Raw genomic sequence first — 56,440 nt, 5'->3', positions numbered from 1 at the left:
AGCCTTCTTATGAGGCCCATAGTAAGCGACCACGTTTCGGATCCATATGTCAACACTGGCAACACTTGTATACCTTAACTTTAAAGGGTTCGGCAGACCAAACGCGGGGCAGTAGCAGCGCTGTTTGAATGCGGGCCCGCGCAAGTTTTAATACAAGAAACTCTTTGAAGTGTGTCACACCAAATGGCAATGCCAGATTTTGTATGGAAGGTGGCGTCTTTTTTTTTCCCCGCGGCCATCGACCAAACTTTGTTTTTTGATTACAAAATAGTGTAATAAACCAAACTTACTATGGCATGTATACCTCTAAACTCAGTCTGAACTGAGTTACGAGCATTAGAAGTTTAATGATTTTCATACTAGATTTGCTTTTTGCGCGCAAGTTTTGTAAGAAATTGCAACAAAATATTGCGCTATTTTTTTATTGCGCTGATTCTGCTGCATACTGATGTCTGGAGCCTTTAATGGATGGTATTGTTTGTTTACACATACAATGTCATTATTTTGTTGCAATTTCTTACAAAACTTGCGCGCAAACAGCAAATCTAGTATGAAAATCATCAAACTTCTGATGCTCGTAACTCAGTTCAGACTGAGTTTAGAGGTATACATATCATAGTAAGTTTGGTTTATTACACTATTTTGTAATCAAAAAACAAGGTTTGGTCGATGGCCGCGCGAAAAAAAAAAGACGCCAATTTCCGGCATTGTCTTTTGAACGCGGGCCCGCGCTCCAACCGCGCCGCACTGCAACTGCCGAACGACAAACCAACCAGGCGGCGCGGGAGCGGGACAGAAGCGGCGCGAGCGCGGGCCCGCGCTGTTGTATTACTATGGCGGCCATATAAGCATGACTCACCAGAGGCAGGGCGGTAGCAGTGCAGCGCAGCGCAGCGTTGAAAGCGGTTTTCGAATATTGTATTTTTTTTACAACCGCCCGCGTTGCAACTGCTTTGAAACTGCCGCTGCCTTCAGTGTGCCTACTGCCGCGCTGCAACTGACCCGCACTGCTTCTGACCCGCGTTTGGTCTATGGAAGCCTTTAAACTATTTTTTAATGGATGTCATGCAGTCATAGCGTCACACTGGCATCTTGTGTAGTTGGAATACTCGTAGTTGTCACAATAATATCGTGATCCGAGAATCGTGGGTTCGCACTTCGAAGCCCGCTGTCGCTGGATATTTAGCTTACCTTAGAGGGGTACAAAAATAATAGTAATTTGTTTTACCTCAATTGTATTTCACATTTTAACTCAATCTTGGTAGGAAAACGAGCACTTCGTCCAAGCGTGGCTCCGTTCCACATACGAGCCGCTACCGCCGAGCGACAACACTGCGTGCGAAGCGGCCGAGCTGTACCGGCAGTACCTGGCGTGCTGCGGCAAGCTGGGCAGGAAGGGGGTCATCGCGCCCGCACACTTCCCCCGGCTAGTGAGGTCAGTGACCCGCCCGGGGCACACAGCAGCGAGCGACCACAGCGCGTGCGAGGCGGCCGAGCTGTACCGGCAGTACCTGGCGTGCTGCGGCAAGCTGGGCAGGAAGGGGGTCATCGCGCCCGCACACTTCCCCCGGCTAGTGAGGTCAGTGACCCGCCCGGGGCACACAGCAGCGAGCGACCACAGCGCGTGCGAGGCGGCCGAGCTGTACCGGCAGTACCTGGCGTGCTGCGGCAAGCTGGGCAGGAAGGGGGTCATCGCGCCCGCACACTTCCCCCGGCTAGTGAGGTCAGTGACCCGCCCGGGGCACACAGCAGCGGACGTACAAGAAACCGGGGAAGGCAACTGGCCTTAGAACCTGTCCTTGGAATTTATACGCTCTTAAAACCAGCCTGATATTTTGTCCTCAAAAGTCAAAGCGCGGGAGAATCTGCCTTACTCCCCTACCCCTTGGACCAGGTTGCCTAGTAAGAAACTGGATACGCCAATGGCAAGTGGGACGCCGAACGATGACAGGGAACTCTATTCATTATTTCAGTCAATGGCTAGACGTAAGCCTCCTCAATGAACGTCACAAAGTAACCAGTGTTTAGCACGATCTCCCGCTATTTTATCCAGCCTCTATATCTTCTTGAGGTTGTCAGGCAACCGAGCAGGTGGACGTTTTACATTACTGCTGCCTGAAAAGTGGAAACCTTTATCGCACTACTGACAGATATGTACATGCCATTGTCATTATACTTACTTCCTCCGTTTATGGACTATGAATAATTTGCCTTTGAAAACCTAATCGCCTATTTTTACCCGACTGCGCTAGAAGGAGGGTTATTTTTTAACCGATTCTGAATCTTATGTTCTTTGTTTCAAAGATACCGTTTCCATACAGGACTGTGTTTGGAGGAACAGTGGGCCCGAATAACGTGACCACCTCGACGGGAGAGACTCAGCAATGTTACATCGGGATTCGGTCAAGAAATCCACCGCCTAGGACCAATCCACCGGCTGGTGAGTTACTTCATAATTATAATGTACTATTAACAAAAGAAGGAAGGCAAGAGAGCACGCGGTCGATCGCCAACCCGCTGGATAGACGCCATCACAAAGGCCCTTGAGTCCACCATGGTCCAGTGTACTCGCGACGCTTCTAACCGTCAGAAATGGAAGCATATCGCCAGGAGATGACATCACACCACCATGTACCTCGTCAGCGCAACCACGACCACTCTGACAAGAGTGCCTGATTAAGATGAAGAAGAACAAAAGAGACATTGCAAAAAGTTACAGCCCTTAGTAATCCGTATCAATATTTTACATCTCTTTCACACACGGCACACATTGTTTATAGTCATCATCATCATCATCATTTAAGCCATAGGACGTCCGCTACTAAACATAGGCCTCCCAGAATGATTTCCATGTTGACGCCTGCGGTCTGCGTCTAGTCTAGCGCCTTCCTCCTACTTTCATGATGTCGTCGGTCCATCTTGCGGGAGGACGTCGCACGATGCGTTTTCCGGTATGCGGCCTCCACTCCTGAACCTTGCTGCCTCATCCCCATGCTCCATTGTTAATAGTATTTGAAATTAAAACTTTTGTATCATTTTCATAGGTCCAGCGTCGCCAATACTCAAAGCGCAGTTAACGAACAAACCCACGGGCACAGCTGAAGTGAAGCAAATAGTTGCCACACCACAGGTAATTCGATTGATGTTTGTAAGCAATGTTTTATTGTTTATTTAAATGACTATGCCATCTAATTAGATTAAATAATATCGGGTCATTTTTATGGATTTACAAACGCTAAGTTTTTTAATGAGTTCCGCTGCTAATCTCAACCTTATTTATTAAAAAAACACTAAATAAACAATTGAACTCACTACTAGTCGCTACACTTGCCTAAAGGTTAAGAAACCTTACAGTTGTACTATACTAACGCCCGTATTCACAAACATTACTATGAGGTCTCACAGTGCGCGTGGATGCACAGGGTCACACACGACCCAATCACAGAGCTCTATTCAACGCTATGCGTTCAATTTTCTGCTTCACTTAAAGATCGTTTGTGAATACGAGTGTGAGTCTAAAACTGTTAGGCTGGTTTTAGAGTCTCGCTGATCCTCGGCGCTGACAGATCAATATGTATGTAATTGAAGGGAACGTTCCTGAGTGACGCTGATCGCTCGGCGCCGACGCTTCATACAATTCAGCTGTCAGCGCTGACGGTCAACGTGCGTCAGCGTGACTCTAAAACCAGCCTTGGTCTTTCTCTTTCAGTTTTCTACTTTTAAAAGATAACCTCCTCTCATTGAATACTTAAAATTCGCCATATCTTCTAGCCACAAGCCCAACAACCAGCTCCGACGCACCCACATCTCTCCCAAGCGCTGGAATCGAACCCGTCCAACACGACCCTCATCAAACACCTGCTCGCCCACAAAGTAAGCCCCGCCCCGCCGCCGCAAGTAAGTGCCTACTAACAGTACTAACGGTTTGGGTTTGTGAATGACGTGTGGAGGATAGGTGTTGTACAGTCAGCGACAACTAGTTCGTAACACCCAAATGACCCAAAGTAGACAATAAGTTCCCAACATGTCTTTGTTACAATGAAGGCTATCGTTTTAGCGCTCACCAGTTAGCGCCACTGTAGAGTAAGGTCCTGTCACTTGCTAGTAGCGAAGACAGTGGTACCAACTGGTGAGCGCGAAAGTGGTAGGAGGACTATCGCATTTGCACTCATCAAGATGGCGCCACTGTAGAGTAAGGTCCTGTCACTTGCTAGTAGCGAAGACAGTGGTACCAACTGGTGAGCGCGAAAGTGGTAGGAGGACTATCGCATTTGCACTCATCAAGATGGCGCCACTGTAGAGTAAGGTCCTGTCACTTGCTAGTAGCGAAGACAGTGGTACCAACTGGTGAGCGCGAAAGTGGTAGGAGGACTATCGCATTTGCACTCATCAAGATGGCGCCACTGTAGAGTAAGGTCCTGTCACTTGCTAGTAGCGAAGGCAGTGGTACCAACTGGTGAGCGCGAAAGTGGTAGGAGGACTATCGCATTTGCACTCATCAAGATGGCGCCACTGTAGAGTAAGGTCCTGTCACTTGCTAGTAGCGAAGACAGTGGTACCAACTGGTGAGCGCGAAAGTGGTAGGAGGACTATCGCATTTGCACTCATCAAGATGGCGCCACTGTAGAGTAAGGTCCTGTCAATCGCCAGGGGTGCCAACTGTTAAGTATAAAAACGATAGCCCTCATTGGAATAAGAGCGGGGGTGTTTCGCGGAAAATAGCGCTAGTTAGCGCTTGTAAGTAAAATGGCGTCCTTTTAGCGGTAAGTGCTGCCACTGTCAAAAAAATGTATGGGAAAACGTCACTTTTGAAGTTTAGCAAACGTGTCCTAGCAGAAAACATGCCAAAGTTTCGGCGGTTGCCATGGCGATCGCCATTTTCGTAAGAATTTCTAACAAGCGCTATTTTCGGCCAAACGCAGCCATTGTGTAATCATCTGTTTTCGGCCATTTTGGGTGACATGAATTATTTGATGCTGTCTGTACAGTTCGCGAGACCTAAGCTGAGCTTTGCATTTGTGTGGGGGCATACTTATGGATAGTGTAGGTGTGATAGTTTAAATTTTCCGCCATGCATCTGTCACACTTCACCTCTTGTACTAAAGCCCGGTCTGTGAGCACATAGAATTTTGTCCAATTACCCCAAGCTACCCATCCTTATCGCTCACGCGTAATTATATTGCTGTCGCGGCTGTGCGACGGGCGCCCGCAGTGAGTGTGCGAGCGCAACAGCAACATAATTACGCGCGACCAGACCAGACTATAGTTGTATCGTGACGTATTTAATTCTATTATTAGTATTTTGTTTTTGTAGGTATTCAATTTTTCCATACAAACATTACTACTTTTGTCACTCACACAAATACAAAACTCAGCTTACGCCTCGAACTGTAGCTCGTCTGGAATAGGGCATATTTGTATTACAATTTTCAGGACTAGCTCATAACTGTGTCAGTGCCTTAGGTATAACGGGAGTGTGTTTTTGAGACGTCAAACGTCAGCGAAACTTCAGATAGAGACCCAATATACTGAACTGTCCTATCCGTGACATTGACAGCGGGGCGCCACCGTCAATACCGGATCGCTGGTTCCGATTTTTGTCCAGTTGAAAACTTTATAGTTGAAAGATGGTGGCGCCCCTCTGTCAATGAGTTTGGTAGGACAGTTCAGTTTGGGTCATCTCATCATCATCATCATGTCAGCCATAGGACGTCCACTGCTGAACATAGGCCTCCCCTAATGCTTTCCACGTTGATCGATTGGTAGCGGCCTGCGTCCAGCGCTTCCTTGCTACCTTTACGATGTCGTCGGTCCACCTTGTAGGTGGACGTCCCACGCTGCGCCTTCCGGTACGCGGCCTCCATTCCGGAACCTTGCTGCCCCATCGGCCGTCAGTTCTGCGCACTATGTGCCCTGCCCATTGCCACTTCAGCTTGCTAATCCGTCGGGCTATGTCAGCGACTTTAGATCGTTTGGGTCATCTATATCCTTTATATTTACATGTTCTGTCACGTCATATGTCAATGTCAACCTTCTCGTGCCGCTCCCATATCTCAGTCACTTACTGAGTTTAGTGCTGTACCTATAGTTCAATTTTTTATTACGTCACGAATATATTTTTTATTGTGATAGTCACAGATGTGCTCTTGAAAAAGCACAATAACTACGAGTCTTACACTTATTGGCAAATGTGCAACTGTATGTAACTGAACAGATAGACTTACAATACTTGAACATTTCAAAAAGCGCATACATCTTGTGCCCTATTCCGTACGAGATTTTAGGTTCACTAGGTTAAAGGAAATTACGTATGACTATTTCTTTTAGACCCGATTCGACCAAACTTTTATCCGAGACTAACTCCTGGTATAACTGGCACATTGACAGTTTCAGTATGGGAAATATGTCAAAACTGACGATTTATTCTGAGATTAATATTTACTCTTGTTCGGTCGAATCCACCCTTAGTCATGAAGTATAGTTATAAGTGCTCTCTCACTTGAGAGTATTGGCGTGTAATCCTACAATGAGAGATTCGCTTTTGTTTTCGAGTGTTTGTGACGTAACATTACAACTTGGTCGAGTTAACTGTGCACCTGTCTGCCGTGACGTCACATCGACGCTTTGGTACGGACGGGGCGAACGCGGGAGGTGTATGAGTGAGTGTGATGGAGACTCGCATTCCAGCTAGTTGCGCAGTTAACTTGACCGGTTTGTACACACGGCCACACTGTTAACTATCCATTTCCGTTTTTGCTCTCGCTCTCATCAAATGGTGATTCTTTGCGATAGAACGAGACGACATGACAGGCAATGGATAGTTAACACTGTTGCCGCTGGTACACGCGAATGCTACGGGTGAGAGAGAACCTTTAGATTCCTACAGGTTTTGGTAAAGGAGTTTCGGAAGATGGTGTTTTGTGTCCAATATCTTTAATTATTTAGGCAGTGGAATACAATTAATTATAATAGGGATATTTCCTGGGTCAAAAAGCAAGAGTTTTAATTAGTACGTCAGTTAACTTATCAAAAAATACTCTACACGTATTTTTCACTTTTTCAAACTAATGAAAATTTAAAGAGATAAAGCGCCCCAAAGTTCATAAGAAGAGGCCCGTGACGTCAATGCGTGCATAAAAGTGCCGCACGTTGTGACGTCGTGCGGAATGTATTTAGTCTATACGATGTATTCGTGTCTTTTAATGTTAGAAATACTTAGTAGTTAGGAATTATGTGTTTGTCATTCCTTTTAATACAAAGTTAGTTTATTTATTACAGTGCACAACTTTTTAAGTTACATTGGTTTTTGTTTTATTTTAATTTGAGTTATCTTAAAGTTTTATTAATTTTAGATGATTTTTCGAGCGAGTATTACAGATCACGGTAATAGTACAAGTTTTACAAAACAATAAAACTTGTATTATTGAGCAGAGACGATGCACAGCATCTGGTGAGAGATGCGTCTACTTCCGGTGTAGTTTTTTACCCTTTTATACCTTAAATGACGTCATTTCCGCAATTATTTAATAGGAATTGATTTGACTTACTTCCGTTTGCCGCCATTTTAGTCACCTGGGGGCGAGCTTGCTCGGAGTTCTTCATAGAGAGCTCACCAGGAGGCCTTCTTGGGATGCTGTGCATCGTCTCTGCTCAATAATACAAGTTTTATTGTTTTGTAAAACTTGTACTATTATTCGGCATGTGACGATGCACAGCATCTGGTGAGAGACTTGTTTATTAGCTCCTGGTGACTACTTACCAATGGCGCTATGTGATGAAAGTTTTCGAGTTTCTGTAACAGAACTAGATTAGAACATGATTAATTTCAGGGTATTAACATGTTTTGTTCTAAATGCCCAGTGAGAGCAGCACTAATATCACAAAGTAGGAGGGCTTGTACTTTTGTATGTTTGAAATGAATAAACTGGAAAGCTACTGAACTGAATTCAGAAATTCTTTCCTCATTAAAATGCAGATTGAGTGTGTATTGATATAATTTGCCCGCATGGCAGTAAGATTCTTGCGAGTCATCAACATAAGTTTATAATACAGGCGTACGATGTGATTGAAGAGTATCCAACATGCTTTAGATCTGTTGATTGAAAGTTATTAATTAAATAATATGTTATTTGGTGTATCGGTCGTAGATCAGTTAATAAAAGTGTCTGCCTTGTAATATTGCTATTATTGTTCTGCCTACGCCACTATCTCATCAAATAATTTCATCTATGGCTAAATATCAACCCAAATTAAAGATGCCACAACGAAGTCAACAATGCCAGGAGAGGTTTTAAATCCAACAACCTTTATACTGTTTTTATTCATGTAGATTCCTAGTATTACTTGGTGTTGAAAAATAAATAAATAATGTGTTATTATATTCCGCTGTTCGCCTCTGCTCGCCTGATTCCAGTAACTTACGCTACCGTAGCAAGGGCATACCTATGTTGTTTTTTGGAATTTGCTGTCATTTTTCCCAGTTGTTTGTATGATGCCGTAACGGTGCCGAACTTACTCGTAGGTCAAGGTTTATTAACTTAATCTTGAAATTATTCAGGTGAGACTATGTTTTGTCATGTCAGCAGCTGATGTAGATGGTAGGAGAAAAATATACATAAGCTAGTCTGCGAGAAGCCTCGTAAAGGTCACATTTTAGATACCTACTGTTGGGTTTAAGGCCTTTATCAGGAAGTGAAATTGGTTAAGCCTTTATGCTTAAATTAAAGTTATCTTTAATATAGTTTTAGATTAGTAATACCAGCCCCCCTAGACAAGTAGCACTTTTTGATCGAATCGAAAATTAAATACGTTATAACTTCATATAGAAAAAAGAAGGCTAATCGACCATCCTTCGACTGGTTTGCGATTTTAAAGTGAATTTTGTTGAGACCCACAGGGCATAAAGGTAGTAGAAGAGTAGATAAACGATTTAGTCTAGCAGATAAATCTTGCTGTAGAGCTTCAAGAGGTAAGTATATAGCTACGACTGTTTTCCTTAGGCCATTAGTTTAACCACCAAGGCCAGGTTATTTTATAAGTTTATAAAGTGGAATTTTGCCAGGTATGTTTTAGGAACGATACCTTATTACCCTCAACTCAACATACTAAATTACATGTTACCTGATCCTGAATATGGTGGAGATTCCGTATTTTGAGGGTCGGCCTCGAGCCCTGCTAAGAAAAGCCAGAAAGGTCACTTCGAGGTGCTAAGCAGGTACCTTTTGCTGTGGTGAGAAACGGGACAGCAAAGATTTAGCCTAGTTTACCACCATAGCCACCCTGGTTGAAGTCGTTGCAAAGGCTGCTGGTGAATCTCTGTGGGGTCTCTGGATATCCAGTTTCCCGAACTTTTGGAATATTTACCTTTGGATCTGAACCCAGGAGATGCCACTAAGTAGGTTGTTTTCCCCGTAAATCGACCTAGATCGTCAGATAAAATTGATTGAATCGACCTGGGAGATAATATTTTGCGCTGTCAGAGCTATTTTTACCTGACTGAACCGGAAGGAGGTGATGTTTTTCAAGTTGAAAAGTTAGAGAGACAGTTCCAATAGAGGCTCTGAATGTGCCCCTTCCTCCCTTAGTTTCAAGTATAGGCTATGCTTTGATTGTCCGATAGCAAAATTAGTGAACGCACATGAAATGAATGAAAGAATGAGGAATCCCCCATCGCTGATTATGATTTCTGATATTTTGTAGACATCCAGATTTTTGTTAAGAGATACTGGGCTGGAGTCTTGTGTATTGGATCGGTTGTGTGGGGTCGAGTTGTGATGAGCCCTCACTGGAGATCAAGCTTACCATTATAGGCACTTGTTGAGTCGTATAGATTTCGTATTTACCGACAAAACCCTTAGAGATGACGACTTGTTGAACCTGAGTTCACGTAATTGACAAGGTTTAAAGTGTTCCAGAAGATAAAATGTTACACACTAACCTTCCGTTCTAGTAGTTGCTGTCTCGTCTGGTTTATCAAAGGTGACGAGGTTTAGTAAGTAGTTTGTGATTGTACCTATCAATGTTTTTCGGTATGCAGTAGAGAACGAGAGATTGATAATTTTAGGGTACCTTGACAAGACATGCGGAGAGGCCGGCGGTGTCTCTGTGATCGGTATCTGCATCCAGATTTAGAATTTAGCATTCAACTGATTAGGACGTTTAATAGAATAGGTTGTTTGGTCTGTCCTTCTTGCGAAGGAATATTGTGAGGAGCAGGCTCATGCTGAGCGGTGCCTTATCTGGTAATTTCAGCACCTGTTTTAACAGGATTTCGGTTTATTTGGTCAGCGTTAGACAGTCAAGAGTGTTAAAACGCTGAATAAAGCACGGCGTTGAAGGGACAAGCACCGGCTTGGAGGTGAATGGCAGACGCATCCCTGGAACCATTGTCAGGTAACAGGTTGACCTCCGCAGTCTGATGACGCCTGCCACTGCCTAAGATACGCTCAAAGGCAGCCTCCGTAGAATTTGCTGAGTGGAAAGTCACTTGACTTTGCTATTCTTTTGGTCAGCGCTAGACAGTCAAGAGTGTTAAGACGCTGAATAAAGCACGGCGTTGCAGGTGCAGGGGCAAGCACCGGCTTGGAGGTGAATGGCAGACGCATCCCTGGAACCATTGTCAGGTAACAGGTTGACCTCCGCAGTCTGATGACGCCTACCACTGCCCAAGATACGCTCAAAGGCAGCCTCTGTAGAATTTGCTGAGTGGAAAGTCACTTGACTTTGCTATTCTTATTTGGTGAGCGCTAGACAGTCAAGAGTGTTAAGACGCTGAATAAAGCACGGCGTTGCAGGTGCAGGGGCAAGCACCGGCTTGGAGGTGAATGGCAGACGCATCCCTGGAACCATTGTCAGGTAACAGGTTGACCTCCGCAGAATGATGACGCCTGCCAATGCCCAAGATAGGTACGCTCAAAGGCAGTTTCCATAGAATTTGCTGAGTGGATGGTCATTTGACTTATTGGTCGTCAAGGGGACCTGAAGGGACTGATTTGGAATCCTTGGCTTTTTGTTCTAAATCGAAGGTAGTTATTTTGAGGCTTATGTATTTGCTTTAAAGATAATAAGATGTGTAGGTAAAGGTTACTTACTTATTAGTATTTGACGATTTGTAAGAACTAATTTAATCAGTCTAAGCAAATAAAGATATTATTATGTTTTGATTTTGCTTGAAGTGACCGGCTAGAGAACCAAGGTCGGATTATTTTTTAGATATCACCAGTACGAGCACAGGGTGATTTTGCCGAACAAAAATCCAGCACTGGGAGGGTGCTCCTCGCACAATGCTTATTAGGCATTTTAGCCAGGATACGTTCGTGACATGTTCAAATTCAAAAACGTTTATTGCATGTCACATTACAATTTATATGTTGTTGCAAACTAGAAGTATACATGTTCGATGCACTTAGCACATTTTGTCATACTTATTAAGCTTCTTGATTTGCAAAAAAACATTAGAATTTAATAATTCAAGCTGTAAGCTGGCTCACTGTAGGTGCTTTATTTTATGAGCACAATGAGCCTTTTTAAAGAGGTATTTATTAAGAAACTCGTACCAGAAAGAGTTATCGTTCGATTGTGGCGATGCTAACAACGTATTTTGATTGGTAATGTTTGCGATTGGGGCTGTCGGGGCCGCCGTTAGAATTGTTTAAGATGGTTGTGGGTACGTTATTCAATCTATTTATACAATATAGAGATTCGCGAGAATGCTCATTTGATCGAAAAGAGTGTTAAAACTATCAGAATCCCACGTACCTCGTTTCATCCGTTTTGAATCTCGCCGGGGTCCGAGTTTCTCCGGTATCCGACGCTCTGGGTCCACCTGCTCGTCGTCCGGAAGACACTCGTCCCCTTTGGCGCCAACCACCATCACGTACATGTCGTTCGCGGTTACATACGCGCGGTCAATTACACTTTTTAATTTTAACATTAAGTATAAGAACGTTGAGAAATAAATTATTTCAGTAAAAATCTGAGCAGAGTTTCTGCTTACGATGTTGCTAGTTTGGAAGTTAAAGACGCTATGAAGAACTCCGAGCAAGCTCGCCCCCAGGTGACTAAAATGGCGGCAAACGGAAGTAAGTCAAATCAATTCCTATTAAATAATTGCGGAAATGACGTCATTTAAGGTATAAAAGGGTAAAAAACTACACCGGAAGTAGACGCATCTCTCACCAGATGCTGTGCATCGTCACATGCCGAATAATATAGAGGTTTTGTTGTTGTAAAACATGCATGTTGTATTGTTTTCGTAATGGAGTGATTTTCGTAGTGGCAGTTTTACGCAGTAAACAAAAGCATGTCAAAGTTAAACCGAACTAACATGAGTAGGTAATAACAGGTTAAAAATGGCATGCTTAGTTGCATAAAGCTTTTTGAAAGCATGCGAAATAAAACAGTAATAAATGTTACTTTAGACTCTAAATTCTAAAGTTTACAGTAATACTTTAGTCTGACACCAGTGTAGTGTTGTTAAAATAATTTTAGAATGTACTAAAAAGTTCACAATAGTCAATACGTAGATTTTATTGCTATATTTCTTGTATAGGTTGCGCAGAGACAACAAAGTCAGCAGAGAGTGACCCCTGCAGCTAACACAGTTGTAGTTCAGAATAATCAGGTGTGTATACAAACAAATTGCTTATTTTTTATAGGTTCTTTAATCTACAAAACGATTTATTGACAAATGTGATAATATGGTAGTTGACACCACTAGTAACTGCTGTCAAAATGATACGCTCCTATAGATTTGACAAAGACAAGTTAAGACGTCACGTGGTTCGCAAATTAAATTTATTACTTATTGATTTCTATGTCACTAAAAATCGGGATTTACAGCAAATTGCAAAGTACTTAACTAGATTTTAAGCCTAATAATATAGTAACTCACTAAAATTATTAAAGTACATTTTCAAAGTTGTGTTATTGGTTAATGGTGTCAGCTACAAAATTAAATTTTTGACGATGTGTGATATCTAACGATACATATTCTGATTGTCAGGTATTGGATGTAGACCCAGAAGCCCTTATCAAGTGCACGACCATCACACCAGGTGGCGTCGCGAGTAGCACACCACCTGCTGAAAAGGTAAATCGAGAAAAAACCTTATCGTAAAGGCATAAAGCAAAAAATCTATTGGGAAAACGCTTGCGGTTGACTGTACATGATTCATTGAAAACCATATTCGTTTTCTTACAGGTTTATATTAACGCTGCAGATGATTCTTTGGGTATGTATTAAGCTTGAAAGCAATAAGGCTTAACATGAGTTATGCCTTATGTATGGGGATATTTATTAATAACTCAAATTATGAAATTCGAGTTATTAATAAATATCCTCATTCTGGTTTTGTTTCAGTCATAAAAGAGGAACCAGTACAAATTCAAATCGACGAGCAAACGCAGTTGACAATCGTGAGTAATTTCTATCATAATTTTATTATAATTTTGAATTGTTTTTATTTGTTTAACATTATACGTTTGAACAGAAAACGGCTCAGAACAAAATGCTCGCCGACTTGCTAGAGAAGAAATCTAACCCTCCAGTGCAAGTTGTCCAAATGGGGCCCCAACTGAACGCTCCAACTATACAAATAACCGAAACCGGCCAGATAGTGCAAGTGAAGACGGAAAACGAACCAGTATTACAACTAAACGACCCTATGGTCCCTCAGACTAATCAATTCTTCCAAATAAAGAACGATCAAGGTCAATTGATCCAACTCAAGAACGACCAAGGTCAATTGATCCAGCTCAAGAACGATCAAGGTCAACTGATCCAGATAAAGAACGAACAGGGTCAGATTATACAATTGAAGAGTGACCAACTACCGGGAGCCATGTTGCAGTTCAAGAATGACCAAGGTCATATAGTCCAGGTCAAAAATGATGCACAGATAAATCTGCAGAGCGGTCAGATTATACAGCAAGCTGTGATGCAAGCACTGAAGACTGAAAAGGACATGATTGTGGACACCGTCGTCACCGACCACTCGTATACGGAACCGCCGACCAAAAAGATCAAGCTTGAAGACAAGAAAGATGTAAGTACCCTCATTTTACTCTAGATGCACCCAACTTGACTGTGCACTATTTGTAAAATGCAGTGTTGCCTTGCGTAGATTAGTCTGCTTTTGTGGTAAAAATGACTTTTTTTAAAGGGTAACACCGAAAGCGTTTCGAAGACAGCGGCAAATCTTTATGCTGCTCTCGCTGCATCTGCTCTTGAAGATGAAGACTTGGTAAGTTTTCCTGTCATGATACCTTGGGCTTATAGTAGATTCGGTCGATATCTAGGTGTTACCCTTTCTAGCAGCTCTAGGGTTGCAACTATAGTCCACTCGGTGTTGCCCGATGGAAATATTGAAATAATAATTGTGAATTTTATCATTTTTTCATGTCTGTACCTTTAGCGGCCAACAGGAATCGTGATAACTGGAACGTTACGAAAGGTCATATTTGGTTTTATTCTCATATGTGTTGTTTGTTTTCTTAGTTTTCTTTGAATTAGTTTTTTAGTTTATCTAGATTGTTCTTTGGACAGAGACATTATTTAGCTATTCGAAGTTTATGACAATAAATGGTGTCTTAGTTGCTTAAATCGGACAAGTTCAATCATATTACAGTGATAAATGCTGTGTTGTAGATCGATCACGAAATCTAAAGTATACAGGTCCCATGTTTAGTTAGTTTGACCGGGATTGTAACACCTATAAAACTGCTGCTTAATTATTCAACATTTTTAAAAGACTAAAATAAGCCTTTAGGTATCACTTTTTTCATAATCATGCAATGCGAAGGTTTTTATATACTAACTGTATCAAAATTAGGTAAACAGCTAAAGGAAGGCGCTAATAAAAACGCGTTTTGTGATACAAAAAGTAAAGAACTGAAGGAAGCCAGTTAACTGAGTATAAATGTGAAATCTTCGTGATTTATCCAACAGATACCTCCAAAAACTGAACCAGATATCCCACAATCTGTTTTAGTAGCAGGCACTGGAGAGAATGCCTCTCTCATTATCCAGGAACCCATTTTACAGGTAGGTAGTTTATTAAAAAGAGACAACAAATAACAAACTTACTAACAACTTCGATATTAAGCAACTAACATCCCTAACAAAAATAAAACGCTTCTTCCTATTTTCACTTTAATATAGTTTTGTTAATCGTTATTAATTTATCAAATTTTAAATGTAGGTGCAGCAACCATCGCTGCAAGTGCAGCAACCGACGATGCAAGTGCAACAACCGACATTGCAAGTGCAACAACCGACACTGCAAGTGCAACAACCAACATTGCAGGTAACTTTGTTTGGTTCTCTGTCAGCTTCTTTTAAACATCAAAAACGGGACTATTCCCACCGCTGCAACTCCTGTGTAGCCAGGATCTACAGCTTGACCGCCAACAAAAACCCAACCAGTGAAGGTCAAGTTTGTCCCGGGGGAAGTTAACTGTCATTGGACCCGCAACGAAATTAATCAGAAGGACATAGGAAGAGGAGTTCGAAGTTGTTGCACATCAGGGTCAGAGACAGATTTTGTTGCAAATGCGCTCTTATTGCAAGTGCATAAAATGCCAGTATTTAGTTGGATGTGCCGTCGTCTGTGCATCTAATGTATAAGTATTTCTTTCGTCAGATTACTTTGAGTCACACACACAGTATAATCATTTGTACAGTTAGCGTCAAATAGTTTTTCGTTCTCGTTCGTTCGTCACTTATTCCCATTGGAACAAAGACTGCGAACTGTGTGTTGCGAACTTTTTGGCTACTTAGGGTGTCACGAACTATTTGACGCTGACTGTAATAGACACTACTTTTATAGTAATTTAGCACTTCAATTTGTTTTCATTGTTTGTTTAGGTGCAGCAACCGACACTGCAGGTTCAACAACCAATGTTGCAGGTACAACCGATGGACGTCCAAAACATCATCGCATCGCAATCTGGACAAATCATCCTGCAAGGTAATTGATTCTTTTGGTTACATAAAAATCGTTAACCGATTGAGTCCCAGACGGCATTAATTAATGTCATAACAATTGATTATCTATTGTGTCTAGATTTGCGGAGCTTGAAGGATTAATATTGTTTCTATTCCTGTAAACTTTCAAATTAAAATTGACGGCCAATCATTTTTTTTACAGAAAAATCCATGCCATCACAACAACCGCAGTTTGTCCAGCAACCGATGCAGATTATCGCTACACCAGGTGGCTCGCAAGGTAAAAATAATACATTTAAAAAATATAACTTAAAATATTTACCCTGTGTTTCTCGGGGAAATAGTTTAATTTTGGGTCAAAATAACTTCTTCGGTCATAAAAAAATCCAACAAATATTTTGAATAATATAAGTCTAAATGTTCTCGAGTGAGTGGCGACCACGGGCTGGAAGACGTAGCGTGGGCAGGCCTCCTACTAGGTGGACCGACGATCTGGTAAAGGTCGCGGGAAGAATCTGGATGCGGGCAGCGTAGGACCGTTCATTATGGAAAGCCTTGGGAGCCTTTGTCCAGCAGTGGACGTAATTTGACTGAAACGAACGAAGTCTAAACGACGTGTGAACCGAAACATGTCTTTTCTATCATTATCTAATTTGCAGGAGGTTTGAGCTACATAACTCAAAACTTGCAAGGCAACATACAGATGCAGAAAACTATCATCATAGTACAAGGCCCTGCTGGTGGAGGTCCCTTAACTTTAACGGTATGTATCAATCAAATATCGTCTTATTTTTCAATTTTTCAATATAATAAGATTCAAATTCGGTTGTCAAAGAGATATACACAAAGCATATTATCGACCTAAAATGACTTAAAGGTATTCGAGTTACGTTGACTATGGAAATAAGATATTCTTTAGCAATATTTGTTCCGAAATAAATGTATAAACTTTACAAAGGTGAACAACCCCGGGGGCCTGGACGAAGCGACGTTAAACAGCCTTATTACCCAGGCGACAGAGGCTATAACGCAACAGCAAATAATACAGGTTCAACAATAGTGCTACTCACGCTTGACACTAATTTTGTTTGGGTTATTTTCTCACCTCATTGTTTTTTCTAGCTAATTAAAACTTTATTATCAGATTTTGTGAGGTTCAATCACAATTTAGCCTATAAATAACATCATTTCACTCATCTTTTTGTTACTAATAAATTTAATATCGACTCTAAGCAGTAACTAATAAGGTTAAAATTTGGTTACAGCTTAAATAGTTTACCTACTAACACCGACATGGTCGCACATTCCTTTTATTTCTTTGCGCAGCCTTTGGTTGTTACGGGTTCACTTATGCTTTACTAATTTTTGGTAAAACTACCTACAATTTTATTAAATAATTTAATATATTATTATCTAGTTATTGGCATTTTAGTGGTATACCTTATTTCTTATTAGTTGACATGAATTAACGTTTGTGACTTGCGATTTTTCTGACATTAACTGTCAACCGAACACGTGATATAGTTTGCGCAACATGAGTTGAGGCGATCAAAACAAGCAAAGATTTGTATCTGCTGCTGACATTTTGCGTATTCTGGATGATTTCTGTGTTCTGAATTCAAATATACATCAGTGTGCGTAAGCGTTCGTCTCAATTTTCGTTGCGCGGTCTATACGCTAGTGCAAAAAAGAACCATTAAAGTGTCAAGGAATTTAGCAACGCTAGAGTTCAACCCACAACCGAATTCCGATCTTACGTGCAAGGTGTTAAAGCTGTATGTTGCGTACAGAACTCGGGCGTGATACAGACCGCTCAGAGGGTGATTGTGAGCCAGCCGACCCTTGTGAGCACGTCCCAACCGATCACTGTGGTCAAAACGGCCATAGCTCAGGTTCAATGCACATGATACTAGTTGTGCTTGGTAGATGTTGGCCAGTTGGTTGTTCTGGTACCAGCGACAAGTGTGAAAGGCGCCAACGGGGATATTTTCATACAAATTCTTGTTTTTTTTAAGGCTACAAGTGTTAATTACCTTACCGAGTAAACTAAAGACACGCTTGTGTTAGGAGTGGTGTCACCAATTGTGGTGCCGTCGATGGCGCTCCTCCAATCTCGAGTTGGCAATCCGATCTCAACGCCTTTAATAGAATCTGTGGGCTGAGTGTGAGTTTCCGCTAGGGGCGCTGTACAATCCGTCACACATTTTTTTACGCGCTCACTAGTGAGGTCTTTTGATGTAAACTCACACTAAGCCCTCAGGTGTTACTTTGTGAGTGTAGTGAATTGAAATAATACTTTTATTATACGTACGAGGTATCAAGACTCTTATGCAACGATGCTCAAAATGTACATTTATATTCCCACGGTACCTTCCAGATACAGATATTTAATTGTATAATTACTCGAAAATTCATTTTATTAAGAGATTTTGTTGCCATTAATTAAAAAGGTAAAGAAAATACAAACTAATTCCATTGGAATTTGTTTGAAGATATTGTCGCTGTCGCCGACGCTTGTCGCAGGTGTAGAATGACCTTTATGGAGCTCGTACACTGAATGGCAAACTATACGGTGCAGGAAAGATGCATTTTGCGTTCCGATGTTTTCACCTCAGTGTACAAGTACCTTTATGTTTGAAGCATGGTTGTATGAGGTTACTTCAAATTGGTTGACAATCTTTTGGGGTTAAAGACTTTTTTGGGTTGCTTATTTACGAAAATACAAGCGAAATTTTTGCACTCGTATGGCTGGCTATTTTATACTGGCGTTTTATATCAAATTTGAAGCAACCATGTGTAGTATATTATTGAAAACAAGCATATTTTATTTAAAAGAAAAATGTATTTAGATTGCTAATTTATTTTCTTATGTATACTTTCATTTGTAGTATCTTCTTGTGATTATGGTTATGGGCTAGAATTTTTATGGATTTTTGCGTTTCTTAGAAAGTTTGTTACATTGCTATAGAATTTTTTTTATATTATTGTTACACCGATTTTAATGAATTAATGTTTGAATCGTAGATTTTGCTATATTGAGTTTATAATAGAAAACAAAACACGTCTTAATCCATATTATTGATATTAATTATTCTCTAATATTCCTACAGAACACCCCCCAAATAACGCCAAGTCAGCAACCAATAATAACCACGCAACCGCAACCACACAAGGCGCAAATCGTCAACCAGCCTCAAGGTCAGCAGATAGTGGTTACACAGAAACAACCACCAGCGCTGATCAGTACCACATCTAGCAACCAAATAGGGAACCAGCAGATCATACAAGGCGGTCAGCAAATTATACAGGGCAACCAACAACTGATTCAAGGTGGTCAGCAAATTATAACTGGCAACCAACAGATTATACAGGGGAATCAGCAGTTGTTACAGGTAATCAAATCAATTTATTAAATATTGATATACACTTATAGAAATAGAAACTGAGAACGTTTATTTGATACTAAAGCCACAAGCTGTGCGAGCGCGATAGCAATATAATTACGCGCGAGCGATAAGGATGGGTAGCTTGGGGTCATTGGACGAAATAAAAATAAGAATAAGAAAAACTTTATTTGACACAAAAGAAAACAGAAAAACAGAACAAAGGGACTTAAAACTATACACGCATAATATTTTGTGCCAAAAAGGCGCCCGCTCAGCATTAATCGAGCCACGCGTGCATGCACGCGTGCCCCGACGCTGGTTTTCAGCTGGTGCCTCTACAAATTCTACGTTCTCGGCGACCGGACTATAAAAACATCTCAATATTCACCATTAAAACAATAAATTGGGTACAGGTTCTAAAATGGTATCCACTCAGTATAAGGATTATTATCTAGGCCCAAACTTTTCTGCTTTGTTAGAAATAACTAGGGTACTTACTCTAAAAAGGGAACATACCCCTTTCTCTTTCGGGCAATCGAATCCAAGACCATTGGAATGAGAACGCCTCTGTGGTAAACTAGTGTGAGAGTGCACTGTGAACAGAAAAGTTTTCGAGTGGTGACTACTCGGTGGACCGACGATCTAGTGAAACTCGCGGATACCTGGATGCGGGCAGGGCAGAAACCGTCGTTATAGAAATCCTTGATGGCGGCCTTTGTCCAGCAGTAGACGTCCTTTAGTTAAAACGGAAATTAATATTTATGTCAGTGTCAGCGGCCGACCGCGACTTCGTACGCGTGGATCCCGTTTTACCCCCTTAGGGACAGAGTTTCGTAAAATCCGTTCTTAGTAAGCACCTACTTTCTAAAAGGAACCCCCATGCAAAATTTGAGACTCCTAACACTTGTAGTTTCTGAGATTTCGTGATGAGTGAGTGAGTCAGTCAGTCAGCAGTAACCTTTCGCTTTTATAAATATGTATAGATTGTAATTTAATCACACTTGTTTAATCAAATTATTTCAGGGTAACCAGCAAATCATAGCTGTCTCCAACAACCAGCAGATCATAGTAAATGCTCCGATGAAGCCAGGGGTCCATAGAGTGGTCCAACAACCTCAGAGGAGCCAAGTGGTGACCAACGTGCAGCCGACCATAGTGCAGACTTCGGTTGTGCAGAGCGATACCAAAACCAGTGTTATACAGACTAGTGCGGTAAGTACGAGTATATTCGAAGATATTTGATTTGTCAGGAAATATCGATTGCATAAGGTAAGACTTGACCTACAACTTTTTGCGACCTTTAGACTGTTCTAACTAGTGCTCAAATCGTTACTGTGGCACGATTACTAGATACTGGTAAACTTGTTGAAATTTGAGTGATTTTAAGATGCGAGTCTAGTTCCACCTTAATTGAAATTGAATGTATAAAAAATAATTTCCAAAAAATCGAAAGACAACTTTAAAAAAATCAAAGACAAAAAAGTGTTATATGAATTGTGATCGTCATTACTCCTATCCTCGATGAAGTTTGCGGCTTTTAAAAAGCTCTTGCGCGTCCCAGTGTTACTAAAACCCTGGTAGACAGTTCAAAGTATAAAAAAAAATCTATTAATGTTTATTTACAGCAGAAACCGCAGCAAGTGATGAGACAAGTCATCACCAGGCAGCCAGTCATGGTGGGAAACACCAAGATCGGCGAAAAAGAGATGGTTGTCACGCAGCCTGTTACCGAGGTGAGATAGTGCCAACATAAAAAAAAGCATACCAACCGAATTGAGAACCTCCTCCTTTTGTTGAAGTCGGTTAAAAAGGATTAAAAGCTACATATATTATTTTCATTTAGGTAATATACCTTCAGAATGATCCTTGATATACTGATTCTCTGACAACCATGAATATAGTCTGTTTCCAGCACAGATACAACTTGTCTGCAGCCCGATGCAAGTGTAACTTTGTTTCCATTTATTTTGACAGCTATCATGTCGCATTCACATCCGCTGTATAAAAGAAGTGGTTTTGTTACAATCGTGTTGAAGGATCTATGCGAAACTGTAGAACTGCTTTCTTATAAAAAAAATGCATCGATCATTATGTGAAAATTATGGTATCCTTCCGTTTGGCCAAATTACTTTTCGCCAAATTTCACTTCGCAAACAACTTATCGCCAAAGTTTCATTTCCCAAATGAACTTTTAGCAACTGTACTTTTCGCAACTAATTCATTTGGTCAAATTATCATTTGGCCAAATTTTACTTGGCAAATGTTTATATAGCAAATGTTTTATGTTGCCAAATATTATATCCCAAATAATTTGTTTGGTCAAATTGACACTTCATACTTACCCACCGTTACCCACAAATCAAAGTATAAGACACATGATCATGGTTTTCACAAGAATTTTATGTAAAACATTGCAGGAAATAGTATGGTTGCAAAAAGTAGGTTAGGTTAGGTTAGAACAGTGACCCTTAATGCGCGAAGGCGAGCGAAGCGTGCCGCGGCAGCGGCCGCCGAGCGCTATAATCACCCCTATTGTTAATGAATCGTTTGGAAATTTCCATAAAAAGAATGAAATAAGGAAATTAATATAGAAAAAAAATTATATTAACTACCCACTAAACAAAATAATAACCACAAGCTAATTTGTATCCATTCTATGCACCAATCAAATTATTTTGTAAACAGTTTATCGTGAATAATTTTTGCCTAATGAAACATTTGGCAAACCATACTTTGCCAAACAATAATTTGCTAAACAATAATATGCCAAAAACAACATTTGCGAATTAAAAGTTTGCATTAAGTTGCTTTGCCAAATAAGAATTTGCCAAATGAAAATTTGCGAAACGTTGTTTGCGATGTGATAATTTGGGAAACGTTTTTTGGCCAAACATTAGTAATCCGAAAATTATAGGATTTTAATTTCTTGTAAGTCCAAAATTATGGGGTTATCCAAATCACTGGCTACTTTTGCTAATTAAAAATGTTTATTATACATGGTTCTTGTTCACACTACAGGTACCAAAGCCTCCTACGCCGAAGCCTACAGCGACGCCGCCGCCGCAAACGCAAAGTTTGCCGGCGCCTTTACAGCCTAATCAGCAGGACGACACGCCCTGGATATGCCATTGGCGAGGCTGTGGAAAGTAAGTGAAGACAAATATATTTGACAATAATTCATAGTTGTGTCTCGGTTTCCAGTCAATCTGCGAATAAGGTACCGGACACTATTCACAAATACATGAAACGATGATTTAAAACTCTCCCTTCTAGTGAATCGAGGCACAATAGAAATCAATTGTTACGCTTTCTTATGGGACCACTTGGGGATTGATGGGTTATTTATTAACATCTGGGTGTCTACTGCAGCAGCAGGACTCTTGATAATTTATTTAATAAGAAACTCAACAGCAATTTTACAATTTACACGGTTAAAAAATGAAAACATTGAGTTATAGATACTTAGCCAATTACTGAGTTTCATAGCTGCTGCAAATTAAATTTACCAGAGGCAAAGTGAATTTGGACTCCCCACGCATAGCCAGATGGATTGGGGAGGCCTGACCCTAACGTGTTAACGTTAACCTTTATTTATACGACATCCAACGCGAAGCTCAAGAGCGAACGCGATGGAGGACTGTTGTGGACGCCCTCTGCCCCATCTAGGGGGCAAAGAACCTAAAGTCAAGACATCCACGGGAAGAGTGGAGTGGTCCTATTCGGAGATGGCGGAATCACTAATGTAATGATGATAAGAACCTGAATGATTTTCTGTTTTTGTTCTTAGGTCATTCGCAAACGCAGCAGAAGTGTTCTCGCACGCGGCTCGTGTCCACTGCCCGACCAACGCAGCGGGCGAAGCGCCCTGTCTTTGGTTAGACTGCGACCGGGTGCCGCGCCGGACTTTTGCACTGCTCAACCATCTTACTGACAAACACTGCAGTGAGCATGTAAGTGTATATGTAGTATACGTCAAGACTGACTCGCCAGTGACTGGCATTAGTTTATTTAGGCTTCAACAACACCAACGCGTGCAGATCGCCATCGCCGACGCGATCACGGCGCGATCAAAGGCGAATGTCAGGTTGCGCGATCTATGACAGTTCACGCGACCTGTCATTGGCCTTTGATCGCGCTGGCGATGGCAATCTGCAAGCGTCGGTGTGGTTGGAGCATTAGAGCTAAAGCACACGATGCGTCGCGGCGCCGTGACGCTAGAGCGGTGTCGCTGCGTCGTCTTCATAGAAATGTCTCACGATACGGCGAAATCTTTGCATTGCATTGTGTGCTTTGGCTCTTTATGGCGTGTGTTGACGATCGGGTTTCTACCCGGTCCAGAAACCGTTCCGGTTATTGATTACCACCGATGAAAAAGTATTGGCAATAAACTGTGAATATTTTTGAATTGGGGATAAATAAAGACTGAAATATACGCGGGTAAAGCTACTCTCCTATCTATTCCTTGTACGCTCATAGACCGTTGACTCTGCAGTGTTAGGTCCAGACACTCGCCAGTGGTGCCAACAGTTTGGTAAAACAAATAAATAAGAGAGAAAAGCCCAACGGATTAGCAAGTTGAAGTGGCAATGGGCAAGGTATATAGTACGCAGAACTGACGGCCGATGGGGCAGCAAGGTTCTGGAGTGAAGCCCACGTATCGTGGACCGAAGACCTCGTAAAGGTAGCGGGAAGGCGCTGGATGCAGGTCGCCACCAATCGGCAATTGTGGAAATCATTGGGTGAGGCCTATCTTCAGCAGTAGACGTCCTATAGCTGAAATGATGATGAAAATAAATCAATATCTTTGGTCCATCACTTTTATACTGGCATTTAACTAACCTAAGGTGGAATCGTGTAAAGCAATCGTAATCATTTGACAGTTCATAACGTACGATAAAGTCAGTTAAACAAAGCGTTTGACAGAATAATCGTACGTTATGAACTGTCAAATGATTACAATTGCTTTACTCAATTCCACCTCTGTTTTTATCATCTACAGGCATTAAAAGCGATATTCAACGCGCGAAGGCACACAGCTGCGGATTCGGACAGCAACAAGCCAGTTTCTCTCGGCGGCTACCCGCCGAATGCGGCGCTAGCGGCACTCAACAAACACGCTACAGATATGTTCAACCCGAGAGAGCTCATGGTAAGTTACACCATACAGTATAACAACCTTCACATTGTATTGTAGGATCATCGATAATTTACACCATTTTGGAATATGCTTTCGCCATAAGCCGGGTCCAGCCGGGTGTAACGCGTAATGGAATGTATCGTGTAATGTAATGGAAATAGTATGAACAGCAAATGATATGTAATGCTCGTAGTGCCGTCCACACGTAGAATTCGTGTTACATTACACGTAATCTTACATTACACATTCCACCCGGCTATAGGCATTCACGATAAGTTTTAATCTTGGAAATGATGTAAGAATTAGTAACGATAGAATACAGCTAAGCGTTTCTTTGAAATGGGAATTTAAAATATTAGATTTTTTTAAGACCTCGACAATCTTCCTTATTGTAAGTTGGGCTTGTTAGAAAACGACTCACATGGGTATATCAAACGATGACCTCACTTGTAAGTGCCGATCTATCATAAAACTCATATAGCCTATTCTAGTTTAACTTTATTATACTTATCTAACATAGCTTTCACTTCAGACGGGGGAAGGAATGGTCAAAGTTTTAGATTTTGCTAGTTACAAAAGCCTTGACCAGTCATAATGCAGTTCCATAAATCTTAGATAGCTTGAATCATATCCTTGGCCATCAAACTTACAACTTTGTGTGGTAATACAGATCATATTGGCCATCAAACTGATGACTTTGTATGATCATTTTACATGTCAATAATCAGCTTTTTCATCACATTTTTGCGCACAATTAAGCGACATGCCCCAATAAAGGTAACTTAATGTTCGATTCTACTAAAATCTGTCAATGTAGATAGTTTGTCTCACTCCTTAGAAAATAATAATAATAAGATATTCTCTTAGGCCCGATTCGACCAAACTTTTATCCGAGAATAACTCCCGGTATAACTGGCACATTGACAGTTTCAGTATGGGAAATATGTCAAAACTGACGATTTGTTCTGAGATTAATATTAACTCTTGTTTGGTCGAATCCACCCTTAATAGAAGATGAAGTGAGAACTATACTCGAAAATGATATTTTTACTTTGACAGTCTTTTAGTGACAGTTTGACAGATTCAGATGTCCATTTGTGTGAGTGTTAAATCTAAAGTGATAAACTGAGGAGTGAGACAAAGATAGATTTAATGAGACAAGTCTATCTATCATTAAAAAGCATGATTGTTGTACTTCTCAGAAACTATCGATAAAAATCTCACACTGGGCATCCATACTTATCCAACTTAATTTTTATAAAAGTAAACAAAGAACCATATATCTTGAAGCATTGGGGTCTAAATTGTATACTTTCTGGGTCAGAAAAAGAAATCTTTTAATACTCAATTGGCAATACCATAAAAAATTAAATAAAAAAACTACACACACTTGCATATGCGAATTGTAGCCTAGTGTGAGTTGTAGTATTTCTTGACTATTTAACTGAGTAGCTGTTAACCATGTCGCTTTTGTGAACATTTACGCGATGGATACACTAGAGAAAAAAATGTATACATAGTCATACTGGTAACGTTGAGTGTACCTACCAAAAAGTCGCGGGTAGCAGTGCACCGTGTATTTGTATAGTATAAAAATTACATAGTGAGTAAAATAAGAATCAATTTATTTTTTCTTAGAGTTTATACAACACATTTTTCTTACATATGTAGTTTTTTAGTCAATTTTTAAACTATAACCTCTAGTGCATCCATCGCTTTAAACCGATCATATACATCAGTTTTTTTATTCGACTGAGATGACGTTCGATTTTATAAATTAAATGAAAGACCGTTGTATATGACAGCACTAATTATTGTTCAAAATAGGCTAGATGACAAAATTTCAATTATTTGTCCGTCAGACAGATAATTAGAAAATATTAAACTCATATTTTTTATTTTCTTTCATAATTAAATAAAAGTGCTACATCGAGTTGAAATGGCGCGATACGTCACGCTTGAGTACATTTTTAACTCAAAAGTGACGTCACGCGACATTTCAACTCAATACAATACTGTAATTATTCGATTATGAAAAAAATTCAAAAATATCTGTCTGACGGACTAAATAGAATTTCGATTTCATTACTCAGTCATCATCCTATTACGGTTCCCACTTAAACTGTTGTATCTTGGCGACATTCGATTGCCAAACTATTTTGAGCTCTATATCGTCAACATACGATAGTATACGTGGGAGCTACATAAAATTAATATGGCACATATCACGTGTGACGTCACTAATGTGTGTGTTAACGCGCGCAGAACAGGGCCGATGTCAGTCGCACGCAGGATCAGATGGTGAGACACTAACGCATTGCAACGTGCTTTTGTTTTGGGAAAAGTGGATCCAGGGGTTTAGTAAATTTGAACTTAATGAATAATGGAGTAAAGGCGTGTTTTCTTTGATAAGTAGCTGAGCAAAGCGACACGAGCGGCGTTTTCGAAAATACAGCCTTATTCACGTAACAAAACTTCAACGACAACAAATCGCTGAATGCGATCCTATCGAGTAATCGTTCTATAGAAATGACCCTTGTGAATACGGATTTAGAACTGTTTTTCAATGGAACGACGTAACAAAACTTCAATGACAACAAATCGCTGAGTTGCGATCCTATCGAGTAATCGTTCTATCAAAATGACCCTTGAGAATACGGATCTAGAACTGTTTTTCAATGGGACGACTTCTGAACGTCAGCGAGATCTTGACTGTCAAAATACGTGAATTAGGCTACAGTTCAACCCAGTTACGCATCGATGAAGACACGCTTCTATACTAGTGTTTTTAAAGAGCAAAATATTGTTGATTACCAACCTTTTTTAACTTTTGAAAAGATGGTCAAAATGTTAAACTTTGTTCTAATACAAATGTGCTGATCTAAATACATAAATGAATGATTGAATGAAGGTTCGTTCAACGAAATAAAATTAAATCAACGATAGACGAATGAGAGGTAGTGGTGGTATATTAATGGGGGTGTTTTTTGATACTTACTGGATCTACTTTTGAATTTTTGTTGTGGTTGTAGTGTTGTTTTGTGTTTACGCTTCATTATGCAATTTCGTATTCGTATAGCCAATTTGAATGAAAATTATGTTGATAAATAGTTGATTTGTAAAAGTTATCATCTCCAGCTCTAGGAGTAAATAAATAGAAGTTGTTTAAATTATTGAAGTATTTATTCTTGAAATAGTTTAAAAAACCAGCATGTGTTATTATTTTTTATTCAGCTTGAATATGTGTAATTGTGTTATTCATATATTTTGAAAATAATCAATAACTTGCGAGACATATGTAGTTATATCATTCTGCAAAGCATGTTTAATTTTTTTATTAATTTCCACCTTAAGATGAGTCATTAAGGTTCAACCAAAATATAATATTTTAGTAAACATTATATGAAAACAAAACTTTTTCATAGAATCATTTCATAGTAACATGCGGTCATCGGTGATAGTTGATGTTGTGTTGTACTGTGTGTTTTGTTAATGTTTTAATAATGCCCGGTTTCTATTTCAATAACCATAGTTTCTAGCAGCACTTGGCCTTTTCTTACCACTATAATGGCCTCTCATACAAAAGTGGTACCTACTTTTTAGAAGTTACTACACAGCAAGTTAAGATTAGTTGACATTAGTAAACCGGGCATTAGTTGTGTAATTTGTGTTGTGTTGTGTTTGTAACCTTGTTGTGTTTTTTAACAGTTTTATCTATAGCAGGCAGCATAGCAAGCTAAAGTATAGTCATTTTACAAAGAAAATGTCTAGTTTTATGTGCTGCCTTTTACATTTTCGAAGTAGATTACAATGTATTTTTTGTCAAATGTAGCAGTAATAGATGTCATATTATGGGGAATTTTATACACTCGACAGCAAATAAATCGCACCACCCGCGACAAGCACTTTCAAACGTATGCATCCCCACTTCACACCAATATTGGTACCATTCAAAAGCCTAGTTCTAAACTTCATTTCATTATAGGAAAGGTTTTTACCCCAAAAATGTTTCTTTAGAAGGATCCAGAGTCACTTCTTCAAAAAATAGATAGTTACGCTTGAGCCAACTTTTATGGCTATAAAACTGTTAAGTTGGGATTAATCGCTATCCATCTGTTAAAGAGGACACGTGTGATCATTATTTAGTTTTATAACCATAAAATTTGGTCTAATTGATCCCGGGTGCGTGACAGTTTATATAAGTTTATATGATATAAATTCATTTCAATAACGTTCATATTGTATAATAAACGTATGTTATAATAACACTTGATATAATTTTTTAACATATAATGTTTACTTCATATAATAAATCATTTCTAATAATATCATTTCAGATACCAATCACAACGCATAAAGACATTTGATATAAACCTTACTTAATCTAAGACTCATTTGATGTAATTTTGTTTAATATAAATATTATTTCACATAACCATTACTTGTAATAAATATTATTTGTTATACTCTTTAATTGATATAATTTCTGATAGATATAACTTTAAGTATGTTCTTTTTTAGCTTGACTTATAAATGACTTTAGTGACAAAAACGAATCGCCGTAAAACCGACTCCACGTAGTCTTGTCTGCCCTACCCCTAGAGTGTAATTTAGAAGCGCGTAGGCACGGAGGGGCGAGGCGGCCCGCGGGCTGAGGAGCAGGTGGCTGGAAGCGAGGCGCCGCGGCTGAGGCTGGCCGGCGAAGCCGGCCAGCAAGCCGAAGACGCGGTGTCGAGCGAAAGCCATCTGCGACGATTAGCACGCGAGGGACCGCCAGAGCCCCGCAGTGCCGGAGCCGTGACAGAAGTCTCAAGTTTTTAGTCAAATTTGCATGCTGCATGCCTGCTTGCTTGCTTGCTTGCCTGCTTGCTTGCTTGCTTGCTTGCTTGCTTGCTTGCTTGCTTGCCTGCTTGCTTGCTTGCCTGCTTGCTTGCCTGCTTGCTAGCTTGCTTGCCTGCTTGCTTGCCTGCATGCTAGCTTGCTTGCTAGCTTGCTTGCTTGCTCGCTTGCTTGCTTGCTGCATGCAATGCTTATTATAACAAATGAACTTTATATAAAATTATTATTGTTATATGATTTAAGTTTTATAGGAAAAGAAGAATTTTATCTCATTTGATTGTTCGACATTTTATTCTTATATGATTTGAATGTTATTTGTTTTAAATAGTATACATTGTAAGTTTTATAGAAAATATTCATTATATCAAACCATTTTATATCAGTTAATAGTTATTTGTCTTAAAATTATTCGTTTTAAAATTATATTATTCGTTTATTATAGTAAATAATTATTATATTAAACGATTTTATATAATTTGATGTTATATCCTCTAAGTATTATATGATATGTAGTTATATCATACATTACACACCCATTGATCCCAGAGGTGAGCCCAAAGTGAGGTCTTTTTTCAAGTCACATTTATGGTATATGTTAATCATTTATTAAGAAATTAAATGTGTTTTTCTTTAAGTATATTTATTGGGCTTTCAAATAACACCAATATTGTTGGGGCACCATTATTGTGTCAAAAGAAAATCTTTAAAGTTCGCGTCGCGGGTGGTGCGATTTATTTGCTGTCGAGTGTAGTTTGCAAACATAAGGTAGTATTCTAGAAAACATTCAAAACTCGCTTCTAAGTAAATAGCCCAACGGACTGTTCAGTATTGGACTGTCAGCTAATTGATTCCTTTCGCTGAGTTTTTGTAATGATGCCCCTTCTTCTAATGTAACCTATACCCCTCTAGGGTAACAGAAATTTTAGTAATTAAAAAAAAACATCCTTATAATTGGCCTAAATACTGAAAATCAAATAACTTGTATCGATCAATTAGAATTTAGAACTGAGTTTTGATTGTATTTATAGAATACGACCTTTACTCAAATTACAATAATTGGTGACTAATCTAATGATGTTTCTTTAGGATGAGAATGAGGGTCCAGTGACGAAGAGCATACGGTTGACTGCGGCTCTCATATTGAGGAATATCGTCATTTACTCCAACACAGGAAGGCGGTGAGTTACAATAACAGTCGAAATAGTGAAGATATTTTAGTTAATATGGGGCCAGTGGTTGATAGTAGATCACGAACTTGTTCTTCTAGTAGAGAAGATTGAGCATGCATTTACTCAACCCAATGATCTGAAAAGAAAAGAAACACAGAGCATGTTTAATTTTCGGTCTTGAACCGTTGAGAAAATAATTATTTCAGTATGATTTGTCAATTTTTGAAGCGGTGACGACTTGCCAGTTTTTATTTTCACAATTGAAGAATATTGAGACAACCTCTGTCTCATTATTCGACTGTTTTAACATTTTAATCTGTACACGTTTTCATAGACCACGAAATCAATATTTTTGGATTACTATCGTACATCTAAGAACAATATTTTTCTTTCAGCCAACTCCGTTCATACGAGGCCCATCTAGCGTCCATAGCTCTCAGCAACGTGGAAGCATCGCGGACGATCGCCCAAGTATTATACGACATGCACAATATTTGAGAAGGGCGCGGGCCCCAGGCCCGGGATATAGACAATTAGTGACGTCACACCTTAGAATTAGTGACGTCATAACTTAATACGTTGGCAGTGAGAGCCATCTAAAGTTTGTGAACAGTGAAAGGTTTAAGTAAGATCAAAATAACGCCCGTATTCACAAACGATGCTTGCGTGAAGCAGCAAATCGAACGCACAGCGTTGAATAGAGGTCTGTGATTGGTTCGTGTGTCACCCTGTGCGTTCTCGCGCACTGTGAGATCTCATAGTAATGTTTGTGAATACGGGCGTGTTTTTTTAAGCTTCGGCCAAACCAACGCGTGCTGCTCGCGTCGGCGATGGCGATCACTGCGCATGCATAGATCGCCGCGACCAATGACAGGACGCGTTGATGTGAACACTACAAATTCATACACGACATCTGTGGCCTAATTCACGTATTGTGACAGCCAAGATCTTGCTGACGTTCAGAAGTCGTCCCATTGAAAAACAGTTCTAAATCCGTATTCATAAGGGTCATTTCGATAGAACGATTACTCGATAGGATCGCATTCAGCGATTTGTTGTCGTTGAAGTTTTGTTACGTGAATGAGGCTAGGCTACTGATCGCCATCGCGCACGCAGACTGCACGCGTTGGTTTGGCCGAACCTTTAAACGTTATAAATAGTATTGATAAGCTTAATTTGTTAGAAACTAGCAGTGCCTGTTACTTCGCACGTGTGATTTTTTTCCCAGTCTATCGTCCAGTTAAATAAGACCTCACATTAAATGGAGCTACCGGTGGATAAGGGGTGAAGAAATTTCGGTTCTTCCCAAAATAAAATGATTTCAACTTACGATAATATACTTACCATCACGTGTGGTTTTGATTCTACAAGTGAAATAACTCAATCTATGCCTTTCTTTAATGATAAGTGTAATTTTCTATCAAATCTATATTTTTTTCAATCATTATTTCTGATGTTCTAAAAACGGCCGATGAGTGTAAATGAAGTGAATAGTGAGATAAGCTATATGACATTTATAATTATGTGGGCTTAAGGTGTCCATTATGTGTCCCACGCTACATAATTTAGCTAATAGCTAAAACTGGTTTGGATTAGATTAAAAAGTCAGCTAAACTAAACCTGACTAAGCTCGTATTAAAGATTTCTAAGTTTATTTTTTACTAGTTTACTAAACACGGCACAGAATTTCATTTATTATGATTGTTGAGTGTTGTACAGTTAGCATCAAATAGTTCGTGACCCCCAGAGTATAGTTCGTTTCATCCACGAAGACGCGCCCCACCAATTTTTGGTCGAGGGAAGCGCGGGGTGCGGGGAGTTTGATCCGAGCAATCCGAGCGTCATTATTGTAGTGTGCGTGTGCACTCATGGATAATTTAGCGTGTACCGATAACACTCAAACATTAGCGGAAGAATGGTGGGGGCGCGTCTTCGCGATAGCCCTCAATGGAATAAGGTTGTCATCTTTTTGGCCACTTTGGGCGTCACGGAGTATTTGACGCTGACTGTAGGTACGAATATTTTGCTATAGTTGTTGCAATTCACGAAGGCGAGTGAGCTTTACATGTGTGGTGGCTCGCTACTGTTCATTTTTCAAAAGTTTTGATAGACAGATTTATCGTTATGTGCATGTACACGTACACACACAAGTAAAGCTCACTCGCCTTCGTGAGTTATAAGAACATAACTATCATTTAAATAGTAAGTATTGTACCCAGTGAGAAGCGGACTTAAAATGATTGCATATAATCAAAATGGTTACATTTAAAAGTAAAATCTTGATTATTAGTTGAATTTTGTAAGTATTTCGGTTAGTGTTACTTGATGATATTTTTTTTGCTAAAATAACTTTTTTACTATAAACACAACGGGGAAGAATATTGACAAATTCGTTTATATTGTATACAATCTCATAAATACTGTAGTTATAAGAATAAAGAGCATTTGTAACTAAATATAGTTTAATCTTAGGCAAAAATATTTTGGAAGTGCTAGAAGAAAAATAGTTTGGTTGAATGTCGTATCTCATAATTAGTCCATTCTAAAAGTAACGAAATGTATAGATTTTTTGTATTTATGATGTTATTAATATAAGATATCATTAACGGCATGACGATTTGTCTGTATTTATGTAATTTGATAAAATGTTTTAGCACTTTTTTTACAATTACCTAAGTAATTTAATATTACTCTGTTTATACTTTACCTAGTGAATTTGGTACATTATGACGTCATTCAAACTTAAATTATACTGTCTAAAATGTACTAAATAATTATACGTATAACATCTTCATCTAAATTGTAACATTTAGTGTGTTGACTTCAAATATCAGCAACATTATGATTACTTAACTAATTTTGAATAAAATCTACGAAAAGGCTTAGCCTTACTGATTACCTTATCACTTTTTATAGGGGAATTATAAAACGATCGACTAAAAAATAACTTAGCGACTGATGATGGCATACTGTTTTAATAAATTGAGCGGTATGAATTTGAGTAATCGAAAAATTAACTTAACTAACGACGAATATTGATTAATAATCAAATGCAGAACGAGCTTACAAAAAGTGGGTTATGTTTAATCCATTTTAGATATTAAAATTCTGTCCGTGCGATTACATTACTAAGTGAGCGACTAGAAATACAAAGAGGGCAACTTCAATATTAAGATAGATTCGATTTTTTCCAATTGAAGTTATTTCCAACGAACAACTAAAAAGTTCACTTCCAGCAAAGTTTTGTAAGCTGCATTATTAATGATTATTGGTTACTGATATTCTATGTGAGGTCTTATGTTCTTTATTTGATATGTTGTTTTCTAATGAAGTAACTTCATAAGAGAATTCCTCTGTCGCGATTTCTGTCTGTTGCTAACTATATGGTAGCCCAATAGTCATTAGAATCCTCTACGTTACCTGAGGCACCTAATATTGAGCTTGGACAATGGATTTTGGATCTAGCAATTCGGCTGAAATTAACAACACTACCACTAGAAGCAAAAATGATTCCCATTGGACAAAAAAGAAAACAAGGTCGGCCTGCTAAGTCCAAGCCAGCACTTATTTGCCAATGACGATGAGTATAATAGTAGGGCTCCTCATGCCTATCAATGTTCCATACAATTAATGATATTACTTTTTGTAGTTGACTGAAGTGACTTATTTTGTTTTATTTCGATTTATGTAAATGCATAAATTATTATTACTTGTTTCATTTCATTACCTACCCTTAAATTTTAATAATTACTTGGCTAATATAATAGTGTTTCTTCAAATATCATTTTTAATGTGAGCTCATAATACTTTGTTCATTGTAGTATTTTTCAGTGGTTTTTGTATTTGAAACACTTCATTTAAGATAGATAAAATGCCGCTCAGTATAAAAAAAACATTTGCCAAATATTGAAAATAATGCAGGACGTAACGTTGGCGCTCAAACAAATATTAGGTCGCTCAAATATTAAGAAGCATCTCATTGTGTATTTAAAGTACCTCAAATTAATGTTTGTTAGTTGCTGTTCTGTTGATTTCTCATCTTTCGCAGTCAGTCGCTCACTTAGTAATACTATAACCTAAATTAATTATTTTTGACACTTAAAACTTTAATTTACAGTCACTCGTTTTAATACTACCCCTTTTTATATACTCTCTATTATAAAAATATACAATTTTTCTTTTTTCTAATATGTCTTTGACCTATCATAGGCATAGCAAGTAATTTTCAGTGTAATGTGATTTACCCTCTAGATATGTATTTATAACTCTGAATATAAAAATAGTATATTTTTTGTATCAACGTGAGGTCCGCTAACTGTAAGTACTATACGCGAGAAGTTGAATCTAAGTTGTATGTAAGCGAACACAAAGTAGCGTAAGCATTAAACCTGAAATAAAACAAAAGTAGTTGTGTATTTCTTGTTTCACTTAATAACCCCTTCTAAAATAACTTCTTTCGTAGAGATTGATACTCAATAAAAAAGTTAGTTTCTATGTAGCCTCAAAGTACACCAGTTCAGGGTTGATGATACCCAGGTTGAGTCGTAATAAGTCATTAATTTGGTTGTGGATACGATAAAGGTAGATTTACAATAGTCAATTGATCGATAAAACACTTATGGCAGTTTAAAGACCACCGTACCATGATATACCAACCACGTTCAGTCTTAAATTCTAATATTAATTAGATTCAAGGATAATAATTAATTTGGATTCTTTGTGAACAGTATAAAATCATCAAATACTGGTCAAAGTCTAACATGTAAACATAAACATAGTAAATAGACGACTAACGTAAATCAGTTCAGTTTAAAAAAAAAAGATTATTAGTAATTTGTTATTACACAAATTACTAATACTCCCGTTAGCCCCTCGTACTAAGCTAAATATGCTTGTATCACCACATCACGTCGAGCGGCGGCGGGGAATTCTGCGCAATGCATTTCTAATCAAATACTCTTCAAAATGACACCCAAAAACTCAAAAACTGATTTAAACTCATAACAAGTCTATGCACCCCAACTCCGCCCGAGGCCCGTCCATTATCCATTTCGTCTCTACCCGCGATATGAAAATCAGTCTGAGGATCAAAGTTCGGAAGAAAATTGGGTATTCGAGTGAATAATAAATTAAGCAAGAATTTTATCTCGAATTTTGGAGTGAAAAGCTACTTCGGAGTTCAGGTTTGCATTATGTATGTGTGCTTTCATTAATTAGGATAAGATTCAAATAAAGTTGGATGTGTAGGCGTATACGTTTAGGGCCTATTTGTCTACTCGCTGATAAAGTTCCCGATAGCTAGCTTTAGGAACTTGTTTGTCAGTTTATATTACTTTTGGTTTCACATAATATTATCTAGGACTAGGATCATCCTGATATGTGATACTTACATTATTTTGAATAAATTGTAATACTTACTCCACTTTGAACATTGAATCATTTTAGAAAAAAAAAAAATTTTAATTTCTGTGAGTTTTTTTATTTTATTTTTTAATATTTTCAATTTGTTGCTAAGATCACTAGCCTAGTTCAAGGAATAGTTCGAGTGTATCACTCTGTATGTAGGTATCGCATTAAAAACATTTGTTTACGAAAAGATAACTGACACCTTGCTCTTCTAAAAGGTAAAATAAATTCTCAGACTGGACTGTTTTATAAACAGTTGCTGAATAAAATGCAACTTAAAGCCAGGCAAAAGTTGATAAAGCTTATTAGCAGCATTTTAGCGAAAAGTTGGGCCATTTAAATCCCAGCTTATTTTCGGACTGTAAATAGTGATTTGCGAGCCGAGTACGGGGTAGGGCTGCCCATTTAGGCTCGGCGCAAATGGGCCACCGACACACTTTTTGTATAGTGGCGAGTCGCGGACATTACTGTAGCGAGTGGCCGCCACCGGATACACGTGTGCGGCACGTCTATACAAAATAGTATATTAAAAAGTGTGTTAAGTCGCCGTCGCTAGCCACCGGTGGCTGTGGTAGGTGGTCCATTTGCGCCGACACTTATGAAGGAGGACCTTAATTTTCTATCTGCCTTACCAGCCCATGCTGCGATGTTTTTCAAGTGTTGCGGATGATTTTGGGTCAGTCTGTGCGTTCATAAAGGCAATTTTTTTCTGTTTTTGTTTTGGTGTTATTGATAAAATTTCGTTGTAGTTATGAGTAGTTTCGTGGCCCTTACACAGTTCATTGTCTATCTAGTACCTCCTATAAACCTACTCTTCCCTTCATGTAAAAGATTACACCGCTGTGCAAATGACCCCCCAGGGCTAAGGCACTAACTAAAGATCGTTTCATCTACGAAGACGCGCCCCACCATTCTTCCGCTAATGCTTGAGTGTTATTGGTACACGCTAAATTATCCATGCACACTACAATAATGGCGCTCGGATTGCTCGTATCAAACTCCCTGCACCCCGCGCTTCCTTTGACCAAAAATTGGTGGGGCGCGACTTCGTGGATGAAACGATCTTTAACTACGCTGGTTTCGGACAGGTTTGACTATTAAGCTCTCTTCTAAGGCGATTGCTAACGAAGACGCCTACATTGTTTACAGTACCTCTAGCATGAACAACTTTCGTCTTTGAATCGTTTGCTTATTCGATAAAATTCGATACTCAATCTTCGAATTAAACGATAACGTGACAATTTTGATTCTCAAAATAAGTTTCGTGCAACCACATCTCATACTAAGTTCACTTTACGACACGTTCACAAGGGCGCTGTTGTAGTTTTCTTACTAAATCTTTTGATGGCGATTCGAGTACGCAAACGATTTGAACTCTAAAGTTTTTCGTGCTAGTGGGGCTTAAACCAATAAGTAAGTAAATCTTTAAAAAACATAATAATATGATTTTTTTATATGATAAGCATGATTTTATTAGTTTGGTAGCCCTGAAGGCCGAAGCGCAGCTGCACAGTGGGATTGCAGGCGATGCAAACAGGAGAATTGAAGCGGCTTTCATTGGATAAATTCGATTTAACAAAAATGAGTTATTGTTGCCTTTAGCATCTGAGAATTGGCAGACATAGGCTACACGTAATGGTCAGGAAAAACAAAGGCTAAGTTAACCTTTTTTTTAAGAACACTGCGACTCTATGTAGGTATACTAGATAAAAGTAAAAAAGTATTTAGAAGTTTAAATAATACTTTTTATTTATTCCCATTGTAATACGAGTAAAAAAGAACTCGGTTATACGGAAACGCTATCACTTAACCCGTCCCAAAATTCGAAGAAACTCCTAGTCTCGTAGCACATTGTACAGGTCTGTCTAATGACAGCCTAGGTAAAATGGTAGAGGTCTCAAATGTACGACCAAACTCCTTGGCCGCTCGCCTGGCTGGCGAGAAACTTCTTTTTATTTTTCGTGATCTTTTTCGATTGTCACTTTTTTCTCTTCTCTTGACTTTTCTACTTCGAACTAAACATGTAACTTGATTTTATTTTACAATATAATTTTATTTTACACCACAAAGCCTTTCAATTGAATAATCTCTCGTAGAGTCGTTGACGTATTTCGTTCATGGTCCTACGAGTCGGATTGGCTTTGAAGAAACGGTAGGAAAATTACGGTAGTCCATACTTCGGAATACCGCCCGTACGAAATTATCGGATAGCAAAAGTGCTATCTTGGAGTCCATGCAGTGGTGTCAGCGGTGACCACACGGCAGCGGAAGGGTCCGGTCTCTGGTGAAGGCTGGATAAGGCGTACGGGAGGAGCAGAGAGTCTTTGGCAGCGGTTGGCGGCAACCGAGGAGCGCTAGGGAGCGCTACATTAAACGAGCACGGCGAACGTGAGTGTGAGAAATCGGAGCTGGTGTGCATAGTATCATCATCATAGTGTGTGTTGTGAAGTGAAATCGTGAGTACTTTAAACCTTACTTATTGATACGAAACAAAACGAAGATTTAAAACGTAACTTTGGGACATTAAATCTACTTAGTAACTTTGCAATTTACTCGTTATTTTTAAACTGATTGTATATTTTGTGTTTCTGTGTTTGTGTAGTTTTGTATATATTTGATTGTGTATTTTGTAAATAGATTTGTTGACTATGGAGCCGCTAGTTAAGGTCCAGGAGGCCACTAAGGCCGCAATTGTAAGGGCATTTACGAATTTTAAAAGGTCTCCAAAAGATAGACTGACTCAAGCTTATCTTGAGACCAGGCTAGAGGTATTAGAGCAACATTGGGGAGTCTTTTTCAAAACACAACAGGAAATAGTAAGCACGATTGATGATGATGAATGGCAGGAATCTGATTATTATAGGGAAAGTGTGTTTGATGATGTTGAGGAGCTTTATATGGAGTACAAGTCTCACATCAAGGATAAGTTAAATAAGTTTCATTCACTGCCTATTTTAGAGTCACACACCGAGCCAGCTCAACACTCAACTCAATTTAAATTGCCTGAAATTAAAATTCCAATATTTTCAGGTAGATACATAGAATGGCAAACTTTTAGAGAACTTTTCATAGGACTAGTCCACAACAATCAGTCATTAGACGCAGCACAAAAGTTGTACTATTTAAAAGCTTACCTTGTGGGAGATGCTGCTCAACTTTTGAATAACATTTCAGTTACAGCTGAAAATTACCTAAGTAGCTGGGAAAAACTGGAGCTTATGTACAATAATAAAAGGTATTTAGTTAACAACATTTTACAACGTTTGTTTAATCAAAAAAGCTCAAATACAGAATCAGCTCAGGAAATTAAACACTTGTTAAGTACTACTTCTGACTGCTTAGAGTCTATTAAGAACTTAGGTGTGGATGTCTCATCTTGGGATATTTTTATCATTCACCTAATCAGTGGGAAACTTGACAAGGAGACTAGGAAGGCATGGGAGTTAAACATTTCATCGGATGGGACCGATGAACTGCCGACCTACGAACAGTTTGTTCACTTTTTAACTGGACGATTCAGAGGCCTAGAAAACTTGAATGAAAGGACTAGTTCTGAGAGGGTTACAGGTAGAAGCTCACAATCTTTTCATTCGCGAAATGTACATATAATTTGTACATATTGTAAAGATAGGCATAAGATAGTGAATTGTAAAAAGTTTTCCCACGAAACTAATGAAACTCGTCGGTGTTTTGCTCGGGAAAAAGGGTTGTGCTTTATTTGTTTGTACAACAATCACTCTGCCAAGGCTTGTAAAACCAACTTCAAATGTCATATTTGTAAGAAACGTCATCATACGTTGTTACATCCCAGCGGGTTATCGAAATCTACGGGAGATAAATGCGCGAAGGGCGTAGATTCTGCTATGCGGGCGGAAGGTAGGACTAAAGCTAGTTCAGACACAGAAGTAGGGAAGCCTAATGAAAAGGTTGTATCATTTTCATCGACAGGGAAATGTAACGAAACGGTCTTATTACCAACTGCCTTGGTTGAAGTCCAGTCGACAAATGGTACATACCGCGGTGTGCGAGCCTTGCTAGATCAGGGTTCGCAAGGATCTTTTATAACGAAAGAGATGGTTCAGCGCTTAGGGCTGAAAGAGAACCCTAACGAACACGCCGTGACAGGTGTAGGCGGGGATAGTAGCTTATCCACGAAATCTACTGTGACTTTAAATATTCAGTCTAGGTTGGACCCAAATTTCAGTATGCAGGTAAACGCGTTCGTCCTGAAATCTATCACATCTGTCCTTCCATCAGTAGAGACGCGTCCAGTAGATTCGATCTACTTGTTACCACAGGACCTTGCCGATCCTGAGTATTACAAGCCTCACAAAATTGACGTCTTGTTAGGCGCTGAGGTATACAGCCAGGTCACACGAGCAGGTATAAAACGTAGTGCAGATAGGCGTGTATTAGCTCAGGATACGACGTTAGGTTGGATATTTTCAGGCGTCGTAGATACAAACTGTCCATCCAAAACCAAGTCATTTACCAACATTGTGGTAATGCATTCACATGCAAGGAATAAATCACTTACCTCAATGTGTAAGCGGCAATACTGCTTTTGTAAACCTTGTAAATAATTTTAAAATGTATTCGGTTAACCTATTGTGTTAAAATTGTTTCTATGTATAAAGTGTGTATGTAAATATTTGTAGTATACTTACTACAATGCCTCGCTGTAGGCAAGGATGTTTCTTTACTTTATAATATATGTCATTTTATGTATTGTGTAATGTGTTACCTCTAAGGAAGAGATTTTTTTTTGTTTCTTGTTTTTAAGATAGTTATAAAGGACATTTTGCAATAAATGTCCTTTGGCGGGCGGAATGTACAGGTCTGTCTAATGACAGCCTAGGTAAAATGGTAGAGGTCTCAAATGTACGACCAAACTCCTTGGCCGCTCGCCTGGCTGGCGAGAAACTTCTTTTTATTTTTCGTGATCTTTTTCGATTGTCACTTTTTTCTCTTCTCTTGACTTTTCTACTTCGAACTAAACATGTAACTTGATTTTATTTTACAATATAATTTTATTTTACACCACAAAGCCTTTCAATTGAATAATCTCTCGTAGAGTCGTTGACGTATTTCGTTCACACATTTCGTAGTATCGTAGTATGAACTGCTACGGCGTATCACGGCATCTTTTATTCGACTTTACGTATCTTATTTTATTTGTGTCTACGTGTTTTTGTAGTCACCTTCTTAAGGCAAATCCAGTTTGATGAGAATCACCATCATAAGGTCAATAGTCTCCACTGCAGGGCGACCCTCTCTAATTTACAAAAGGCAAATGGAGCTTTTAAATGTGTACGGCATAAATGAATAATGATTGTTCCCGCTAACCTCTCCAGTTAAATACTAAACTTGTATTAGTAGTGGATTCACCACAGTAGTCCATCGGACGACGGAGATCTATCGATAGATCCCGTTGGGTTAGTCTTACATATCCCGACATTGTTTTAACACCCACTCAGTGTACATTAAGCTTCTCTCATCTGTATTCCAGATTTGCTTCTCGACCGAGGCAATCGCCTGAGAGCGAATACATCACAGATTACCGGCGCTGGACACCCAGCGGAGTGGAAAGCGTAGTTCGCTCTTCACTCTGTAAGAAGCACTTTTAGATCGTTTCATCCACGAAGCCGCGCCCCACCATTCTTCCACTAATGTTTAAGTGTTATCGGTACACGCTAAATTATCCATGAGTGCAAACGCACACTACAATAATGACGCTCGGATTGCTCGGATCAAACTCCCTGCACCCCGCGCTTCCCTCGACCAAAAATTGGTGGGGCGCGTCTTCGTGGTTGAAACGATCTTTATAGGTTCCGCATAATGCTTATTCTTGGAAATCAAGACTTCTTTGGGTCGTCGTGTCATCTTAGTTTTTTGCCACAAGTAATTTACATACCTGTAATTATATTAATAGATTGACTCATTTCCAAATGGAACAAATTAGCTTAAACCAAACTACGTTTTTGACTTTTGTAGACCAATTTTGATGATCAATATTGGAGTAAAAGTAATGCGACTGAAATATAAAATGAAAAAGTTTGTTATGAAGAACATTATAATAACGAAACTTCAGCATGTAAAAGAAACTCGAACTGGGTTGAGAATAAAAATTGGCACGTGTGGAATTTCTTCGCGAAATAACTGGCAGCGAAATCAGCCATTTAATACAATAAATATTATTACTTATTTGTAAATAAGGCGTTAGTGAAATTTAATTTAAAAACCTAAGCTCAATTATTATTGTATTGAATGTAGTGAATGCTAGTCGCTTGACGTTGACGCATTTGCCACTCGACGAACCTTTCTGCGACAAATCATTTTCATTTCAAATAGAATTGCTTTGAAATCAAAGGTACAGGTTTTATGTTTTAAATTCGACTCTCACCCATACATAAGGCTCTATAATACTTGTGCTATACGTTACCTACCCCACATTCATACATGTGCCTGATCCATCACTGAAACGATCCATCTTCCTCGGGAGTGAGCCATCCGAAATTCACAACTTTTTCTGGGTAAAAACCGTCGGTTCAAACTTTTCACATGTGCCATTAGTAAAACAGATGTTTTCTGAACGTTAAAAAGAAGCGAGATATTTTTTAAATAACGTGAAAAATGGTGGATTTTGTTTAGGCTTTCACACAATTTTACGCAGCGCAATTAAAATTGTTTCAATGTTGAATTTTCGCAATAAACTGAAATATGAATAGCTAGACTGTTATTAATTTCTAGGGCAGGAATTTTGAGCATTCCTTAAAGTTGGGAACTTTGAGACCCTGAAGGTTTAGCAGGCAACTATGCTGTTACTAAAACCTTATTATTCTATGCTAAAACTAGCTTTTTGTCTTTGTCCATCTTATATTATACTTTCAAATAGTACCTAAATGACTTTTTCAAATACCTACTACACACATAAAAATCTCTAAATAAAATACTAAGTATATTTCCGAATACATGTCATGTCCATTCACGCTAGCTTTTGCTGAATTTCATGACTGAATGGTCTTACTCGCCACCCTGTATTGTTCGATAATAAAAATAATAGTTCCCCCGAAGACTACCATTAGCGAACAGAGGACTACACTGAGGTCCAGCAGAATGTCGCCAAACCAAGTGATCGATGCGCCGTCTGCCCGCCATCAGTCTTCATTCATTGTGTTCGCTGAGTGTAGTGTTGAGCCTGTATCGATAGTTTCGTTTGACGTACTGGTGGAGAAAGGTCACCTCAATGATCGATATTATGAGACAGACAGTAACAATCACACACAGTATTTTGAAGGCCTAGGAATTGTAAGAATTTCAAGGACACTAATGCTTGAAGGGAATTCCACTCCATACCTACCTATAAAATCATTGTAAAAGATGTCTTACGTGGCAAGTACTACATTATTAAGATTCTAAGGGCTCTAGAAAGTGGCAGTAGGTATGATATTTGGTCAGGCGTGGTGAAAATAGGCAAAGCAAGTCTACGGTTGGCATGCCTCGAAAAAAGATATTGGAGTCAGACATATTTATTATTCTGTTACAATGTAAGAGGTTTTCCACAATGAACGGTCCTGCGCTGCCCGCATCCAGGTTCTTCCCGCGACCTTTACTAGATCGTCGGTCCACTTAGTCTACCTTGGGGGAGGCCTTTGTCCAGCAGTGGACGTCATTTGGCTGAAACGAACGAATGAACGAACGAACGTACGAGAAGGTTAGAGTCTTACATAATGTACAAAAAGTGGGAAAATTGATGATAACTGATAAGTAGGCATCAATCAATGCCTCTATGTTTTCAAGAGCAGAATTCAATAGTTTCGATAAACTATCGATGCTTTGTCTATTATTACACCCAACACCAGTTGGTCCTCTCAATTACGGGGCCGCAGAGAAAAAGTATTAATACAGCTGTATCGCGTTTCTTTCCGCAGATAATTAGCGGTAATGATGTATAGACGACCATGACTTAATGAGTGTTGAGAAAGGCCGCGAGAAATATGGAACGCTGCTTAGTAAGGTCACTCATTGTTTACAGTTTTTCACAATGAATTAACTAAAAATACTTGAGCACTTCAATTTTGATCTAATTACACTATTATCTATCTACTTTTTTGTGCCTGATAATGAATGACGCACTACGCCTCGCTAGGTATACCTACTAAGACTAAGGCCACAAAATTTTAATTCTATTTATTGTGCTAAGGCGTAGAATTGTGAAAAGGCGTGACGTAAACGTGCCCCACTACCGCCGGATATCGAGTCATAACAAGTACTTTTTTGTATTGTACTTTGATACTTTGACACTTTGACCAAGCTCTTGGTCATATTTTGAGGACTCGCATCTACTATACTTCTTATTAAATAGTGTAATGCCCCAAATTCTTTTGGGTAAACCCCTTGGCCACAACAAAGTCCTTTATTTGCAAAGTTTACTGACCAGCTACACCAGATTAGGGCAACGAAAACTAATCACAGCTTAACAAAATCGTTACAGGGATGCGGAGATACAACTTAAAACCCGGTAACTAATTTGTCGGGCGTGTAATAATTACTGAGCCTCTGCCAAAGAATAAAGAAAACAGCCAGTTTTGAACGTGACGATTGTTAGTCGTTAGCTACAGAAAAGAAATGTTTTTTTTAGAAAACCAACGTGTAGAAGATGGCTATTAAGCTAAGCGTCCACTTGTCGGTATCGTACGCAACGGACGCATCGTACAAAACACATCGTATCGGATGTGCGATGCGTACAATGCGGACAGGTGGACGCACTTATATGAGTTTCTATATAAATAATACTACAATCCGTTGCGTGCGATACGTCCTATGCGTACGATACCGACATGTGGACGCTAGCCTTAACACCGTTGCTAGGCTAGGTTTTTGGTACCAAATAATTTTTTTTCTTTCTTTCTTTCTTTCTTTCAATTCATTACATACAGTTCACTCTTTTATTCGAAGACCCTACTCAACTTTTTTTAAATAAATGATGACCCAACAGACTGATATTTTTTTCTGAATTTTAATTTTTCCGGATTTTTTTCTATTTTTTCTCTTCAAAAGAACCTTTTTCACACTTCAACGAATATTTAAAAAGAAAATTGTCGGATTAATCGAGGCATGCTCAAGCTGCTTTACACCTACTGAATTAAGAAACATTTCCTCCGTTCTCAGGATTTATTTATCAAATTGCTGTTATTTTATATTGTTCTTTCATTTCAGGCAATAACAAAAACATGGCTATAAATCTATAGAACATGCCATGCTAATGGTCTCGAATTTTAAAAAGGTTGCCTGCCGTCATGGTTACGTTGTTATAGGTAATCCGGCTGCCCCGGGTGAAAATCAGGATCAGCTGGGCCGGGATAACATTAGATGGTCAATGCAGGAAAAAATACGTATTTTTGTTTGAGCGAGCGGATTAAAAGGGTTTATCCGGGTCGTTTTTACCCGGTTCACCTTTTACGGACAAACAATTTCCAAACATATATCTTTCGGTTTTTTAAATTGCTTGAGCGACGGATTTAAGTCGGGCACATTTTTGTAAGCGGTCCCTTGGGTATCTTACGGCAATAGACTGCATGAATTCTGAATGGACTTATTTGTGATAGATTTAACATTCTCCCAGGATTAGGTTTATTTAGCCTTCACCAATTGGGTTTAATTGACATTTAAACTAGACAGGCTACAGCTTTGTAGTTTCTCATGCTTCATCATCATTATACATAGGCTTCCCCCAATGCTTTCCATGTTGGTAGCGGCCTGCGTCTAGCGCCGTCCTGCTACTTTATAATGTCATCGGTTCACCTTGTGGGTGGACGTCTCATGCTTATTACCGATCTTTTTGTAACAGTCGCAATCGCGAGGATTTCACAGCTTGCTACGGGAAGCCACCAAAGTTGTCATTGGTTGCCGTTCAGTTGTGAATGGCGCTAGTTTCCGTACATAATTTGTATTATACTCTAGCTAGGTGACTACTTACTTAGTTACTAGTAGCATTGCAGTTTTTTTTTTATTGTACAATTAGCAACCGGTTGCTGACAGACACTGCCGTTTTTTACCCTTTTTCCTGTTCTGTCCAACGAACTGGCTGGTCTTGTCAGGCTACGTCTCATCCTCGCCACCTTGCGGCAGGTTAACTCGGGATTAATTACTGGGCTAACTGTTCATAAATCATTCCTACCCCAGCAGATTTAATTTTAGTTACCCCCACTAATGTTCTTTGGGAGTTGCAGATTTCTTATTCTTTTTAGTTGCTCGATTAAGGTGATCATTATTAATTTGGAAACTCGATTTGTTAAAAGAATTTAGGAACAGAGGGTAAGGCTTTTGTTTTCTATTTTCGTCTTTTTAATATTACGGGATAATTTAATTTTCAGTGATAAATGTTGGTGTTACTTACATCATTAATCATTTCAGATGTCGGCAGTTCACTGCTGGACGTAAATTCTTCCACAAGTCATAAAAGTCTTAACAGTCATTTATTTTCTGCAAATAGACTTTTAAAAAGCGCTTTTGCACGTCCCAGTATTTCCTTATTGACTCCACTCATATTATGGGCCAGTGCTGAAAAGAAGCAGCGCAAGAAACTAATTAACCATTTTCAGCCTGTATTTCAGTATTATCTATATAGTATAAGATTTGAAAAACTTTATTTGACACAAAATGAAAATTAAAAAAGAACAAAGGGACTTAAATCTATACACGGATATTTTTGTGCCAAAACGGCTTTTTCTCGCTTTAAATATCTCTCGCTTTTTCCATCTTCTTCAGGTCATGGGTCTTGTCATGTTCTTAGGGCTTTGTTTCATTAGAACAACATACATAGTGTCCCGTCATGCCACAATTCGCACCACCAACAAAATGTATACAGTTATATGGAGCTTTACATAATGTAAGCATGTTGCACAGTTTTGTAGATATTAAGCTTATTGTGAAATAAATTTGCGAGCAAATAACAAGCAAAAGATAGTAGAAAAGTGTAGATGCTTGCGTATATCGTCGCACAGCCTTGTTGTATAGCCTAAACAAATCACACAGTTCTGTAACCTACAAGTAGAATTTGAATTTGAATTATGCCAATATTAATTCGGATTTAAGAAAAAAATTTTTTTGAAAACTAACTATACCTAGGTATTTCGTAGTCTTAACATCTTTTATTTATCTATTTATTTAAATTCTTTATTGCACACATAAAAACAGTGGTACAACCAATGACATATCGTACAACAGGCGAGCTGAATGCCATGTGGCATTCTCTTCCAGATAACCAGAAAATTAGACAAAACAGAGAATTTCAGTTTTACTTAACTTATTGACTGAGTTTCTTCCGCCACTTCTCAGCACCAGCCCATATGTTGTCCTGAAGTGGTGGTAGGGCAAGCTATACAGGGTGTTAGGTAAAATGGGTATATGAGCCGACACTAGCCCATGTTAACATGGGCATATAAATGGTATGGTGAAGTCAGAAATTTGATATCATCATTTTAATCTTTTTAATTATCATACAAAATAAATTTTGTAAAATCCGATTTGTATGAAAAATAAAATAATTAAAATGAAGATATCAATTTTCTGACTTCACCATACCATTTATATGACCATGTTAACATGGGCTAGTGTCGGCTCATATACCCATTTACCTAACACCCTGTATATGGAACCTGTATAAGCGCCCTGGAAAGGACCTAAGTACTGAACGAAAGCTTTGACTTTTTTTTTACTGAAAAAGTATTTTTTGTGGGATTGATCTTTTAAGATATTTTTCACATCCTTTCAGACAAACCCGAAAATATTATGATTGGGTTATCTTATCTTTTTGCACTATGCCTTTATCTAAACGCCTAAGTGCGAATGTAGGCGAAAATTTACCCTTATTTTGTCGTCAACGCTATGACAAACTGCCTCATGTTTATATTCATTTTCTGGGGTTATGCACATTTCTCACGCGGCCTCGAAGCAATGGTGCTCTAGCTGTCATATCTGGGTAATATTAACGTCATCAAAAAGTGATATTAATATTAAAACGGACTATAATGAGAGCTGCATGCAATATCAAAGAATGAACCTTCATCAAGTAGTTAAATACTTTGAAAAGACCCTACATACCCTATTGTAACTATCTAAATTAAGGTTTTTTTAAAGTTTTTTTTTTCAATTTTCACATAACCTTTGAAGTTTGTAACTACCTACTTCATTAAGGTCAAGTTGCAACATTTAACTTTAACCGTAGCTACTAAAGTAACAATAACCTGTGTTTTTTGTGTGGGGTTTGACAGATTTTTGACGTTTGTTATTTAAAGTTAAAGTAAGATGGTGCAACTCATGCTTGCATTAAAAACCATTTGACCATGAAGTTTCTTTCAAAGCAAATTCTGTCAGTAAACAAGTACCTATCATGCAAAAATCTAATTTACCTAATTTAACCCCTTCGCTCCATCATTAATCAAATGTTAGTAATCGCAGCCAAAGAGTAAACGTTGGGATAATAAATGGGGTGTCTGTGAGCGGCCGCAGAGTTAACGGGTTGCGTCTTAATCAAATTGAAAGCCTTGAAGAATACTCGTGTAGATGAGTTAAAGTTTGAGCGTGAACACGAGCGAAGGATAATAATATATTCTAATATGGAGTTATTCGTCAAGTCGCACAGTAACTTTGTCTGTTTGTTTCTTGATTCTAAACATAGAACCATTTGATGAATTCTATGCTAAACATAAACAAACCAAACTTAGGAATAGACAAAAGTATGTATACCTAAACTATGTAATTTAACAAAAAGTTAAGTAGCTATCACCAATTAACAATAGACTAGGTTAGGTACTAGATTTATAATTAAAGTTATTAAATTTGTTTCTAACTTCTTGATTCGAAATGTACACAGAGTGTTCCTTTTATAGAATCATACCTATCAATTAAGCCTCCATTATAAGCAAATCGCTAGACACTCATGGGGGCTAAAGTAATTATTACTTATATCTATCTACTTCTTGCTTGACATCTTACAAGAAACCATGTACCTATATGAATGAAACAAAGATATTATTTGTATCACGTTTGCTTCGATAGCGATTGAAAAACTGAAATTTCCAACATGTCGCCACGGGTAAAAAGCTTTCGTGCCTTTGCGAAAGCAGCTCCAAAGTCGGCAAGTTTCCAGCACTAGAAATAAAACATTAACGGGGCTAATCCCGCCTCTCGTTCCCACTGCTACCTGTATAGCCAAAATTATAGCAGCCGCCAATGAAACCCCACTAGTGAAGATTGAGTAGTCCCAGGAGATAGCTAACTATGTTGGTACTCGCAACTTTTATCAGAAAATAGGAGGACTTCGAAGTATATGTATTGAACCAGAATATTTTCATGCCAAGACGAGACCATAAAGGTACTTAGCAGACTTATCAACTAGGAAAGGATCAACACCGTATCGCCTTTCGCGAGCACTTTGAGCACCCGTTCAAATAACACCTGCACGAATAGCACCTGGCCTATACCACTTAAAGCACCTATCGATATTTTGGGTAGGTGCTCTAAGTGGAATTAAATTCTTTTTTATGACGTATTCCACTTAAAATGACTTACTTGACTTAAGGTCCTATGTCCCCTAGATGGGGCAGAGGGCGTCCACAACAGTCCTCCATCGCGTTCGGTCTTGAACTTCGCATTTGATCTCGCTCCAAGTCTTGCCGATCTTCTTCGCCTCGTCTGCCACAGTGCGCCGCCAAGTTTGCTTGGGGCGACCACGTTTGCGTTTTCCTTGGGGGTTCCAATCCAGAGCCTGCTTGGGTATGTGATCGGGATCTCTTCGGAGAGTGTGGCCAATCCATTTCCACTTAAAATGCTACGTCCTTAATGACTCGAACTGTGAAAAAGTTATCAGATCTTATGTATAGAGATGAGACGTATTTACTAGAACAGATCCACACACTAGGTATTTTACAGTACTAAGTGGCACCTATTCCAATTTTTAAAATACTTGATCCACCTAGTATTTTTTAAATTACACGATTTCCGACCCTACCATCAAAGTAATAGAGGTTATTATTGCATAATCCGTAGTCGTGTATTACGCACACCGCGTATTTCTCGCTAAGTATTTTTTAAATTACACGATTTCCGACCCTACCATCAAAGTAATAGAGGTTATTATTGCATAATCCGTAGTCGTGTATTAAGCGCACCGCGTATTTCTCGCTAAGCTTATGTGCGAACGTAGAGATTCACTCCGTCTCTGTCTGACAAACAAATTTGAGCGCAGGCAGGTGTGAGATAGGAATAGGTGTTTGATGTATTACGTAATTTAAACTCTATTTGTACACAGGTAAGGTTTTGAATATTTTAATTTTTGTTCTCTCTCATCCAGCTCACTCCTTGTTGACTAGCCGGTAAAAAACCAGTTTTTATTCTTCCGACAGGTTTGTTTTGGTTTGTTGTCACGCGTCCGTGATAATTGCATAAATAAAAAATAGAAAAAATTATGTAAATATTTTTATGAAATTGATATCTTTTAAATACGCCAACTTTTAAGTTGACAGTCCTAAGCCTGTTGAAGTATGAACTTATGAAGGGAGGATATCAATCAATCAACAACCAGCAAAAACATTATTATTCAATTTCAAATTGCATTATTAATACTACGAGTGGATCTTTTCAAAGAAAATTGTATTTTAAAGTCATAATACGTGGATTAGTCCGCACTAGTCGCGTCAAGTATGGTAAATTACTACGTACTAAGTGGAACAGGTATTTGGATCACGTATTAATAAATACTTGGAATAGGTGCATCTAGTATCAAATTTACCTAGTATAACCCATCTCTACTTATGTAGAGCTAAGATTCTAAACTCTACAAGCCCTAACTAAACAAACTCTACATCTTCATCATCATTTCAGTCACAGGACGTCCACTGCTGAACATAGGCCTCTCCTAATGATTTCCATATCACCCGGTTGGTAACGGCCTACATCCAGCGTCTTCTTGCTACCTTTATGAGGTCGTCGGTCCACCTTGTGGGTGTGGACATCGCACATTGCATTTTCCGGTACGTGGCCTCCACTCCAGAACCTTTGCTGCCCCACCTAACAAACTCTAGGTATACCATAGTCTAATTAAGTGACACGGCCGGTTTGCTATCGTCAAAGGTGAATTAATTCACTATACTTTTCTGGTAAGTATCTACAATAGTTCTTGTAGTGACATAACAGGTAAAAGTAAAACATTTACCACTAATTACTTCCCCAAAAGTGAACCATTTAACCTGAAACCAGTACACGCGTAATTTTAAACGACTTGTAATAAAACGTTCACAAAATAAATTAATCAGTTGAAATAATTTAATTATGTATATTCGTTCGCAATTCTGCGTGCGCGGTGTGCATTCATTTGTACGCAATCAACTAATTAAGGGTATTTAGTAAAGGTTTTCATGAATTATAAAGGTGTGGTTTGTGATTGGTCGTATTCAACGAGGCGAATATATGTATTATTGGTGAAAACGATTTAGTACTTTGTTATAGCAGTTATTCTGAAAATTATTGTAATTTAACTAGCAACGGGTTTTCACTTAATAACGCTATAGCAAGGTACCTAAGCCTATAATCTATACCTACTTATAATAAATCTGTAGAGAGGTCAATTCTGTACATGAAATATATTTTCAAAATAACTATGATGCCAAAAATGCAATCAGTAAAATTTTTGTCTGTCTGTCTGTCTGTCCGTCTGTATGTTCCTTATAGAAACAAAAACTACTCGACGGATTTTAACGAAACTTGGTACAATTATTCTTCATACTCCTGGGCAGGTTATAGTATACTTAGGAATTCCCACGGGAACAGGAATTAGCGGGAAAATCCTTTTGTATGGAAAATCTAAACCGCTTAAGTTAGACGTTTGAAATTTGATATGTAGGTACCTTAGTAAACTTAAAGCTTAGTCACAACAGGATATTGCAAAATTCCCACGTGAACGGGAGTTAGCGGGAAAATCCTTTTGTATGAAAAATCATTGAAATTTGGCATGCAGGTACCTTAGTAAACTTAAAGCTTAGTTACAACAGGATATTGCAAAATTCCCACGGGAACGGGAGTTAGCGGGAAAAAACATTTGTATGAAAAAATCTAAACCGCGTAAGATAGATGAAGGGGGTAAAACGGGATCCACTCGTATGCATTCAGTCAGCTATGACTATGATATTACCATTAGGCCACCTACCTACATATTGGTAAAATGTCTGTATAGTAGTAATATGCAAGGGGGCGTCCATAAATTACGTGAGACTTTTAGGGGGGGGAGGGGGTCAATGAAAACCTCACTAAATCTCACGTCACGGGGAGAGGGGGGGTCTCGGAAAATATCACGTAATTTTTCCCGCAAGAAACAGAGTAAAATTGCCATAAAACTGGGTTATTGAAGTAAAAAAATATATTCTTTTAACTTCAATAAAACCTAAAAAATTACATTACATACGAATGAAAATATTATGTATTCGTAGTTAAAGTAACCAATAGTCAAATTAGACAGATGTCAAATGACAAGTGGTTAAATAACAGAAAAAAATGTTTTTATAACAATGTTTAACTTGACTTTTAGTACATTTTTTAACTATTAGTTATTTTAACTATGAATAAAAAAACTGGTCCTAGGTTGAAGCAATTGCTTGTCTTACTAAACGACGGGAAGCTACGGAACCCTGCACTGCGCGTGCCACGACACTGGGTTACTGATTTTTTCATATAAATCTAATAGAATCGAAGCATAGACATTGCAAAATAGGCATTTTATTAAATATCACGTGAGATTAGGGGGGTGGGGGAGGGGGTCAGGCAAAATCTCACCAAATCTCACCAAGGGGGGCGGGGGGGTTGAAAAATGGCCAAAATTGTCTCTCGTAATTTATGGACGCCCCCCAAGACATCAATGAGACAAGCGTATAAAGATAGAAATACGAGTATTTGCTTGTGTTGATCGCCTCAACTCTTACTGAGCGACCTATAATAAATCCTGGGGCTAATAATCTTAAATAGTATTTTATTGGACAGTTCTGGATACAGATCTAGGTGTCGGCGATAGTTTGCGTTTGATAAGGGTCGCTTTATTGATAGCCTGGACCGGTTCGGATAAATTGCGATGGAAAACGATACATTTTGCCATTTTATGCTTCAGGGATTGTATTTCTTGATCGTTCTAATCTATGCCTAGAGTGTTTATTTTAGACAACTGTAATTCAGTCTCCTTTGTTCTTACTGTTTACAATAAATACTTAATTGTATGTCGATAGGTTGGAAAAACATTGGAAGACTATGAGACAACGCAGGATAGTGGAAAAGATAGAGTCAACGGGTGTTTAAAGTAACTTTAGCGTCAGTCAGATATAATTCAAATTCATAAAAGATGATTGCTAGACCTAGTCCCAAAAAAAATCCAGCCCTGCTGACAATGAATGAGAACATCTATAATTTTTGTTTTGCAATCAATGGGCGGTAAGAAAATGAACCGAGCACGATAATCTCCAGAACTACGGGCTCGATTTGAAAAACATTTATTTTTATTGGCCTATTTGTTAAGCCTATGACGTGCGAAGTCGGGGGCACCGTTTTGTATTATTAAATATCTTCGTCTATATTTAGATATGTCTAAAAATCAAGCTCTCACTGCTACCAGCCTCCAGCTTATCGTAACTATTTCAGCATCTTATCAGATTTCCCCTAAGCATGAGGACTTTTCCACTAATCTTGGTGATAAGCCTACTTAAGACTTGCAATGGAAGCGAAGTAGCAGCCTCGGAGAATTTGTTAGATGTATTTCTGCGGATGGCGAGCACTCATAACTAATATTTTATATTGGAAAGAATTCTGTCTGTTCGTCTGTCACCTATTCACGCCCACTGAACTAGTAAATGAAATCAATTTTGGTATAGTTAGTTATATTATTATGTCCAACTGTATAGTTTTATCAATTTTATGATCCATCCAATGTATGTACTATGTACAATTTGTATACATACCGTGTTGCGAAAATAAAAAAGAATAGAATAGAAAAACGGAAGGATGCGGGTAGCGCAGGACCGTTCATTATGGAAAACCTTGGGGGAGGCCTTTGTCCAGCAGTGGACGTCATTTGGCTGAAACGAACGAACGACCGAGAATAGAAAAATTCTTATTTGCCTTTTCTCACGAATTCTATTGAATTGGAACTCTATTTCGTCAAAAATACATCCCTTCGAGTTATAATAATGAAAGCTTCAGCTGCTTGTTTTAATTACAAAGCACAATAGAGACTAGTTTTGTAACTGTAATCTTCTAATGCACTTTGTACCGCACAGTACCCCAGACTTACACATTTTTGTTGCAAAACCAACTCTATCACCACTGCATAGAGTCCACTGTTTAGTTTGATGTGTTGCTGTACATCGCTGAAGCATCAACACTGTAACTTGACCCTAGCTGAAACTGAATCTGTGTAAATCCGCTCCCATCAGTCACCGGCACACCATTAATCACATTCTGATGAATTGATTCGACGTGACGGGACAAACTTTCTACTAAACTACCCTCAATTTCACTAGCCAGACCAATTCCAACCTTATCCCTTAGACATAAAGTTCAATTTTGATTATCAGATGATTATGTGACAATCTTTCGTAAGGCGCATCGCGGTTTTTTTGGTGATCCAATTTGAGCGTTGACAGGCGGGGATAAAGCTTGTATTGCACTGTGTGGGTGTAGATATGACAATTTCTTTAAGTAAACCCGTACAAGGCCGGCAAATTGGGCGGACGACAGTTAGTTGGTTGGTCCAGTGAGTTATCTACGATGAATTTTATACGTAAGATTAAAATGTTATGAGAATATCAGTGTATTTGATGTAAGTACAGTCGACAGCACATTAGATATACCCCAGGGGTGGCCAACTTGATTAGACATAAGATCTACTGTTTACTAACGAAACCCAGGGCGATCTACCACTTACATTAACATACTTCTTGAAATCTTAAATGAAACAGCATATTTTGCCACGATCGACTGGACTAATATTCGCGATCGACCGGTTGGCCACCCCTGCTATACACTTTTGTTGCAAAATCGTACTTGCTACAACTACTTAAGATGCCACGGTATCAATTCCATTGGGAGAAACGAACTCGGGCATTTAAATCTAGAGCATGAGCATTTCTAGCAAAAAATTAAGAAGAGCTATCAGCACCCATCTCCCCAAAACCGGGATAAAACTATCCCATATTTTTTCCTGGGTTTTTGACTAAATACGTTCAGTAGTTTTGGGAGCAATAACAAACATATAAAATAATAATGGTCGTGGTTTATTGGGATAGGATAATAAGCTGTCAAGGACAGGATTTAAAAGTAAATTATAAAACAAAAAATAAAGATGTCACTTTCAAACAAACGCAACGCAATACGGTTTTTCATTTTGCTCTATTCATATTATCAAAATAAGTAGAGAATCAGAAGCTTAGTTTAGTGTGATCGATATTTATTACACTTTGTTAGTTTTAGATCGCTCCTTTTATGCAAACACTCATAGTCTAACCATAGATTAGACAAATCACTGAATAATATTTGTAACTAAGCCTATTCTAATAGTAAAACAGTGAGGGCCTCTCGTCCAACTAAGGGATTTGTAGTCAAACACAAAACCCTTATTAGGCTGTGTTAATCAAACAACTACCCTCGTAAAATGTCACGTCTGTCAATCTGGCCCTTCTATCCATCACGCAGATTCGCACACAGTTTCTGATCTAGATAAGTGGTACTCAATCTTTTTGAGATTTTAACTCGTGAGACCATCCATCAGAGACATTCCGCTTCCCAACGGAGGCCAATGCGGAGGCACAATCTTTTAAGATTTTAACCGCCTCTGTGGTCATTGAAGACCACCTGTCTCTGACCGAGAGATGCTGGATTCGATTCCCAGTGGGGGCAAAATTTTCTGCTCAATTGCTCTTTTGTCTTGCTAGCTACCATTATTTTCAAATATAGATTTTGGACTAAATAAAAAAAAAACTTTCTTTAACTATTTTACTTGCAGTTCCTCAGGCCTGCTACGAGTATAATAACCCTACCTACCACTGTCTGGTCATAACAAAAATGTTCATCATCATTATTATGTAGCGCTCTCTGAAAAACATCAATCTTTTAAACTGCGATCTCCAACCCGCCTGCCAAGCGTGGAGATTATGACAAACCCTCCACTATAGTGGAGGAGGCTCATAGTCCAGCAGTGGACTGTAAAGGGAGGGAAGGGACTGTTGATGATGATGATGATGATTATGTTTCGGCAGTCGGTCCTAGGTGTGCGGTGTGGAATGTGTGATCGCTGCATTCAGCTTTAAAAAAAGCTGCTGAATTGCCGATCGCCGACGCTAAAAATGGCATGTATGTTATGGCTATAGTTTTTATTTTTATTTTTATTATGATAGCATCATTAATGATAGCTCAGAAGTATAACCATAGTAAATTTCATGATCTGTCAAAAATAACACACAAAACACGTCCTGGTAATAACAACACAGATTTGTAAACAGGCCTCTTTGTCATTGTGTCG

At 38.8% G+C, this 56,440-nt stretch overlaps 1 protein-coding gene across 1 annotated transcript; it reads left to right on the top strand.

Annotated features, from left to right (window-relative positions):
• The first annotated feature begins 850 nt into the window (after positions 1–850).
• On the top strand, positions 851–33,386 carry LOC135081342 (AT-rich interactive domain-containing protein 2-like). The gene is made up of 27 exons (XM_063976061.1): positions 851–895; positions 1,266–1,723; positions 2,322–2,440; positions 3,045–3,130; positions 3,772–3,897; positions 12,551–12,622; positions 13,004–13,090; positions 13,202–13,232; positions 13,361–13,416; positions 13,491–14,045; positions 14,163–14,243; positions 14,948–15,043; positions 15,201–15,305; positions 15,866–15,968; positions 16,149–16,226; positions 16,606–16,709; positions 16,905–16,994; positions 17,737–17,838; positions 19,057–19,338; positions 20,356–20,544; positions 20,958–21,065; positions 22,351–22,478; positions 23,120–23,282; positions 24,332–24,481; positions 26,735–26,770; positions 30,395–30,486; positions 30,873–33,386. Exons 1-27 carry the CDS (start codon positions 851–853, stop codon positions 30,973–30,975), a joined length of 3,645 nt encoding a protein of 1,214 aa, XP_063832131.1. The 3' UTR covers positions 30,976–33,386.
• Positions 33,387–56,440: the final 23,054 nt, after the last annotated feature.

The sequence above is a fragment of the Ostrinia nubilalis genome, chromosome 19 (assembly GCF_963855985.1).
Source record: "Ostrinia nubilalis chromosome 19, ilOstNubi1.1, whole genome shotgun sequence".
Lineage (NCBI taxonomy): Eukaryota > Metazoa > Arthropoda > Insecta > Lepidoptera > Crambidae > Ostrinia > Ostrinia nubilalis.
This window is presented reverse-complemented; position numbering and strand designations above follow the sequence as displayed.

What these genes read in the sequence shown, in the direction of transcription:
- LOC135081342 (XM_063976061.1), top strand. Translation starts at nt 851, where the DNA reads ATGACTCACCAGAGGCAGGGCGGTAGCAGTGCAGCGCAGCGCAGC. An exon ending in GCCCCGCCCCGCCGCCGCAA is followed by an intron (nt 3,898 to 12,550) that starts GTAAGTGCCTAC and finishes TTTCTTGTATAG; the next exon opens with GTTGCGCAGAGACAACAAAG. An exon ending in ACAAACACTGCAGTGAGCAT is followed by an intron (nt 23,283 to 24,331) that starts GTAAGTGTATAT and finishes TATCATCTACAG; the next exon opens with GCATTAAAAGCGATATTCAA.